This window comes from Erythrolamprus reginae, chromosome 11, assembly GCF_031021105.1.
Source record: "Erythrolamprus reginae isolate rEryReg1 chromosome 11, rEryReg1.hap1, whole genome shotgun sequence".
Lineage (NCBI taxonomy): Eukaryota > Metazoa > Chordata > Lepidosauria > Squamata > Dipsadidae > Erythrolamprus > Erythrolamprus reginae.
In genome coordinates, this window is record NC_091960.1 from 23,273,142 (window position 1) to 23,345,230 (window position 72,089).

General features: G+C 41.9%; 1 protein-coding gene across 1 annotated transcript; it reads left to right on the plus strand.

Annotated features, from left to right (window-relative positions):
• The first annotated feature begins 20,902 nt into the window (after positions 1 to 20,902).
• On the plus strand, positions 20,903 to 43,142 carry LOC139174447 (gap junction beta-5 protein-like). Its single transcript, XM_070764820.1, has 2 exons — positions 20,903 to 21,143; positions 39,660 to 43,142. The coding sequence occupies exon 2, from the start codon at positions 39,685 to 39,687 to the stop codon at positions 40,534 to 40,536; it is 852 nt and encodes a 283-aa protein (XP_070620921.1). The 5' UTR covers positions 20,903 to 21,143; positions 39,660 to 39,684; the 3' UTR covers positions 40,537 to 43,142.
• The last annotated feature ends 28,947 nt before the right edge of the window (positions 43,143 to 72,089 follow it).

A 72,089-nucleotide genomic window follows, 5' to 3' on the forward strand; every position in this document is an offset into this window, starting at 1 on the left:
CACCCTTGGAGAGGGGTAATTGAAGGAGGTTTCTTTACCCACCCAAGGTAAATTCCAAGTGTGGCTCCCAAAGAATGATGCCCATTTGTGGACCACACCCCAGCAAAGCAGCTCCCGAGGGGATTGGGCTCCGCCTAGTTCTACTTGCAGATCCGTTCTGTCCCAGCTTTGCAATGCTTTTACCCCGTTGTCACTGTGGAGAATGGGAACCAATAATAAATGGGAGTGTGCAATTTCAAGCTGTACGGCTTGCTTATCCCTGGAGCCAGGCTTCAAACCATGATAATTTAAATTACAGCTGCTTGGAATGACTTTGCCTTCCTCTGTATCTCCCTCCTGCTTTGGCTTTGAAATCCATTCGGAATTGCAAATGAACATGTAGAATTGGTTTCGGAGAGCTTCTGGCTGGATTTTTCTTTCTTTCTCCCCAACTGTTGCAACACATTATTAAAGCAATCGGGGTGTTTAATTAGTCATGATTACTCCCGTTCCTGAGTTCTATCATGCAATAATGCCCTGCCCTGCATTTAATATGATTAAAAGGCTTCTTTACATCGCCGCCCTACATTGAAAACAGTGCTCCCAGGGCAAAATTCACTGCATACCAAAGACCACACCTGTGAAGAGTGGTGGGTTGCTCCTGGTTTGGCCTGATTTGGCAAACCTGTAGTGGCGGCAGGAGGCTCCACCCACCCGGGACACTTCTGCACATGCGCAGAAGCAAACACATGAACTGGTAGCAATGGGATTTATTGCTCATGCCCTATAATCAAGAATCTAGTCAACAAAGATTCAAGAGAGTTTGGGCTCAGACCATTTGTGGGAACGTAATTATTCTAGGCTGATTTCTCTCTTAACTCCACCCCCACCCCCCCAGGTTCTGCCTATCCTTCTCCTAAAATTGCATATTAATTGTTCTCCATAGTTTATTAGGTTCAAAGCAGTGGTGAATTGCTACCAGTTCAGACCAGTCCACCCGAACCGTTAGCGTTGACTCCAAGTAGAGAGCAAACCAGTTCTCTATATCTGGGAAAGTGGGCCTGCCCACCCAATCCTTAGGTTATATTGACCTTTATCTCTGCTTTTGAAGCCCAGCTGATCAGGGGCTGCAGATTGAATTGCTGATCCATTCTGCTTTTCTTGCTCCTTGCCTAGTTTGCAACTCGGAGTCCTATTTCCTCTGAACTGCGCACACATGCATGCACAGAGAAGCACGTACTCAGGGAACAGTTGTAAAGCCAGTAGCAACCCACCACTGGTTCAAAGGGATTCATCAAAAGAGAATTGGAGAAGGGAGACTCAACCCCTGCCCCTAGTCTGACCCCCACATGAGATGCACTGTTATCATTTGCAGTGGGTGGTTTGTGGCTTTTCTGAATCCTGGAGTAAATGGAATTTATTATCTGCTTGCTTACTGGGAAGCCTTCCAGGTTAGTCGTTTCTTGTTCAAGCATAGTATTTGTCATATGCCATAGTATCTGGATCAGGGAGGACCATACTATTTTTCTGAACATATACTGGTGGTCCTCAACTTACGACTATAATGGAGTCTGGATTTTTTTTCTTGTAAATCATGATGGTGATATGTCAACGCCCCCACATGATTGGTTGATTTCAGGACCTTTTTCACAGAAATTAAGTAAGGAATAGAATAGTGTAGAGTAGAGTAGAGTAGAGTAGGGTAGGGTAGGGTAGAGTAGAGTAGAATATTTGTTTGTTTATTGATTTGATTTGATTTGATTTGTATGCCACCCCTCTCCGTAGACTCAGGGCGGCTCACAAGAACAATAAAACAAGACAAATCTAATAATTTAAAAACATTTTTAAAAATCTGTTATTAAAGCAGACATACACACAAACATACCATACATGAATTGTATAAGCCCGGGGGAGATGTCTCAATTCCCCCATGCCTGATGGCAGAGGTGGGTTTTAAGGAGTTTACGAAAGGCAAGGAGGGTGGGGGCAGTTCTAATCTCAGGGGAAAGCTGGTTCCAGAGGGTCGGGGCCTGCCAAATGACATTGTTTAGTCGACGGGACCCGGAGAAGGCCAACTCTGGGGGACCTAATTGGTCACTGGGATTCGTGCGGCAGAAGGCGGTCCCGGAGATATTCTGATAGAATAGAATAGAATAGAATAGAATAGAATAGAATAGAATTCCTTATTGGCCAAGTGTGATTTGACACACAAGGAATTTGTCTTAGGTGTATATGCTCTCAGTGTAGATAAGGAGATACACTGCTCAAAAAAAATAAAGGGAACACCCAAAGAACACATCCCAGATCTGAATGAATGAAATATTCTCATTGAATAATTTATTCTGTACAAAGTTGAATGTGCTGACAACATGTGAAATTGATTGTCAATCAGTGTTGTTTTCTAAATGGACAGTTTGATTTCACAGAGTTTTTATTTACTTGGAGTTATATTGTGTTGTTTCAGTATTCCCTTTATTTTTTTGAGCAGTATGCATTCATCAAGAATAAAAAATACACTTAGTGATAGTCAAAATTACTAATAAGCTTTCAAATCGTACTAGGAAACAAATAAAAATAATACAAGTTGAAAGATACAAACAACATGGTTATAATAAGTGGGAAGAGAAAGATTATAGTCATAAAGGGAATGTTATAAGCAAGTATATTTATTCCTATAGGCTTCCCCCCCCCGCCGCCCCTGGAAACTACCCAAAGAACTGCAAATTGTCAAAAGGCATCTAGAATTATGGCCACATGACCACAAAATGTGCAACCACTAATAAAACTTAATCAGTTCCACGCACTCAAAATGCAGTCATGTGTTCGGGATAGTAGTGCCACCATCAGAATTCCAGAACTATTAAAGATATTCATGAACTGGGAGAGCCATGTTAACAAGGTTAGCCAATGAATAGGCATAGCAACTAAATCAGCCAATAGGAGCTAACCACTTCTGAGAATCGAAACTGAGAAGCTTAAGGCTGAATAGGGGACTGGAAACTAAAACATATGAAGAGAGGTTGCAGGAACTGAGCATTGCCAGTCTGGCCAAGAGAAGGACTAGGGGAGACATGATAGCATATCGGTGTTCCAATACTTGTGGGGCTGCCATACAGAGCAAGGGTTCATGTTGTTTTCCAAGGCACCAGAATTGCCTTGACCATACCTAGAATATTGCATCCAGTTTTGGTCCCCACACTACAAAAAAGACATTGAAATTCTGGAGAAGGTGCAGAAGAGAGCAACCAGGATGATAAGGGGACTGGAAACTATAAAATAGAAGAGTGATTGCAGGGACTGGGCATGGCCAGTCTGGTTAAGAGAAGGACCAGGTGTGACATGATAGCAGTCTTCCAATAATTGAGGGGCTCCCACAGAGAGGAGGGGGTCAGGCTGTTTTCCAAGGCACCAGAAGGCCAGACAAGGAATAATGGATGGAATGATCAAGGAGAGATTCAACCTGGAAATAAGGAGGAACTTTCTGACAGTGAGAGCGATTAACCAGTAGAACAGCTTGCCTGCAGAGATTGTGAGCGCTCCGACACTTGAGAATTTCAAGAGGAGATTGGACGGACCTTTGTCTGAAATGGTGATGGGACTCTTGCTTGAGCAGGGGGCTGGACTATACTATTTACAAGGCCCTTCCAACTCTAGTAATTAGTGATGGGCGAACCCAACGGTGTTCGGGTTCGGCAAGTTCGGACAAACTTTACGCAAAATTTGGCCGAACCCGAACGGGGAATCCCACCAAGAGATTCCGGTGGTGGAGCTTTGACATCATGTATACTGGCAGGTTGCTAAGGATGCCAAGGTGATCACTTCCTAGTTTCCATGGAATCCAGGAAGTGATCACCTTGGCGTCCTTAGCAACCTGCCAGTGACGTCAAAGCTCTGAACGCTGAACACGACCCCGAACTTTGCCCGAAGTTTCAAAACATTTCAGGTTCGTATTCGGTATATTGAACACTGCAAATTTCGGTATGGGCCCGAATTGTGCAGGTTCGGTTCGCTCATCACTACTAGTAATCTAATTTAATCTAAACAAATAAACAAACAAACATGTTTTCAGAGGAAGAAGCATGAAGCATTTACCAACAAAAGTTTAGGACATAAATAGTCTGTTATATTTTTCCCAACCTGGAGTTTCAGTTATCTGTTCAGGTCTGTTATTACCCATGAAGTTAAGTTCTGGTTAAGTTCAGTGAAACAGGGCGTGCACACTTTATAAGCAAACCATGGAGTACGCTCCTCTAATTTTTTCCAGATGATCTGATATTGCTTGACTTATTAGTGAGCAATTCCCTTTTTTTTTTCTCCTGTTTTTTTTTTTAAATTTCCATAACTTCCTTTTGGTAGGCAGTCTCCACATGGGCCTTTGACCCCATGAGTTAATGAAGTCAAAAATTCTCCTTTGATTGCTTAATGAACTAATTAAACGCTGTTTCAGCTTCATTACTCAAACATTAATATTGTCTCTCAAAAAAGAAGAAGAAGGAGACTTAATAAAGTCAAAGTTTAGAGCTTCCATTCCCCACCCTTTTTTTTTCCCAGTTCAGGGATTTTGACATTCTGTGTGCAACAAATTGAGATGTCTATCAGTTGTGAAGGTGGTAGAATTCAAAAAGCACTACCGTAGAATGGGCTGACATATTCTGTATGATAGATGTTTATTTATGAAAATGTGTTATTATTCCAGTATATTGAATATCTGTTTATTAAAATAAGGGCAGGCATCCTCGACTTACAACAGTTCATTTAGTGACCATTCAAAGTGACTTTTGACCATGAATTTTCACAGTGGTAGCCACCCCAATAATCATGGGATCAAAATTCAGGCGACCGTTGCTGTGCCCCAAGGTCATGGGATCCCCTTTGGCAACGTTTTGACGTTTTGACCAGCAAAGTCAACTGGTTTACTAACTTATCAACTGCAGTGATTCGCTTAACAACTATGGCAACTAAGTCATTAAAATGGGAGCAAAACTTGCTTAAAAATGTTTCACTCAACAAGATATGGGCTCAATTATCATTGTAAGTCAAGAACTACATGTAGCAGTAATGAATGAGTATTTAGACAAATAGAATGAATGAATCGGGTGTCCTCGACTTACAATTATTAATTTAAAGTTCAAAGTTACAACGATGCTGAAAAAAAGCAGACTTATGATCATTTTTCACACATAGTGATCAGATTTTAAGATTGGGAAAGAGGGACACCATTGAGTGGGGTGGGAGAGGGGGGGCTAAAAAAGTTTAGCAAAAATAAATTGCAAAAAAATTATTTTTCTCTCTCTCTCCCTCCTTCTTTCTTACTTTCTTCATCCCGTCCTCTCTCAATTTTTCTTTGCATTATTGTTCCTGTCATTTAAATCTCTTGATAACTTTGACATATCCATCTGCTTATCTGCTTATCAACGTCCAATCACATGTGTGTCACACCTTGTGTGTGTTCAATCATACTTCCAATAAAGTATATTCTATTCTATTCTGTTCTATTCTACTCTATTCTGTTCTGTTCTATTCTATTCTTTTATTTTCTATTTTCTGGTTTTTTAAAATTCAATTGAATTCAATTCTTTATTCTATTCCATTCCATTCCATTCCATCCCATCCCTCCTCTCTCCTCCCTTCCCCTACCCTACCCCACCCAACCCACCCTACCCTACCCCATCTTTCCCTACACTACCCTAACTTTCCTTACCCTACCCTCCCCTACCCTCCCCTTCCCTACCCTACCCTACCGTATCCTATCCTATCCTATCTTATCCTTCAAGTTCCCATAAGAGAAATAATCATCTAACCAGACAATCAAGCATGAGTTATAACCCCAAACATGGCCAAAAACAGGAGTAACAGGCAGAGCAAGGTTCAGTACAGTCCTTTCATCTTTCTTTCCCTCTCAGCTGTAAATTTAATCCTTGAAGAGTGGCCTTTTTAGTATAAAATGATACACAAAAATCTAATTGAAGTTTTCTCTATTGCATCTCCCTCTCTGAAATGGCCTTGCCTGCTACATTTCTGCAGGCCAAGTTAAATGACAGGCAATCCATAATTGGGAGTTTAGAAATAAACATTATAATAATCAGCTTTGGGTTATTAATGTATTCACGGTGCATTACAAGAACAAAGAGCCCAGAAGGAAGGAAAGCAAACCGAAGAGAGACATATTAATGGGGGGTTGTGCTGAAGGGCTGATTCTTAGACTGCAACCCTCCTCAAGTGTGCATTTGTTTTTCCAATGTAAGCTTAGAAAAGTGGGGATTTTCATGGGAATTGCCTCTTTCTTTGGAATGGAAAGACAACTTTTGATAGTACTCTATCACCATCCTGTGGCCGGTGAGGAAGCAACAATTTATCACTACCATTGCAGAAGAATGGTGGTTAAGGAAGCAAATAGCATCCCGCCATGGTTTTTAGTAAGTTCATTGTTCTATCACAAGCTTGAAATTTGGGGCTTGGATAACCTAGAGCTATGCCACCTATGGTCTGACCGAAGCGTAGTACACAAAATTGTCTGCTGAAACACCCTACCTGTCAATGACTACTTCAGCTTCAACTACAATAATACTGGAGTACACAATAGATACAAACTCAAGTTAAAACGCTCCAAACTCGATTGCAGAAAATATGACTTCAGCCATAGAGTTGGTCAATGCCTGGAATGCTCTACCTGACTCGATTGTTATTTCATAAAATCCCCAAAGCATCAGCCTTAAACTATCTACTGTGGACCTCACCCCCTTCCTAAGAGGTCTGTCAGGGGCGTGCCTAAGCGTATCAGCGTGCCTACCATCCCTGTCCTACCGTCCCCATTTATTTGTACCTTCTATTTACTGTATTCACATTCATGTTTATACTTATACCTATTACAGCAGTGGGTTTGGACCGCTTCTTAAAACTGGTAGTGCCAGTGGCAGTAGGCTCCGCCCACCCACCCAGGATGCTTCTGCGCATGTGCAGAAGTTGTGTGAGTGCACACCCAAGTTGGTGGCAAAATATTTTATAACTCATTACTGACCTGCTATCTTATGTTTGACAAATGAAATAGCATTCTCCTTTCGTGCCTATAAAGAAGACGAGGTTCGACTACTGTAACACTCCTGGTACAGCGATATCAATAAACTGTACTCTTTGGCCCTCGACCATCGCGTAATAATGATTAAATAATGTTGTTGTTGTTGTTATTATTATTATTATTATTATTATTATTATTATTATTTTCATAAAAGCAGTAATACACAGCAAATGAGATTTATATGCTGGATTTCGTATCACAATATCACAAGTTGAACACTTCATCTAGGACTGATGTATTTTCATATGATGCTTGCAGATCCTAGTATGGTGGCCTTTCGCAACTGACAGATCGTGATATTGTCAATGTTTATTGTTTTCAAATGCCAGCTGGGGTATTTTGGCACAGGACCCATTGAACCGATTATTACTGGGACCACCTGTACTGTTTTATGCCAGAGTTGTTTTAGTTTGATCTTAAGATCCTGATATCAGCTAAGTTTTTCTTGTTGTTTTTCATCCATTCGACTGTCATCTGGTATGGCAACATCAATGATCCACACTTTTTTCTTTTCCACAATCGTGAGATCCAGGTGTATTTTGTTCAAAAACCTTGTCAGTTTGAATTTGAAAGTCCCAAAGTAGTAGTAGTAGTAGTAGTAATAGTACTCCTAGTAGTAGTAGTAGCAGCAGCAGCAGCTGTTGTTCTTGTTATTATTATTATCATTATTTGTTGTGGTTAGCTCTGGCCCAGCTCTTCCCCCAAGGACTGTGGATGTGGGGGAGACATCCACATGCTGCAGGCCTGTTTTGCCCCCGGTGGAATCTGATGATGAAGGCTCCTCTGACCAAGAAGACATGAGTGACAGGGAGGAGAAGAGTGTGGCAGACAGCTCAGAGGGAGATCAATTATCTAGCTCCTCCTTGGGTTCAGAACAAGAGTTAATGATACAGCCACGCATGCGGAGATCGATGCATACGCAACAACAACTGAGAGATTATTATCAAAGAAAATGAGGCCACCTGTGGTTGGGTGGGGCTGTGATAATTAGTGAGGCTGCTATAAATAGCAGCCTGTGGGTTTGGCCATTGAGGAGGATTATCTAATCGTTGTGTTTCGTGCCTGCTTTGCTGCGTTTGACCTTTTGTGTGCTGATTTTTCCCTGCTTTGAAACTAAACCAGAGCAAAGTGTTTTTCACTTTGTGAAAGAAGAAGGACTGTGAATTGCCTCACAGCTGCAAGCTAAGTATCACAGAACTGATAAGGGACTTGTACAAATTACCAGTTTGTTTGGAGACGAGTGCTATACCAAAAGAGGGCTTAGTTTAAGTGAATTTTCATTATAAAGAACATTGCTTTGAATTTTCAAACGTGTGTGTGGCTGAAATTTGTACCTGTGAATTTTCGGGAGGAGTCTACCAGAGAGCCCGACAGAATTATTATTATTATTATTATTATTATTATTATTATTATTATTATTATTATTAATTATTGGTTCAAGTTTCTTGTGACTTTCTGGTTTAATTTTTCAACTTGTTATGGAAGCATATCACCCCAGATATGGCCCCAAACCTTGTTAGCAATTCTCAAACATGGAAGAACTTAATTTTCACCAGGAATTGATGAGGTTGATAGATGAACTCTGTTATTAGCAACCTGGTGGGGAGTTTTTTCGGTGAGCGTGATAATTGTTTATCCTTGGGTGAAAAACCCAACTAAGAGACATGTCAGCTGTTCTCTCAATGCTATGAAATAGCTGACAAGGGAAAGCAATGGGAAAGAAATGCTTGATTGGAAGAGGAAACCATCCTCTAAATGCGGTATTTGAAAGAAATGGCTTCTTCCACATAATCACACACAGAAAAAATATATTATGGAAAGGAATGAAGTATGGTGCAGATTAATAATTGGGCATTCCTGGAGAGTTTTTAACAGCGATTTGTCTTTACAGTATAAAAATAGTCTGCAATGAACTTCCACCTGGCAAACAGTAAACAGCAATTTTAAAACTCTCTGAAAACTAAGATAAAATGTATTGTGAATGTATCATATATTGCTGTCTTCAGATTTAGACTCACAACACTCATTGCTCCAATGAGGAATAATTCTTGATCAGATCAACTCATCCCCACTCATTCTTGCTGGTAATGGGTAAAGTTATCTCCCAAGTGAAGAAGGAAGAGGTGAATTGTCTTTGTGGTGACCACAACATTAAAAAGATGTTGAGACTGGAAAGATTGCAGAGACCAGCAATGACTATGGGTCGGGGGGCTAAAACAGATGGATAATGGTTGCATGAATTGGATGCGTCTAGTCTAGTGAAAAGGAGGACTAATGGTGGACTTGTTCACATGCAAGGAAATACTGGCAAAAAGTTAGGAAATGGTTGGTTGGAAGGAATGATGGGATATAAAATTCAAATGAAACCAGAACTATTGGAAATATTGGATCCAAAAAATGGAAAAACGACAAACAATATTTAACTCTCCACATACTAAATGCTGCAGAATTACCTTTGCAAACACGAGAAGCAAAAGAAATTTCCCCCAGATGAAATTATGTTTAGTAAGGTTTTAGAATGTGCTGAAATGGATAGTATGATAATGGAACTAAAAGAAAAAGAGGAATCGGATTATTGCTGAATTTGTAATAGATTTTACAATTGGCTAGAAATTAGGAACCAAAGTAAGAAACAGAAAACAGAAATGACAAAATATTTATGTATATATAAAATTATAGGTTAAATTACTAATGGCAAAAATATGTATCAAGTTAAATGGTACACTGTAAAATATGTTGTATGGTGTTCTTAATGTTCGTAATTGTATGAATTTTGTATTTGTTCAATTTTATGTTTGTCTTATTATTATTTTTTATTTTTAGTATTTGTATTTTGTATTTGTGTTTCTTAACATTAGAAAATTAACAAAAACTATGAAAAGGAAAAGAAAAAGAAAAGAAGGACTAGATGAAATATGATAGCAGTGTCCCAATATTTGAGGGGCTCCAGAACAGAATCAACCTATTTTCCAAAGAATCTGAAAACAAAAAAAGAAGCAATGGATGGAAACTAACCAAGGAGAGAAGCAACGTAGAACTAAGGACACAATTCCTAACATTGAGAGCAATTATCCAGTGCAACGGCTTGCCTTCAAAAGTTGTGAGTGCTCCATCATTGGAAACCTTCAAAAAGAGACTGGAAAGCCATTTGTCTGAAATGCTATAGGATCCCCTGCTTGATCAATTTGATCCTAGGTAGAGGCAGATGTAGCATTTCTTGCTTGAGCAAACGTTTAGACTAGATGACCTGCAAGGTCCCTTCCAACTCTGTTAATCTATTAAATCAGGGAGTTGATTAGAAGACCCCCAAGGTCCCTTTCAACTATGTTATTTTATGTTAACTAGGTTACTACATTACATAGCCAGGAGATGGCACTATTGGAATTATTTCTTTTTCTTTCATATTGAGTTTATAATTGAAATGGCAGTTCAAATATCTTCCATACCATGAATTAAAGGGCAGATGTCAGGTGAGATACTTTTGGAAGCAAGGAAATTAAGCATTAGGAAAGCAAGTTTGAGACCTGCAACTTATCATCCAATTGGCTTCAGCTTCCATTTTCTTGTTTTTCTAGTCCCATGCAAACAAATAAAAATTTAAAAATCCACTACAGATTTTTCTGCTAGTTTCCATTCAGTATTGAGAAATGAGAATTTGACTTTGAAAGAGAAAAGCAATCTAAAGAAAAGTCTTTTGGGTGCAATATGATATTCTTGCACCTACTTAATCATGATGCTTTAGAGCAAAGGTTTTCAAAATTATTCAGGCTGCAAAACTTTTTTTTTTAAATAAATCCCAACCTATGGATGAAGAGCCAAATATTTCGTGAAAGAAGTTGGGATCTTTTTTTATCCCCTTCATCTCTCATGGGAAACCACCAACTTGGAGTTGGAGGCAATGATGGGCTACCAAAATTTTTACTACCACACTGTGCGCATGGCTTGTGCATTTTGTTTCAACATCTTTCAGTGCTCTGAGGTGGAGCTCCATTTTCACTATCCCACTGCGTTCCCTGATTATGTACTATATAAAGTGTATGTACACACACGCACACACAGCTCTTCTAAAATTGTACACAGTCAACTCATTTACTGCAATAGGAAAAACATACTCAGAGCCCAGAAGGGGAAAAATAATCAAAATTTTGCTACTGGTACTGTGTACCTGACCAAAATTTTGCTATCGGTATTGCGTTCCTGACCGTACCCATAGGAGCCCACCACTGGTTGCAGGGCTCTGCAGAGCATCCCAGATTGAAAAATGTTGGCCGGAGCATGGGTGCCTGGGAGCAGGAAACAAAGGGTAGGGGGAAGATAGCAATAGCATTTAGACTTATATACTAGTTCACAGTGCTTTACAGCCCTCTCTAAGGGATTTACAAAGCCAGCATTTATTTTTGTTTGTTTGTTTGTTTGTTTGTTTGTTTGTTTGTTTGTTTGTTTGTTTGTTTGTTTGACTTCTATGCCACCCAATCCCAATATGGCTCAGCATATATTGCCCCCAACAATCTGGGCCCTCATTTTACCCACCTCAGAAGGTTAGAAGGCTGAGTCCACCTTGACTCAGATGGCATTTGTCTGATAGCAAAATCACGCAACATAAATAATTGTATCCGACATCTGAGGGAAAGTGTCAGATGAGAGAAGTCAGGAGTCAGGATAGAGTTTAAAAATGCTACAGGTTGGCAGCATTACAAACTGGAGGCTTATTTGTTTTATTTTATTTATTTGCTTGTCAAACATGTAATCTGCAGCAATTGGAGAACCGGTTCAGGAGCTTGGATCACCGGTCATCACTGCTGGTTCGGCAAATGACGGGAAATGTCTGCTACCAGTTCTAAAGAACTGGTCTGAACAGGAAGCAACCCACCACTGCTCTGGACTGTCCGATATGCAGTGCATTTTTCCAGACAGATGAGCTACATTCAAGAATCGGTCTAGCAAATGTTTTGTATGCTCTAATTAGCATCCAGTTTCACTAGTAGCCTGATTACTAACTATTGGAAACTGTTGGAATAAGAAAATAATTCAATCAGTTGAGGTCCAAAGCCCTGAATTCAGCAACTATCAATCCTTTGGTCCTGGTCCTGTCATATATGGGATAATGAAGGACATACTGAATATTCTCTGCTGTATCAACATCAGGACAGACACTATGTACCATATTTTTGGAGTATAAGATACACCTCCCCTGCCCCCCAAAAAGAGGCTGAAAATTTGGGTGTGTCTTATATCTAAATGGAGCTTTTTTAAAGCTTTTTTTCCCCCAGACCTAACGAGGTGCTAACGATCTTCCCAGCTTATAGTTTTTTTCATTGTTACTCTGTCCCAAGTAAGTTATTTCCAGCCCTAAGACTTTGCAGGCATTTTCTTAATTGCTACTCGCTCCAAATAAGGTTTTTTTCAGCCCTAACCAGGGGATAAAATGATGTACTGAAGCTGAGCAGACTAAGGATACTAGCCAGATGAATACCTAGTAGGCAGACTTTCCCCCCTATTTTCCTCCCAAAAAACTAGGGTGCATTTTATAATCTGATGCATCTTACACTCCCAAAAATATGGCAACTGGTTTTTAAGAAAATCTGCTATGAAGATTTGGAGGTTTTTTTCAATGGCCACTGGTAATATTAACCAGATCCTGGGATAGGCTCCTTTGGTTTTTTAATAATCTAAGATGAAAATTTGCATGACAGTACCACAGTAGCCTCCACATTAGCGTTTCTTTCAGAAAAGGCTACAGTAGGGCTGGTTATGTCTCGATTTCAAGAGCTGAGTTGTTCCAAAAAGAATAATGTGGAAAATTGGTAGTGAGTTTAGTCTAACTATATAATGGAGAAGACCAAATCTGACAATATGGGATTCTTGAAGTCTTTGCAGATTTTTGTAGTGTCCCAAAAATGCAAGAGGGACACTAATGGAGACTGAAGGAACCCCTATCTTCTAAGGTAGTGGTTCTCAACCTGGGGGTCTAACAGTCGTTTTAGAGGGTCACCTAAGACCATGGGAAAGGACAAATTTCCCATGGTGTTAGGAGCTAAAGCTTCTACTCTGGTGCCTTGGAACATATTTTTACAATCTGACCAATCAGGTGTTTACAATGGGGATGCCCCTCTGACCGTCCTACTAATCAGTTTAAAGCTCTGTTAGGAGAATTGTCACTAGACTTATGGTTGGGGGTCACCACAACATGAGGAACTGTATTAAGGGGTCACAGCGTTAGAAAGGTTGAGAATCACTGTTCTCAGGTATCGACATCTATAGATATACCAGCTGTCAAGTCTTTTTGTCATGAATTCTGGTTGCTTGATCTGACCAACCATCACCCAAAGGCTGGACGTGCCTGAAAGAATGGTCTGCAAAGAGTAATTTCAAAATTGTCATGGCATTGTGGGATTATGTTAAGTTTATATTCTTATTTAAAAAGAGATCAATCACTGACTTTTCTTTCCTCCGCAAATCTCCCAGTAATTGTAACCAAGTAGAAACCCTCAGGCTATATAGATGGCGAAACATAAATTAAGAAATAAAAAAAAGAACGGAATAAACCCGATACTGCAAAACCCTCTTGGATAAAAAGAACATGGCGGATTATGTTGCTTATGCAAAGTGTGATGAACGATGTAAAGGGAAGGGAGAAAAATAAATATATTGCTTCTGAATGCAATTTTGGTGCTGAAGTACACCATTTGCATTTGAGAATTGGTTCTCACAAAATGGTTATTATAGTGAGGATGTCCAGTCACCATACATTCATTATCAGAAGGTGGCCTCCTGAAGCTATTTGGTCTCAAGATGGTACCGATCGCAGCCTCGGTAACATACACTCTAGTAGTTCTGATGTTTTTTTTTTTTATTATTATTATTATTATTATTATTATTATTATTATTATTATTATTATTATTTTCTGTGACTCTGAAAATTTCATACTCAAGAGATAAGATTTGATTGCTGAATTACTAATATCCTTCTAATTGTTCTCATTTTCTCATCTTTTCTATTACTTTCTCCTATTGGAATTTTATGATTTATCATGTATTGTTTGCATCTTATGATTTATGATTGTTCCTATGATTTATGATCTATGACATCACTGTTGTTTTTGGTATGCTGAGAGCTGATGCACCCAAGAAAAATCCCTTGTGTGTCCAATCACACTATTCTATTCTATTCTATTCTATTCTATTCCTACTCTACTCTACTCCATTACATTGCATTGCATTGCATTCTACCCTACCCTATCCTATCTTACCCTATCTTATCCTATTTTCTTTTCCTACTCCCAATAATATTGCTTTCTTTTGCATTTACTGTTATCTTTTTCCCATGATACATACAATGTTTTTCAAGAAAAGGCCTGCAGTCACTCGCCATTTTATTTTCTAAGAAAACCCACAAAACCAGAGTGGGTTTCAGAGGCATCCTTGAAAATAAATTTGATGCTGGAGGCTGGTGTTTGCTCTGCAGCTCCCCATTTAATTTCAGGGGGTTTTTTTTAATTAAAAACGTCTTTGGGAAAAAAATAAAGTTAGATGGGACAGAGAGCCTTACGGGCTTGCAGAAACTCATAAATAGTTTAATAACCAGTATAAGGTTATTACATTCCCAAAGGATCTTAGAGCAAGAGTTTAAAAGTCCCCAAAAACAATAAAGGCAAGGTTTATTTTTCCTCTAACAACATCCGAAGAGCTCACCCATTTTAAAATGCAATCTAATGGTATATTGGTTTTATTCATCAAAAACCATACTAGCTAAATTTGAATTGGCAAATAATAAGCAGGGTGATAATTCAAATTATATGTGCAATATATGTAAAAAAGAGACAATTCCGAACACTGTTAGGGCTGCCAACACTTTGGAACAGATTCCTCAGAATAGCACATTTTTTTCTCTGCCTGGTTCTGTTAAACATTTCACATGCAGTCATTTTATTTTTCTCCACCCACTCATCCATTCGTCCAGAAATTCTGGATTCACTTGAGCAAGATACCATATTTGGGGCACTTCTAATTCAATGTCTGTCTTGATCCATTTGCAAGATGCCTGTTATCTCTCAGGTTGTGAACCAACCAAATTGATGGTTGAGTGGAGTGGAGTGGACTGCAGTTGAATGATTGAGGTTGAGCTGAGCTGAACTGTTGGGTTGAGTTCAGTTGAGGTTAGCTGAGCTAAGCAGTTGAGTTGAGATGAGTTGAGATAGCTGAGTTATGCTGATTTGTTGAGTTGAATTGAGTTCAACTGAGCTAAGCTGAGTTGAGTTCTTGAGTTGAGTTCAACTGAGCTGAAGTGGAGATTTTGCAGTAACCTACCCCTGGAGTGGGGAGGGAATGGAGATTTGGTAGTATTCTTCCCATAACACACTCACCAAGCCATGCCCACAGAACTGGTAGGAAAAACTTTTGGATTTCACCCCTCCACATAACTCTGGAACACTGCAACATCATAAATATGTGCTGATTACTGAGTGCTGGATTTTGGATCATGTGATAATGGGGATACAGAGATGGTCCTAAGTGTGAGGACTGGTTGTAAATTATTATTGTGACTTTGAACTATTGCTATACAAGTGGTTGTCAGTCGAGGACTACCTGTACGGTATATAGATAGTCCTCGACTTACGAGCACAATTGAGTCCAGAATTTATGTTGTTAAGTGAGAAATTTGTTCAGTGATTTTTGCCCCATTTTATGATTTTTCTTGCCACATTTGTTAAATGAATCACAGCTGATTTAATAGAAGCAGTTAAATCAGTAACCCAGTTGTTTATTTATTTTATTTATTTATTTATTGGATTTGTATGCCACCCCTCTCCGTATAAGTGAATCTGGCTCCCCCATTGACTTTGCTTTTTCACAAGGTCTCAAAACATGATCGCATGACCCCGAGGCACTGCAACTGTCATAAATGTGAATCAGTTGTCAAGCATCCAAATGTAAATCACATGTTCATGGGGATGCTTGTAATGGTCGTAAGTGTGAAATGGTCATAAGTCACTTTTTTAGTGCTATTGTAACTTAAAATGGTCAGTATATGAACTGCTGTCAGTTGAGGACTATCTGTATATTCATAATATTTCATGGATAGAAGGGTTCACCTCTATGTATCACAAAGGTGCCTTCCTCCCGGTTCACACTAGTTCGCCCGAACTGGTAGTGACTTACTGTTGATGTCACAATAGTGTCATGGATCCGGTACAGTTTATGCCGGTCTGTGGGTGCCGCCATATCTTCTTTTTAAAAAAATATTTCAAGCTGTTGGAAGTTTTTTTTCCTCTGCTGCCTCTTGAAAAGGGAACCCAGATTTATACTTACTTTTATTCCTTCATGCGAATAGTAGCGGGTTGCTACCGGTACAGTTGAAGACGGTGCACCAGTAATGAAAGTGGCGCTGCATGTGCAGCGTCTGTTCTCCTGCGTGCATGCACACATCCCAGTGTGTTTTTGCTTCTGTGCATGCAAAGAAAAGAAAATCTTGAGAGGGGACATGTGCAAAAGAGATTTTGGTGGTTTTTGGCTTCTCTGCGTGCACAGAAGCAAAAATAATCACCGAAACCTCATGCGCGCACATCCTCTCATGATATTTTGCTTCCTGTACACAGGAGAAGAAAAACTGCATGCACAATGCACCGGTAGCAGCGGTAATGGGAATCCGCACCTGCACCCGAAGGACAGTGGTACCTCTACTTAAGAACTTAATTTACTCCATAACCAGGTTCTTAAGTAGAAACGTTCTTAAGTAGAAGCAATTTTTTCCATAGGAATCAATCTAAAAGCAAATAATGTGTGCAAACCCATTGGGAAAGAAATAAAAGCTTGGAATTTGGGTGGGAGGAGGAGGAAGAAGAGGAGGAGGACAGTTGCTGCCAAAGGTAGAAGGTGAGGTGAGCACCCTTTTTGCCTTTCTGCACCCAGACGCTCCAAGAGGCAACCTCGCGCCAGGGGTATGATAGGCAGCAAAGTGAAGTGGTTTATTCCCTCTCCAAGCACGCAGAGAAAGGAAAATGCTTGGTTCACTCTGGTTTCCAAAGCCATCTTTAAGCACCACCGAAAGGCTCCTCTGACAGCCCAGAAAAGCCAGAGATGGCTGGGATTAAAGGAGGAATGGCAGGAAACTGGCTGGGCCTTCGTGCCACTCTCAAATTTCCTGGGAAATTTTTCTAGGCTCAGGTTCTTAAGTAGAAAATGGTTCTTAAGTAGAGGCAAAAAAATCTCGAGCACCCGGTTCTTATCTAGAAAAGTTCTTAAGTAGGGGCGTTCTTAAGTAGAGGTACCACTGTATAGCTGATCAGCTCCTCAGCTGTACAGTAGTCCCTCACTATATCGCGCTTCACCTACTGCGGCTTCACTTCATCACGGGTTTTCAAGAAATATTAATGAGAAAAATCATTCGCGGATCTTTGCTGGTTCGCGGGGTTTCTGAGGAAGTCAATCGGCAGATTTAAACAGCCCGCGGAACTCGATCGGCAGGTTTTTTAAAAAAAATATATCTAAAATTGTAAATACTGTATTTAAATACTGTATCTAAAATAAATACTGTGTTGGAAGGGTTTATAAACACTTAAAACAATGAAAACTTACCAAACAATTACAATATAAATACTTAAATAAGTACTATCAGTCGATAAATTCCCCATCGCGGATTTCATCTATCGCGGCCGGGTCTGGAACGTAACACCCGCGATAGGTGAGGTCTTACTGTATTTCAGGCTGGTTCTAGCTACTGAGCAGGCACAGAAGCAGAACTGCACAAGCAGAGGGAGCGTATGCGCGAAACATCGCGATGCGAACAAGGGACGAAGGTAAGTGGAACCTACCTATAGTGACCTAGCACAATCCCTGTGGTTAATGTGAAAATATGAAATAAATAATAAGCTATAATACAATATAAATAAGTTAAGAAATATTCAGTAAATCATAATTAAACATCAGGAAGGCTTGAATTTTGCACTTTGCTTTTGTTTTCCTTACACACTTTGGTTTTTCCAAAGATGTTGAGACTTGGGGAAAAGTGCAAAGAAGAGCAACTAAGTTGATTAAAAGGCCTGGAGACTAAAACACATGAAGAATGGCTGCAGTATTTGGGTTTGGCTAGTCAAGCGAAAAGAAGGACTGGGGTGACAAGATAGCAGTATTCCAGTATTTAATGGGCTGCCACAAAGAGGAGGGGATCAACTTATTTTCCAAACTGCCTAAAGGCAGGACAAGAAACAATGGATGGAAACTAATCAAGGAGAGAAGCAACCTGGAATTGAGGAGAAATTCCCTAACAGTGAGAACAATTAACCTGTGGAACAGCTTTGTCTTCAGAGGTTTTGGGTGCTGTTAGTATTACGTACATAACAATTGTGTTTGGCAATATATAAACAAGCTAACAATGAATACTTGTATGCATTGAAGCACTATGGTTTTAAGAGTTAATGTTAGGAATTGCCATAAGAGGGAGCCACAAGCATGATTCTCTCTGAGTGTGTGCTTTTCTGTTTATTTTTATGTGGATTCATTGTGATTGCTGTAGTGAGAACTGTGTGTTCGATGATAGTTTATGTATTTGTAAGCTGTACAAGTAAGTCTTGTAGTATTGTTTATGTATTGAGAGATATTGACTGATTTGACTATATATGACTGGACTGTTTAACTTGGATACAATATTTGCTAAAGTAAAAACTATTTTATACACTATCATGTTTTTATGACTGTCATATCTACTGTCTACTGTCATATCTGCCAGTAGTCATATCTACTGACTATCTGCTGGATATCTGCTAGAATTCCACGTTTCCTTTGCAAATGTGTATCCTTGATAACTCAGGGGTCAATCTGCATACTCCTTAACAGGTGCTTCATCACTGGAGGTTCTTAAGAAAAGACTAAAGAGCCACTTGTCTGAAATGGTATAGGATCTCCTGCTTGAGAAGGAGGCAAGATTAATAGACCTCCAAGGCCCCTTCTGGCTCTATTCTGATGCACTGCTTTGTCAGGTAAAATCCATTTCTATTTTCTTTTCAGCTTGGCATCCCAAACAAAACAAATTTGAATTCAACATGTTAGGAAACTTCAGATCATGTAGAATGCAGCCACGAGAGCCATCGTGGGGCTCGCTAGATTCACTAACGTTTCTGCAACACTCCGTGGCCTGCCCTGGCTGCAATGTCATTTGGTGGGCCCCAGGGGAAGAGCCTTCTCTGTGGTGGCCCCAGCCCTCTGGAATCAACTCCCCCCAGAGATTAGAACGGCCCCCACCCTCCTTGTCTTTCACAAATTACTCAAGACCCACCTTTATTGCCTGGCATGGGGAAGTTAAGATATTCCTTCCCCCTAGGCCATTACAAGTTATGCATGGTATGTTTGTGTGTATGTTTGGTTTTATAATAAGGGTTTTTAGTTGTTTTATTAATTGGATTGTTACATGCTGTTTTTTATCGTTGTTGTTAGCCACCCTGAGTCTGCGGAGAGGGGGGCCTACAAATCCTAATAATAATAATAATAATAATAATAATAATAATAATAATAATAATAATAATAATAATAATATGGGAAAGACTAAGAAAAGATGCTGATTCTAAGCTTTTACCATTTTTTAAATCCTGATTATCTTGCAATAGGCTTCCTTAATTTTGACTATAAAAATGACAAAAATAATTCACTGTTAGATAAGAAAAAATAGAAGATTATTTACAGATTCTGTACATCACAAAAGTGTTCTCATTTTGTTCTATTTTTGTTGTTGTTTTTGCTGTTCCTTACTTAGCCTTTCCCTTTTTACCTTTGGCCTACTATTACTTGGCTTATTATACAATCTGCTTCCAACTGCACCGGCATTTTTTAAAAATACTTCTTTCATTTGAAACTTGCGTGCCAGCTTGCAGGTGTTTTAAAATTTCCCCCCAGCTTTCACTGCAAGTGCCTGCATGCCTAAGCCTGGCAGCTGGCAGGCAGATTGCTGCTGGGGGGGGGGGGCGGGGGGGGCTTGAGATCTTTATAGTTTCACTTAGCATTTTTTTTAAATTTCAGAGCAGTTCATCCTTACACAGGCAGAGATTGGGAGGGAGAAGGGAACCAAGGCAAAGCCCTGCCTCACAATCAGTTCAGAGATGGGTTTCAGAAGGTTCTGGAGAACTGGCAGCAGGAATTTTCAGTAGTCATGAGAACTGGTAACAGAAATTTTGAGCCATGTGGAGAACTGGCAGCGGGAATTTTGAACAGTCAGGAGAACCGGGAGCAGAAAGTTTGAGTATTTGACCGGTAGCAGTCAGGAGTACCAATAGTGGAAATGTTGAGCAGTTTGAAGAACTGGTAGCAGAAATTTTGAGCAGTGTGGAGAACTGGTAGTGTAAATTTTGAGTAATCAGGAGAACCGGTAGTGGAAATTCTGAGCAGGCTGGAGAACCGGTAGCAGAAATTTTGAGTGGTTTGGAGAACTGGTAGCATAAATTTTGAGTAGGCAGGAGAACAAGTAGTGGAAATTTTAAGCAGTGTGGAGAACCGGTAGCATAAATTTTGAGTAGTCAGGAGAACCGGTAGTGGAAATTCTGAGCCGGCAGGAGAACCGGTAGCAGAAATTTTGAGTGGTTTGGAGAACTGGTATCATAAATTTTGAGTAGGCAGGAGAACCAGTAGCAGAAAAAATGAGTATTTCGGAGAACTGATGAATACTACCTCTAATTGGCCTTGTCCCCATCTATTCTGTGCCTCCCAAGTCCTAGCTAATTGGAAAGAAATGCAGCCTAAAGAACCAGCACCCTCATTGACGAATGGAATCAGTTGAGTGCATCTGGAGCCCTGTATCCTTCACTGGTATGCCTGTATTACTTAACTGGAAGAGCGCCAAGCTTCTACCATCTACCACAAAGCTAACACGCCAGGGTGTGCTAGGAAGATGACTTGCAATGCAACTCCACCCTTGGAATGTTGCTGCTGGGATATTCTTCCTCCTCCTTCTCCACCGCCTTGCTGTCGTACTCCTCTTCACTCCAAGAATCCAAAAGGATCGATGACACTTTGATGGCCTTTCAGCCTAGAAAGGAGAATTTCAGTGCAGCAGATGGAGGGACCTGGGAAAAGCCACTGAAAAAGAGAAGGAATTCCAAAACAAGTAAGTGACTTTCCTCCCTCATGCTTATTACAATGGAGAAAGGAAGGGATATACCTCTGAATGACTGTGTGGCTAAATGTGTTTTGACATTCTCATGGCACCGAGACTGGTGTCTGGAAAAATATGGATTTAGCTCATATGAGGATGCAGCTTTTAAAACCAAGAGATGCAATTCTGGAAAAGTTCTCCATCCCGATTGGGTCTTTGAAATGAAACGTGGCTGAAAAGAATAACTTAGCAGGAAGGCAAATGCCTGAGCTTGCATTAGAAACCCGAGAGGCAGTCTGTGGCTTTGAATGAATTAAGCAAAGGCTTTGGAATGTTTCTGGGGTTTCTGCAGCCGGTTTGGGATTGTTTTAGGAGTGGGAAAGCATTTTGTTCCTCTTCTTAATTCTGAAGTAGCAGATCCCAGGGTGACTCTGCAGACACAGAACAGATTAAGCAAGAATGGGTCTTGCCACCTTTGCGTTTATTAAAATGAAGGAAATTTCAAGAGTCACTTGCAGTCTTTCAAAAGAGAACAGAGTCAATTTGATTTATAGCGAAGGGAAAAAAAGACCAAACATTAGATAAAATTACACTCTGCTACTTTTTCAGCAGAGCCTTTTAAAAATGAAGTTTAGATACAAGCTCTGGGTTGGATCCAGACAGTTACATCATGCTATTAAAATCAGTGTCAACAATAGTGCATCATGGTTTCAGTGGAAACTGAAGTTTAATTTAATGACATTCTGATTATTTATTGGTTGGTTGGTTGGTTGGTTGGTTGGTTGGTTGGTTGGTTGGTTGGTTGGTTGGTTGGTTGGTTGGTTGGTTGATTTATAAGCCGCCCAACTTCTTCCGGACTCTGGGTGGCATACAACAATTTAAAACAATAAAAAACAATTTAAAACCCCTAAAAAACAAATCTTTACATTAGAATGCTGCAGTTGAGTTGAGATCAAGGTTGGATCCAGACTAAGGCAGTCAAAATTCCACTGCTCCATGGGGCTTCAATCATGAGCAGCTAGAGATATGATAGTTCTGAACAATATTCAAAGCTTTGTAGTTTCCGAACACTCTTCAGAGGCAGCCCCATGTAGAGAGCATTGCAGTAGTCAAACCTCGAGGTGATAAGGGCATGAGTGACTGTGAGCAGGGAGTCCCTGACCAAATAGGGCCGCAACTGGTGCACCAGGCAAACCTGGGCAAAAGCAGCAAAATTCAGCAAAAACATGGGGCATGCAGAGGGTCTGGGAAGTCTGCAGAATGCTCCTAGGGGCTGGGGGAAGGCAAAAATGCCCCATTTTTCATCTGGATTTTTTTGCAAAACCAGGAGTGTTTTTCAGGGGCAGATTGCCATTACTGCGCACACAGTTTCCATTCTCTTGCATATGCACACTATATGTGCATATCCCAGTGTGTTTTTGCTTCTGCATATACGCAGGAAGCAAAGACATGCTGAAATCTTGCAAGGGAGCACGCACGCATGAGATTGCAGTGAAACTACCAGAATCTCTTGCGTGCATGCATGCTCTTGCAAGGTTCTGTGCATGTGCACAAAGCAAAAATATGGGGGGAGGAAATTGGCTCGCCCTTAGGACTGGCACCATAGTGGCTGTGCGCAAATTGTGCAATCTGGTGGCTGCTACAGGTGTGCTGTCCCCTTCCGTACCAGTAGCAACCCACTACTGATGTTTTTGCCTTCCCCCCAGCAGCACTCTGCAGACTTTCCAAACCCTTTCTGCACCCCATTTTTGTGAAAAACAGGCCATTTTTCACAAAAATGGGATGAGAGGGCAGGGCTTCAGTAAGCCAAAAATGGCTGTATTTGGTGTATAAGATGCACTAACATTTCCACCCTCTTTTTTGGGGGGGGGGGAGGAGGTGCATCTTCTGCTCCTAAAAATATGGTTAAAAAAGTGATAACCCAATTACAACGCTTTTCTTTATGAGAAGAACCAGCTTCCAAAATGGAGCACAGTTCTCAGGTCTGAGAGATGGAAGAAAGTATCTAGGCCATGATAACTTCCAGTCCACCAAATGATTAATAATGTGTTAGTTCAAGTTTAGGAGGAATCGCCTGAGCCAACCCTTCCATTAAACACAATGAGGCAACAACCTCAGGTGTCAGATCCTGTGGGTAAGCAACTGGAGTTACCAGCTATTCCTCTTGAACTTGCTAGCCATTTCCTTGCAGTGAACTGAGCCACAAGGAGATTCCAACCTGTTCTGAGCTCCCAAACTAGTGTGATTTTTTTAAAAATTAATCTCTCCCTGAAGCCAAAATAAAATTATTCTCATTTTTTACTGAGGAACAGGAGATTCTGTGCCATTTTGTTCTTCTCGACGGGTAGCAAAATCTGGACCACCTGTAAGAGGGCATTTGAAAAGATGCTTCTGTGAGCTCCTATCCTCAATTTATTATTTGTTTATTTATTTATTTCAGTTTATAAGCCTCCCATCTCCTGACGGACTCAGGGTGGCATACAACAGTATACAATTTTTTTAAAAAAACAACAACCCAGTATTAAAAAACATTCATTCATCTTCCAATCATCACTACTGGCCAGAGCAGAGAACTGTTGCTCAACAGCCCCAGGCCTGCCAGTAAACCCATGTTTTTAAGGCCTTTCGGAAGGTCAGGGGGGTGGGGGGTTGCAAATCTCCAGGGGGAGTTGGTTCCAGAGAGCCGGAGCTGACATTGCTTGGCTGACGGGACTCGGAGAAGGCCAACCCTGTGCGATAAGTTGCTGGGAAGTGTGAGGCAGGAAACGGTTCCATGAATAATCTGGTCCTAAGTCATCTAGGGCTTTGTAGGTAACAAGCAACACCTTAAATTGCGTTCGGAGACCGATTGGAAGCCAGTGCAGATTGTGGAGTAATGGAGTTATATGGGTGTATCTGGGTACACCCGTAACAGCTCGCGTGGCTGCATTCTGGACTAACTGTAGTCTCCGAAGGTTCTTTAGCAGTACTGTAACAGTACTGTGTACAGTTCTGGTCACCACACCTCAAGAAGGATATAGTGGAACTGGAAAAGGTGCAAAAAAGGGCAACAAGAATGATCATGGAAATGGAGCACCTCCCTTATGAAACCAGGTTGCAATGCCTTGGTTTCTTCAGCCTTGAAAGACGGCCTTTAAGAGGTGACTTGATGGAAGTGTATAAAGTGGGATATGGGATAGAAAAGAGGGATAGAGAAAAATTATTTTCTCTATCACACAATACTAGGATGAGGGGGCACTCCCAAAACCTCACAGGTAAGAAAGCGAGGACAAATAAAGAGAAATATTTCTTCACCCAGAGGGTCATTGGTTTATGGAATTCACTTCCAGAAAAGGTCATGACAGCTGTCAGCCTGGATAGCTTCAAGGCAGGATTAGACAGATTCATGGATGCCAAGTGTATCAATGGTTATTGAAATGAAGTGTTGGTTGAGGCAGTCAGGATTCCCTTGGGTACCATTTGTTGGGGGTCAAGGGAAAGGGAGGGTTTTGCCTTCTCTTTCTGCTCAAGATCCCCATGTACAATTTGTGGGCCACTGTGTGACACAGAATGCTGGAATTGATGGGCTTTGGCCTGACTCAGCATGGCTCTTCTTATGTTCTTTAAACGTAGCCCCATGTAGAGTGCATAGCGTAATCGAGCCGCGGGGTGATGAGAGAATAAGTGACTGTGAGAAGAGATTTCCTATCCAAATAGGGCCGCAACTGTTGCACTAGGTGAACCTTTGCAAAGGTCCCCCTAGCCACAGCTGAGAGATGTTGTTCTAGTCTCAGCTGCAGATCAATCAATGAGGGCATATTCTCATCTCCTATCATTTCTCCTCTGCTTGTTGACATCCAGCTGGACTCAATTCACTTTTCAGACCAGAAGGAAAGCAGTGAACAACGATATTCCATTTCCTTCCTGTGGGTTTAAGGAACAGGAAAGGACATTATGAAGGAGGGAAGGAAGAGACAGAATACCCTAAGTGTGATAAACAATTGAGGGAATTAGGTGCCGTATTTTTCAGGCTATAAGACACACCAGTGTATAAGACACACCAATATTTCAAAGAGGTAAGTAAGAAAAAAAAATTGTCCCCTCCTCCTTCTCCTCCCCCAGCCCCCCCAGGAGTAGTTTGCAAGCCTCCCAAACCCTCAAAAAATGGGCCCATTAGAAAAATGGGCCCATTTTTCACCTGCTTTTGCAAAAAAAAATGGGGCACGCAGAGGGTTTGGAGGCCTGCAGAGTACTCCGGGGGGGGCTGGGGGAGGCCAAAATGCCCCCGTTTTTGCAAAAAAATGGCCTGTTTCTCTCTTATTTTTTCCCCAAATCTTTTCCCCCCCAAACCTCTAAGAGGCCAAAAATGCCTGTACTTGGTGTATAAGATGCACCGACACTTCCACCTTCCTCCCACAAATGACTGTATGACTATAATTTAGTTGTTTGCATTCTTACAATTTATAATGATTGTTACATAATATGATTTGATTGCTTGTGTGTACCCAAACTGTCATTAAATGTTGTACTTTATGATTCTTGATGAACTTATATTTTCTTTTATGTACACTCAGAGCATATGCACCAAGACAAATTCCTTGTGTATCCAATCATACTTGGCCAATAAAGAATTCTATTCTATTCTATTCTATTCTATTCTATTCTATAAAAAACAAAGTTAGCAATAGAGAAAATCTTGTCATTTAATTGCTATCTTTGATTTAATTGCTATCTTTCCACATATGAAAAGTCATTAAACCTGGGGCTTATCAATATCCTTAAAACTTCACAGGGTTTCCATGGGTGGGGCATTTCAGGAAAAAATTGCATTGGTATGGAGAAGAAAACAAACATGAAAAGAATGGCTTCTGCTCACAGTCTAGGAATAACCTGAATTTATGTAGGCTATTAGATACATTCCTGAAATTAGGTGGCACCCCATTAACTATTTTGGCTGTAACAACTAATTTCTTATGTCCTTTATGATGCACCTCTTGCTAACAGTTCTACTCATGTGCTGAGATCTTCTTAATATAGTTGAGCTGGTTATGTTCCATAACCATCTGGAGCCAGCTGTGTAACAGGTAGTTGTAAATAAAAATACATATTGGGAGATTTTCATGGATTTCCAAGAACACCAGTTGTATTATTTTGTACAGTTACAGATGCTTTGCAAGATGTTAGGGCTACACAATGCATAGGGTGATTGTTACCACACATATAAGCTCATAATGACATCTAGCTGACCATAACTGGGGGGGAAAGTAGCAAATTATATGACTTAATTCAAAAGATATGGGTTTTTTTAGTAGCTTTGTGAAAACTCCAAACAAACCTTATAAGAAAAGTATGAATTAGATGTTCAGATGCAAACTAGCAATAACATTATTATGATATAGAATATTTGTCCCTAACTGATGCACTCCAGATAAATTAGACAACAACTCCCATAACTACAAAGCATTATTTTAATTAATAAATTAATTCATATCATGTTTATAAATATTATTTTTTTAAATAACTCAAGGCAGCAGTATTCCTTTCTCTTCATATATTCCCCATAACAAGAACCCTCTGAATCTGGTTGGGCCAAAGTCTCCCAGCCAGTTTTCATGCCCAAGAAAGGACTATAACTCACAATCTCCCAGTTTCTCACCTAGTGCCTTAACTACACTATGGTTAGCTAGTCATGGAAGCAATTATGGGTGAGTCGGTGTAAATCCTTTGTACATAAGTAAGCCATGTACTTATTCATTCAACCAAATTCCAACATATTTAATACTTTTATAAATTGTATGCAGCTTTTCATTACATCCATCTTTTGCAGATTTCTCTGACAAATGCATTTTTTCTTAACAGATGTATTTTTATACACAGCTATGCCTAATATATGCTTTTTGTATGCAATTCTTTCAAATACATGTCTTTTCCCCCTACACAGTAATTCTAAATGGGTATTATTCTATTTGCAAGTTTCCCAAATGGATCACTGTCATAATGAATCTCATTTTAGAAGCGAGGGATATTTCAAAATGGGTATAATCAAATGTGGTGCATTATTTGACCATTCATGCCACGAAAAAGCCATTTGGCTGTTCTTCTCGAAGGGAATGATCTTCTCACATAAAAATTCTGCTGCCAGACTGGCTGATCCAGGCATTTTAGAGAGTGGGGTGGGTGGGAAATTACTGCTCTGAATACCAAGCATCATGAGTTAGAAATTACTGTATGTACAAAACCATCAACCCCAAGATTTGGAGCATGCCATATTTCTTTCCAATTCTAGGCAACCAAACTGGAAGAGTTGAGAGGGCAACATTCCATCATGCTTAGTAGTTTGGATGGCCCACATGACAAACCAAATGCTTGGCTGTATATTGTATATTTGTTTTTTAAAATAAGATTACTAAATGCTTTAAAACATATATATGAACTCCCAAATCCTTATTCTGATTGATTGATTGATTGATTGATTGGGTCATTGATTGATTGATTGATTGATTGATTGATTGATTGATTGATTTATATGGTGTCCAACACTGCAAGGACTCTGGGCGGCTTATAACAGTAAAACAACATTTAAAAGAAATAGTATAAAAGTAACTTTAAAACCCCAGTAAAATCCATACATATCCTTCAATATCTCTCATGGCCGGATCTAGATGGTATCACATTTGATCAGTGGTCCTGGGTCTGCCAGAAAAGCCAGATCTTTACAGCTTTGTAGAAGGCCAGTAGGGTGGGGAGGATACGGATCTCTGGGGGAAGCTGGCTCCAGAGAGCTGGGGCTGCCACAGCAAAGGCTCTTCCTCGCGGCCCTGCCAGTCGGTATTGTTTGACTGACAGGACCTGAAGCAGACCTACTCTGTGGGCTCTTATTGGTTGCTTATCGGTATATAGTAGGAAGTGGTCCCAGATATAGTCTTTCGTAGATGCTTAGGACAGCTTCACAGGAAGTAAACACTTCCAAGCCAAATATGCCTTCCATTTGTCCCAGATTGTCTCAAATCAAAACTATCAAAAAGATCAAAATACCTCCTAGCCAGCACCCAGATACACCCAGATTAATATCTAGTTTAAGATTAAAATTAGACCAACAATAAAGCAATAAACAATATCCCAAACAAGGAACTTCCAACTCAGACAAAAAAAAATCAGACAACAACAACCTAAATAAGAAACCACTAAAAACTCACCCACCAACATCAATAGGGCAAACCAGAGTATATAAACAGAGGGGGAACCCTACTCCCTTCTAGACACTGATAATATTACCTAGTTTGGTAATGAAACTCTGCAAGAAAACAACCAAGCTCAGAGGGCATTAAGGATCCTGCTCCTTCCATTTTCTCTTCTCTTTAAACTAACTTTAATGAGCATGATTTCAAAACAAGAGATCTTTCAATAGTCTTGCAATGCTATTCTGATCCTCTAACATTCATTCGTCCAGCACATACTGCAATCTCAGCAGCTTCCTGCACCATTTTCTATTGCTTTTTGACTTCTAAATACATATGGAAGTGAAAGGCCTCTTTTGCAAAAATTAATTTCTTATTCTTACTGTTTTCCCTCTTGGCTCAAGAAAGAGGAGGGAGAAGATATATGTGGAGCGGAATTTATTTATTCGAAAGACACCTCGTTTCTTTTGATTCACTCCCGGTGGAAAAGTTGAAACGACAGAAGTTGATGGGTTTGCTGATCTGAAGGATCAGACATTTGTGAGTCATTCTCCCTTCCTGCCACGTTGTTTTATTAGCTGCTGTGGCTTAGATTCCTTCCCCCCCCCACCACCCTTTTTTTCTTTTTAAAGTTAGTCCTTATATAAGCAAGTGATATATGATAATGTTCGAAAAGCCCCCTGGGGTTTTTCTCTACCAATCTCCATTCAACTGATGAAACAGAATTAAATTCTGAAATTGCTCTCAGTGCAGAAGAAGAACCTAGTGAAAATCCTGTAGGTAGGAATGAAATAGTAAAAAAGCTACTTTTGTGGATGTGATAACCAGTGTGAATGTTCTGTCTTCAGACTTTTTGCAGCTCTGCAGCCTCCCAGGGCTTCCCGCATTTAATTAAATCCCCCCCCCCAAAAAAAAGACCTAATCAGAATGTTCCTTCCAGGAGCTTTTCCTAATAGGAAATCTGAGCTTCAAAGTTGTCTTCAGCTCTAGAAATATCATAGCACTCTGAGTCTGCGGAGAGGAGCGGCCTACAAATCTAATAAATAAATAAATGGAATTACAGATGGCATAGAACAGTAATGGTGAACCTTTTGGGGTTCCTGTGCCAAAAGGGGTGCATGTATGTGCTAGTGTGCATGCACATGTCCACACCCATTCCCTCCTGAGCATGCACATAAACACCCATGTGCGCATGCGCACAGGCCTCACTGAAGCTGGGGTGGTGAAAAAATGGGCAAATGGGCAAACCGGAAGTTCAGAAAAATGGACTTCCAGTTTGCCCATTGTGCTGTTTTTTCAAACTCTGGAGGCTTCAGGGAAGTTTCCTGAAGTCCCAGGTGCAAAAACAGTACAACTGGCAAACCGGAAATCTGGTTTTTTGAACTCTGGTTTGCCCATTGGGCCGTTTTTTGCACTTAGGGGCTTCAAAGAACCTTTCCTACAGAGTACACACTACTCTGTTAATAATTGGTCCCACTATTTAACTGTTCATATCCTTAGGACTTTTCCTAAGTTTTAGAACAGGGGTCCCCAACCTTTTTGATTCTGCAGACTCAGTAGTCTCAGCAGGGGGAGGGGAATGGTGATGTGTGCAGAATCTAAAACTCATGCATGTGCAAATGAACCTGTGCACACTCGCCCACTGCTTTGGTGGCCCGGTTCCTAATGAGTCATGGCCAGGGGTTAAGGACCCCTGTCTTATTCCAAAGATGCTTTTTTTCAAGAGGCAACTAGACTTTCTTGTTTTTCTTTGAAGACATTTCACTTCTCATCCAAGAAGCTTCTTCGGCTCTGACTGGATAGTGGGGAAGAACCGTTGTACATACCTGAACGGTCTTCTCGATGCACTGAAAGGAGAGTCCAACATGGGTAATTTACCAATCTTATTGGTAGAGACTGAGTTAATTTAAATATTTAAATATGAGGTAGTCACCGCCCCTTAGCAGCCCCCAATACCTCAGTTTTAAAAACGAAGCCAGTTTAAGGATAACCTGTTTATTGAACAATAACCATATAACCTCATAAATGTGCAACTTGTGACCCCAAGACTCCGGCGACCTGGCGAAAACAACCATGCTGGGTGGGTTTGGACTCTCCTTCCAGTGCATCGAGAAGACCGTTCAGGTATGTACAATGGTTCTTCTCCACTGCATCTGGAAGGAGAGTCCAACATGGGATATACCAAAGATTACGGCCCATGGGAGGGAAAAGGCTGAGCTACGGTCGCAGGAGTTGAACACACTTGCTGCAAAACCCGTCTCCCAAATGAAGCTTCAGCCGAAGCTACTGAGTCTAGTTTGTAATGGCGTATGAAGGTTGTAGGAGACGCCCACGTAGTCGCCCTGCAAATGTCCTCAATGGACGCCTGAGTACTCCAAGCAGCCGACATGGCTGCACTTCTGGTGGAATGCGCTGTCACCCCGGTCGGTGATAGTTGAGACCGAGCTTTGTATGCTTCCTCAATACAATCCTTTAGCCAGCGACTGATGGATCTTGATGATACCGCAAGACCCATTGATCGTTGGCCAAAGGACACAAACAACCTTTCAGATTTCCTGAAATGTCCAGTCCGTCTGATGTAGATTTTTAAGGCCCTCCGAACATCTACCTTGTGCCACCTCAACTCTAGAGGATGCTGCCCATGTGTACAAAAGTCTGGCAGCACTAATTCTTGCGCCCTGTGGAACCCAGAATTAACCTTGGGAATAAATGATGGGTCTAACCTCAACACAACCCTGTCTGGGTGGAATACACACAAATCTGCCCGCGTAGACAGAGCCGACAGTTCTGACATTCGGCATGCTGACGTAATTGCCACTAAAAAGGCTGTCTTTAGCGAGAGTAATCGTATAGGAATCGTCCTCATCGGCTCGAAGGGAGGCGCTGTAAGTGCCCGGAGTACCAGGGAAAGATCCCATGTCGGGAATCTGTGTACTGGAGGTGAGTGAGTGTTAATTGCGCCCTTAATAAAATCCCTAATCCAAGGATGTTGTGCTAGCGATCGAGCGTGAGGTAACCGAATGACGGTTGCCAGAGCAGCTAAGTGTCTTTTCAAGGTATTTGGAGCTAACTCTCTCTCGACCCCTGACTGTAGGAATTGTAAGATGGACACTATCGAAGCCTCCCCCGGATCAAGGTGGTGGTTCGAACAAAATCTACAAAAGGCCGCCCATGTGGCCTGGTAGATCCTCACCGTTGATGGGCGACGAGCTGCCTGCATGGTAGATATCACATCATCTGGCAAAAGTTGATGTTTTAGACCTGCCCTTTCAAATGCCAGGCGGTCAGTTTGAACCACTGAGGGTTCGGATGGGGAACTGACCCCTGACACAGCATTATTTCTTGGTCCGGAATCCTCCATGGGGAAGACACCGACAGGGCTACTAGGTCTGCAAACCAAGGACGTCTCGGCCAATGGGGAGCTACCATTATCACCTCTACCCCCTCCCGAATTATTTTGTCTAATACTCTTTGGATGAGACACATTGGGGGAAAGGCGTACAGTAGACCTTGGGGCCAGGTTGACCAAAGGGCATTGACCCCCTCCGCCCCTGGTGCTGGAAACCGGGAGTAAAACCTCTCCAATTGGGTGCTGGCCAGGGTTGCGAAGAGGTCCAACAGCGGAAGCCCAAATCGAAGCACTATTTGTTTGAAAAGTGCTGGGTCCAGACGCCACTCCGAAGGATCCAGAGTGGCCCTGCTCAACCAGTCTGCTTGTACATTGCTGGTCCCCGCAATATGCTCCGCCGTTAATGAGGCCAGATGAGTTTCGGCCCAATCGAAAAGGTCCGTGGTTTGAATCATGAGGCGATGTGACTTCGTACCCCCTTGATGGTTCAGGTGGGCCTTTGTGGCCACATTGTCCGTTAAAATCAGGACATGCCTGTCCTGAACCCAGGGAGCGAAGGCCTGAAGAGCTAGGAAAACTGCTCTGAGTTCGAGAAAGTTGATATTGACTGGGGTTAACTCCTCCTGAGATCATAGGCCCTGAGCCATATGAGGACCCATGTGAGCCCCCCAGCCAGACAGGCTCGCATCTGTTGTGATGATCACGCACTCGTGACTTTGAAGAGGAGAACCTTGAAGCAACGCTGGGGACAACCACCATCCTAGCGAATGCTTGACTATTGCAGGAAGTCTCACTTTCCGGTGCGAGTGACTCACCTTGTCTCTCTGGGCCGGAAGGAGGAACCATTGCAGGCCCCTGATGTGATGCCGAGCCCATGGAACAATCCCTATGGATGAGGCAAGAGTCCCAAGCACTTTGGATAATGTTGCCAGCGGTATCTGTCGTTGTCGCCTTAGACTGGTTACCAACCTCCGGATATTGAGTAACCTTTCTGGAGTCAAGGAAACAGTGTCTTTTACGGTGTCTATGATGGACCCCAGATGTTGGATCCTTGTGGTAGGATGAAGATGACTCTTCTCCTCGTTTACCGTATACCCATGCCATTCCAGAACTTCCCGTGTGAGCGCCAGATCTTGCTGCGCTTGGGCCATGGACTTGGACAGAACGATGATGTCGTCCAAGTACGCCATGACCCGTATGGACTGGGACCTGAGATGTGCTGTCAGGATGTCCATCAGCTTTGTAAAGGTACGGGGAGCCGATGACAGGCCAAACGGCATGGCACGGTACTGGTAGTGGACGTCGTCGAGGCAAAACCTGAGGAATCGACGATGAGCTGGCCAAACCGGAACATGCAGGTAAGCCTCTTTGAGGTGGATAGAGGTGAGAAGATCGTTGTGCTGAATTGAAGACAGAATCGATTGCAGGGAATGCATGCGAAATCTGCGATATCGAATGAAGGTATTCAGGAATTTCAGGTTTAGGATCATCCTGAACCCTCCTGATGACTTTGGCACCAGGAACACAATGGAATAGAATCCCGTGCCTTTGGCATGTTCTGGTACCTTCTCTATCGCTTGTATGTTGAGAAGATGAGTTATCTCCAGCTGTAGATGGCGTCTTTTCAGCGGGTCTCGCGTTAACGGGCAAGTGACAAACCGGTTCGGTGGGGGCTGCAGGAACTCCAGGCGCAGTCATCGGGATATCGTGGCTATTGCCCATTTGTCGGAGGAGGTATTCCTCCAGGAGGCGCTGAAATGTTGGAGTTTGCCTCCTATGGGCTGTGAAGAAGCCAAGTCATTTCGTGCGCCTGAATCCCCTTTGGTTCCCTCTGAAAGGACGCCGAGCCTGCTGGTACCCTCTGGGCCTATCTTGAAAGGCCGCGCGGTCCCCTCTAAAGGTGGGTTGGCCATACTGGTTCTGCGTGTATGACCTATTATTCTGCCCCACCGCCGAAGCGGAGTCCCACCGAAATGGCTGATGGCGAGCGTAGGGATTGGGCCTTCTTTCCTGGCGTCTGTATGCTCTAGGCAGGGTCTTCCGTTTGTCCTTATCCTCAATGAGGACAGGCTCGAAAGCTTCTCCAAAGAGCTTTTCCCCTTGGTATGGAGATGATGCCAGGTTCCACTTGGACTTCAGGTCCGCTGGCCAGCTCCTCAGCCAAAGGAGGCATCTGGAGGCCAGCGACACCGCCATTCCTCTAGCCGAAAATTTAGCGTCATGGAGGGTGGCATCCGCTGAGAATTCCGCAGCTGCCAACAATTTACTTAGGTCCTGACATAAGCGGCCTTCTTCTGGACCTAGACGGGCTTGTACCTCCTGCAGCCACATTATTGAAGCCCGATTGAAAAATGAAGCTGCGGTCGCTGCCCGAAACGCCCAGCTTGCAATTTGGTGAGATTTCCTCAGTAAAATCTCCGCCTTCCTATCTTCCGGCTTCAAGATATCACCGGTTTCAGATGGTACCAAAGCCTTTGAAATCAAGGTCATTACCGGCTGGTCAATGGGCGGAAATTCCAGCAGCTTCTCCATGTCATCATCCAAGGTATAAAACTTCCTTTCTATGACCGAAGGACCTTGTGCTGCTGCAGGCTGCTGCCATGGGCGTTTGATGCTCTGTCTAAATATCTCCGAGGATGGCACATGATCAGTCTCGGGTTGGGGCTCCTTGAATAGTACTGCCGATGGCTTAGGGTTATCTGAGGTCTCAGTAACCTTGGTTGGACCCGGTAAGTCTGCCACCTGCTTAGCTTTATGGAGCAGAATCTTGAAAAGGGGAGCCTTAAAGAGCCCAGCTGTCACAGGAGGATCTGGAGCTGTCTCATCATCCGAAAAGTCATATTCCTTTTCGGTGTCCTCTAAGGGTGACGGCTCCTCCATCCAGGACCCCATACCCGAGGGAGGCGGTGCAGCCCACAGGTTTCTGGGCTGTGTTGGGTGGGGGTGTTGGACATTCTGTGGCACCCCCACAGCCATCCCTTGTGAGTAAGCATCAGAGATGAGTCCTTGCAAGGCAGGGGACATCTGCTGCCAGGTATCAGGTTGCACACGCAGCCCAGCCGCAGTGGGCGTAAAGGTGGCCGATGGTGCACTCCTCAATGAGTGGCTGGCAGACCCTGGTCTCTGTTGCTGAGGCCCAGAAGGAGGAACAACCTGAGGCATAAAAGGGTGCTGCCTCTCTGGAGACCAATCTCTCTCTGATAAAGTTTCTGATGGTCTCAAAACAGATTGGGCTGGTTGATCCCTGGACTACAATAAGGGAGAGGCGGTTCTCGGAGTTGAGAGGGCTGCTTCCAGCCTCTGCTCCAATGCTTTAATGCGCCTCTCTGCCTCCTTGATCGAAGAAGAGGCTGGAGCCTTAGATTTGTCTTTGGACTTCCCCTTGCCTTTATCCTGAGGCATTATAGTGGGGGAAGATGTTTTTTCTAAGGTCTTTTCCTCCATTACTCACAGTTAACAGTTGTTTTATTTTTGACAGAAAGGCTGAAGAGACACGTTGACAGATATGGCTGTCACTGACCAAATGCCTGCAAAATGGCGTTTGGGCACCTCAGAGCCTACGCCTGCGCCGTAAGGCTTGGTCGCGCCCAGTGATTGGGCGGAGAGCAACCATTCGCCCGCCCAAACATGGCAGGCGCGGGAACTCATTCGCCCCAAAATGGCGACTCACGCTCATTTTGCCGCCTTCCTCCTCGGGATGTTGTCCCTGTAAGGGCCATGCCCCCCCCACGATTCGCTCCTTCAGGCCATCGATTTAGCCGATCCAAGCGGCTTTCCGGCTCGGCGATTGGGGTGGTGGCGGCGGCCGCAGCCGCAGCAACTTCAAGCAATAGCCGCCGAACAGCTGAGAGGCGCTGGCCCGGCGCCAAAGCAAGCCGCCTTCAGTTTTTTGCCGAATTGCGCCTTTTCAAGCTTCCCAGTGAGGGGGGCGGACCCCCTCACCTTCAGCTGACAGCCGGGTATGACCACTGAGGCCGGGGACCCTAGGCTGAGATGCTCCTCGTTCAGCATGGTACCCACTGAGGGAAGTGAAGCTCGAGGAGAGTTACGGTGGGGGTGCTTCTGCCCACGGAGGGCAGAGACCCCTTGGAATCCCCTCTTCATTCACAGCAGTTGTAAAATAGAAAGGGGAGAAAAACATAAAAATTAATATTTTTATTATTATTATTACATTATTATTATATAGTACTTCATACAGAAGAAAAACTCAACAGTCTCTACACTAAGACTGAGTTTTTAAAACTGAGGTATTGGGGGCTGCTAAGGGGCGGTGACTACCTCATATTTAAATATTTAAATTAACTCAGTCTCTACCAATAAGATTGGTAAATTATCCATGTTGGACTCTCCTTCCAGATGCAGTGGAGAATGGAAGGATTTATACTCCTTGCAAACAGCTGGTCATTTGCATTCTTTTAGCGAGTTCTTAAGGTCAGCTGGAGTGAGTGAGAGCCTTCTGGTACATCTTAACAGGACTGTGCTGTAGACTGGAGATAGATGATGTCATATCCTTCCCCCTCTGTTGAGAGAAGGGTGTTCAGTTTTTACATAGATAGCTCCTTTGACCCTTCTTTTAACCAGTAGTCTTCTTTGTCCAAAATGTGGACTTTGCTGTCTTCAAAAGAGTGGCCTTTGTCTTTTAAATGGATGGACTGCTGGATCAAAAGTGAAATGTCTTCAAAGAAAAACAAGAAAGTCCATTTGCCCCTTGAAAAAAGCACTTTTGGGACAACCACGACCCTGATGACTGAAAATCTCCATAGACCCCTGTCTTAGAACGTTCAGGAATTGCATGCATTCCCCTTAGGGTAGAAGTCTTCAAACTTGGCAACATTAAGACTTGTGGACTTCAACTCCCAGAATTCTCCAGCCAGCATAGCATAGATATTACATATCAACAGAAAACATAATATACTATTTGCCCTAGGGGTTGTGATGACGAACCTATGGCACGCATGTCACAGGTGGCATGCGGACAGTGAAGGGCTACCAAAAAATTTACTACCACACTGTGGGTGTGGCTTATTTGGTGGGTGTGGTTTGCCAGCCATGTGACCAGGTGGGAGTGGCTTGACAATCATGTGACTGGGGGTGGCTTAAAAATCATGTGACTGGCTTAAAGGTGGTCAACTTGACGTCACTCACATCAAGGGTTAGGGTTTGGGTGCCTGGCCTCTCCTCGCCTCAAAGAGATACGATTTCCCTCTTGATTGACTATTACTGAACATCCAAACTATACTACTTAATTCTATGTATATACACAATATGTGTACGTGCATATTACACACAAGCACACAAAAATATACATTATCTACTATATAAACTGTGTGTGTATGTACACACACACACACACATACATGCGCAGCTCTACTAAAATTATACACTTTCAACCTCATTTACTGCAATAGGAAAATCATACCCAGAGCCCAGAAGGGAAAAGGCAAAGTCTATGGAGAGGGGCGGCATACAAATCTAATAAATAAATAAATGAATGAATGAGTGAATGAATGAATGAAAGAAAAAGAAAGAAAGAAATAAATAAATTCAAAATTTTGCTACAGCTATTGTGTACCTGACCATTCCCATAGGAGCCCATCACTAAATGCTGAGCCATATTGAACACACGAGACTTTTCCATTTCAGCTCCAGCATGCATGTGTGTGCTGGTCAGCTGATTTTCGACTTTGGCAAAGGCTGTTTCGTCCTCTGGACACTTCAGGGAAGCTTCTCTAAAGCCAAAGAGGCAAAAAAAAATAATCCCCCAACGGACAAACCAGAAGTTGTGAAAAACACATTTTTTTCACCTACCAGGCTTCAGAAAGGCCTGTGCATATGCGTGGGGGGGGGAAGCACAGGGGATGCACATGCATGTTGGGGAGGGATGTGGGCATGTGCATGCATGCTAGCACCCACCCCCAGTCCCCTACCCCTTTTGGCACATGAACCAAAAAGGGTTCGCCATCACTGCCCTAGGATCAGTTTCCTTCTGAAGAGACTCCAGGAATGCCGTCAAGAGCTGAATCAGTCCCTCATTCAAAAATAATAATTCTCCTAAAAAGCAAGAAGATGACTCCTTTTTTGGCGAACGACCAAGAATGTACATTTCGGGAAGCAAAATTCTAAGACACAACTTCCATTCTTTCTCCCAGGGTAGCAATAGCAGCCTTAGGAGTGTGTTGTCTATGATGAATTAGTAAAGCTTGACTGGTTAGGAGGATTGAAGTTGAAACACCTTTGACTGGTTCCTGAACCCTTGGGCCGTTATTGCAAATATTAATTTTGTTCCGTCTTCTCAGCCAATTTGCCTTACTAGGAGAGGTCTTTAAGAGGAAAAAGGAGCAAAATACCCTCTCAAGCCCTAATTAAGATTCCTTCGCTTGTCATCGTCCTCCTCTCCCTCAACTACATTTCAAAGTCACTTAGCAAGTTTCTGATGAAGCTCTTTCTCTCCAGGCTTCTAACATGCCTTTATTTTTGCTTCATTAACTGTAGACTTTTATGGGTGACCCCAGCTGGATGGTTATTTGATGATTTCAGACAGTAGCAGTCATTCGCCCAAATTGTGCAAGAAAGCCTTTCATTCCAGAAATTCAGAATACTAGCCAGAGAAAACTAATTAGGTATCCAAATCCTCGGTGCGTGTATAGGTTCTAAAACTTTGGATTTTTAAAAAAGAAACTAGGGAGGGTCCCTACCGAAATTCTTGTCCCGTTCACATTCCTGCTGCAAAGCTAAACTGCCTTTTAACTGCCATTGGCTAATCCATTGGCTGTGTCACATTGTGCTGTCTCCCAGGGTCATTCCCATGTAACATTGCATCAGCTGTAATACATGACTCCATTTGTTAATGCCAAATATTACTCAGGATTTGGGTTATGATATCAATACCATCATCTGTCACCATTTTCACATTAACTCTGCTGAAGACACCTATGAAGAAGCCCAAAAATAAAAGGGGGGGGGCTATATTAGGTTAAAGTGATCTAATACATAATGTGTTAAAATGGATGAATATTCCAAACATTCTCTGAAGGAACTACAACTTTGAAAAGACAAGTTTCTATTTACATATATACATCTAAAGTAGTCTGTGTTGTTTCTCTGCACCATATACAGTATGTGGGTATGCAGGTATAATCTATCTATCTATCTATCTATCTATCTTTCTTTCTTTCCTTCCTTCTTTCTTTCTCTCACTTTTACATTTTTACAATACATAAATATATTTTATGTAATTATTTTATATATTTTTATATTATTTTTATTTTTTATTTTATTTTATATTATTTTTATATTTTAATTATTTGTTATGTTTATGTGCTGTATATTGGAGGTAGTAACCCTTTGAGAGTGTTATACAATGAAATTTCATTTCACTTTAAATGATTAGTGTACATTTAAAGTGACAATTAATAATAATAATAATAATAATAATAATAATAATAATAATAATAATAATAGTAGTAGTTCGGGTTTTACCCCATGTAATATTTTGAGTGTCTATGCGACGTTTCGGTGAAATCACATTCACCATCATCAGACTGAAGTTGTTAGCTTTGTGCTGCTTTGAAAATCTATGAAAACAAATCTACATACATACATACATACATACATACATACATACATACATATAGTTGTGAGTTCAGATTTTTCACATGTAATATTTTGAGTGTCTTTGCAATGTTTCGGTGAGATTACATTCACCATCTTCAGGCTGAAGTTTATATATATGTATGTATGTATGCATGTATGCATGTATTAACATTTTTCATTCCTGTGACATCGACATAAAACTTATAATACTTATAAGTATATATTATTCCATCGCATTGTCATTTGATATAATATTTACATTTACAATCGTTTGTAAATTTACTTATTTTTTCTAATTTCTAACCAATTGTAGAATTTATTGTTAAGTTTAAACTCAACATCCCTGGAGATTATGTGATTCAAGGAAACCAGCTTAGATCATCTCAATGAGATCAAAACTTTCTAACCACACTGTCTTTCCCTTTTCAGACTCTGCTAAAAGAAATTAACCAAGATGAATTGGTCTGGTTTGGAAGACCTTTTGGGTGGAGTGAACAAATACTCCACAGCGTTTGGGCGTATTTGGCTCTCAGTTGTCTTCATCTTTCGGCTTCTAGTCTACTTAGTGGCAGCAGAGAAAGTCTGGGGAGATGACAACAAGGACTTTGACTGTAACACTGAGCAGCCAGGTTGTCCCAATGTCTGCTATGACCTTTACTTTCCAATCTCTCACATCCGACTCTGGGCCCTGCAACTCATCCTTGTCACCTGTCCTTCTCTGTTGGTTGTTATGCATGTAGCCTATCGGCAAGCCAAACTGAAGAAACGTTTGCAGAAATGTGGGGATCACTTCAGACCACGTTATCCTCCAGGCAAGAAGCGTGGAGGGTTATGGTGGACCTACCTCTTCAGTCTCCTCTTCAAAGCTGCAGTGGACATTGTGTTCCTGTTTATCTTTTACCATGTGTACCCAAACTACAAGCTTCCTCCTCTGGTCAAATGCTCTCTCTCACCTTGCCCTAACCTAGTTGACTGCTACATAGCCAGGCCAACAGAAAAGAACATCTTCACTCTGTTCATGATTATTACTGCCTGTGTGTGTGTCCTACTTAGCCTCCTGGAAGCTTTCTATCTTATTGGGAAAAGATGTAAGGAGAGCATTCAAGACCAAGGTCAAAGTCACAGCAGAGAAAGTGGAGAAACGCACCTTCTCAAAAGAGACAATTGTTCCCTGTCCCCAAGTAAACATGACACCACCGAAATAGGTGGGCAGATTTTTCATGGGTCAGATTATAAGCCAGTCACTTCACCTCTCATGAGCAATTCACAATGTGGAGAACCTTCAAAACCTGGGAAGCTTGAATAAATATACATCCATGAAATAAAAAACTTGAGCTTGGGCATCATCCATATTGCTCGATTCCAATGCCAACACTTTCCATTAAGCTGGAAATGTGAGAAGTGTGAGAAATGGTGTCAATTATAGGTGATTAGGGGGAAACAAGATTCATCTAGCTTGGCTTGTTCAGGTTTCAATAGCTACTGGATTTTGCCATGTAATCCGTTCTGGGTTTATGCAGTGAAGGGCTATCAAATTTTTTACTACCACACTGTGGGCGTGGCTTATACAGGATGCCCTGCATTTTCTTTCAAGATCTTTCAGTGCAGATTGGGTGCTCTGGGGTGGAGCTCCATTTTTGCTACCCCACTGCATTCCCCCCCAATCTGGGCAGCAGCCCACCCCTGGGTTTATGTTCCAATCAGGCAGCCACGCCCTTCTTCAGAGTGGTCCATTACAATCCCATCTGCCTTTCTGATTTAACCGCATCACTCGTACTTAACCTTCATGAGTTTAGTGTTTTCTTCCCCATCCAAAGTTCCCAAGCTCCAAAACATTGCAGCTCTGAAACCAAATAATTCTACTTACCTTCCCTACTGGTTCAGAAGTGCATGTCTGCTTCTGAGCGTGTGTGCTTTTTCACCTGTGCTCCACTCACACCAGTATTGGGTTGCTAGCCGGTACAGGCTACACTGTGCAGTGGTAGTAAAACCAGCGATGTGCCTGCAGCTCCAGGTGACCAGCAGGTGGGCACATCCCCACAAGATTTTGCTTCTGCGCATGTGCAGGAAACAAAATTTTGCAAGCAGATGCATGTATGCATGAGATTTTGGCAATCTTTTGCTTCTGCGTATGCCAGTCACCCGGAGCTTCACACCAGTAGTGGTGGTAAGTAGGAACCCCTGCCTGACTCACACACGCACTGTTTCCCCCTCTGCACATGTGCAGAACACTTTGTGCATGCACAATGGGTTAAAAATAAAAAATGGCAACATCCAGTCTGCAGTTGCTACTGGTTCTCCAAGCCACCGGCCACCACCACTACTGGTACACCCGTACCGAGCCGAACTGGTAGCATTTCACCCCTGATTCTGGTGTCTGCTGACTCTTTTGCAAGGGATTGGTGGTTCTTCTATCCAGGAGAGAGAGGGCAGTCTTCAATTGCCATATTCATTTATCTTGTTTCTTTTAATGGAAAGCACCTAAATTATTTGTCAAAAATACATTGTTCTTTGTTCACTTTCTAACCCAACCTCACTATCAAGAAAGATATTTGGTAAAACTGGTATTGAGATGTTTTTTCCAATCAAGAGAAGTTGGAAATGTAAAATAAAACTTAAGACATGGTGGCTAAGGGAGGAAGGTCCTAGCCTCAATGAAGTAATGAAGTTCCTTGCTTGAAAAATTGGTGTTTTCATTTGCAGGAGCCAAGGATGGCACAGAAGAGGATGTATATGATTTGATGATCTGCCTTCATTACTGACATTCATCTTGATGGTCTATGAATGGTCAAGAGGGAATCTAGGCACAAAACAAGGCAAATTATTAATAACTAAAAATCAAATTTTGGATAATAAAAATCTGTCTGATATCAATGAGATCATTTAACATGTGGCTCAATTTTATCTTGGTTTACCCTAACCTATTTCCCAAAATTTCATAGGAATCTTCACAAACTATATTTTGGAGACCACAGGGTTAAACTTTAAACTTTGAAAACCATTAACTTCGATTCCTCACTTTCTTCCTGTTATGTTTTCTGTGTTAGGAGGTTGGTGCTAGGCATGCAATAGATGAAAAATATCACCATGATCTATATTACATCCTTGTGTGAATTCCATACATCAATGCCAACTGATAATCTGTTTTTAAGTCCTGATTTTCTCATTGCTCGACAACTTAGCTGGACTGAAACTCCACAAGCCATGGCAAACCCACCCTTGCTCTGCATTGGCACACTCCAGTAGTTAATTATGTGCTATTGATGGGTTGATTGCTATTAATTATATGTCACATGTTTTCTGATTCATTTCTCCACATATGATCTAATAGAATATTGAGAAACTGTTTGCTGCTGACCTAAATTCTCTCTTTCTCAGCTACTAGGCTGCCCAGGGAAACTTCTGGAATAGTTTGTTGGCTTTGGAGAACAGGAAAAAATGCACATTTTAGAAATAAAATAAACTGAGATTTTTGCCCCTCTGAAATAGAAATGGCTATCCATCTTTTGAACCAAGAACATTTAATTTAGTTTACTAATTTTAAAATAAATCACATCACTTATCTGTAAAGTATGTAAGACATCATGGGAGGCCTACAAACTTGACAACCCATTCAACCAATCCATTTGTTCATCTAGCTCAGGAGTCCTCAAACTTGTGGACTTCAACTTTGCATAAGCTGGCTAGAGAATTCTGGGAGTTGAAGTCCACAAGTCTTAAAGTTGCCAAGTTTGAAGACCTCTGATCTAGCTCAAGGTGGCAATTTTTTTTTGTTCATGTGCCAAAAGGGGAGGGAATATGGGGGGAGGGTTGTGCAGGAGCATGTCCGCACCCATAATTCCATGCCCCCGCGCATGTGCACATGACCACCCCCATTCTCCACAGCCAATGGCATGCCCCTTTTTTGCTCTCCCCAGGTTTCAGAGCCTTTCTAGAAGGCTGGGGAGGCAGAAAATGGCCAGAGGCCCTCCAGATGATGGAAACTTTCCATTTGCCAACTTCCAATTGAACCGGAAGTTCTGGGGGGTTTTTTGCTCTCCACAGGCTCTAGAACCTTTCTAGGAGTCTGGAGAGGGTGAAAATTGCCCACCAATAGGGCTCCGCGTTCCACTTGTGGCACTCGTAACATAGGTTCACTATCACAGTTATAGAGGCTTACTGGCAGCATCTATGATCTCAGGGCAGACCATTTCCAATTTTTGATCAAGATGTCAGGAAGTGAACTTTTGATCTTTGCACAGACAATTGACTTATATTGCTGTACACCAATTGTTATTCTACCTAATTCTCAGGGTTTCAGACTGATTTTTTTCCTAGAAATTCTTGGAGAATTCAGAAATCTGGATGCCTTACTTGTGAAAAACAAGTCTCTGTACTGTTATAGTTGGTTTAATAAGAATTTTAGCTAATTGATTTTTAAGGAGCAATTGTAATTATAATAGCTGTTTACATACTTGAACACTTTTGGTATTTAATGTAATGATGTAGGCAATGTTAAATAAAAATGCTGAAGTTGTCTAACTACAATTAGTTGTTGTCTTATTTCAAGATACCTCACCCTCTTTCACCATACCCAGAACAGAGGTCCTTTGTTATATTATGAAAATGCTTTTAGTTCTGGTTATTTTGCAATAAAGAACGAATAAGAGGAAATTACCTACCGGTATATATTTCCCCCCTGTTTCTAAGAGTAAGTACATACGTCATTTTGAAGGACTTTGTAAGTCCAACTCATGAATAGACTTCTTAAGAAAAGAATGTGCCATTGTCTACAAAAGAGTTTATTCCAAGATATTTCAAGTATATTTCATACTTTCCCAAGTATGCCCATGTTTCACCAATACTCCACAGTCTGCATTGGTTGCCGATCAGTTTCCGTTCACAATTCAAAGTCTTGGTTATGACCTATAAAGCCTTTCATGGCATCGGACCAGAATATCTCTGGAACTGCCTTCTGCCACACGAATCCCAGCAACCGGTTAGGTCCCACAGAGTTGACCTTCTCCGGGTCCCGTCGACTAAACAATGTCATTTGGCGGGACCCAGGGGAAGAGCCTTCTCTGTGGCAGTCCCAGCCCTTTGGAACCAACTCCACCCAGAGATCAGAATTGCCCCTCACCCTCCTTGCCTTTCATAAACTTCTCAAAACCCACCTCTGCTGTCAGGCATGGGGGAATTGAAATATCTTCCCCAGGCCTATATAATTTATGTATGATGTGTTCTGTGCATTTTTTAAAATTATGGGTTTTTAACTTCGTATTATTAGATTTGTATTAGACGAGGGGCGGCATACAAATTTAATAAATAAATAAATAAATAAATAATAAATAAATAATATTTATTTATCTATTTATCTATTTATCTATTATCTATTTATTTATCTATCTATCTATCTATCTATCTATCTATCTATCTATCTATCTATCTATCTATCTATCTATCTATTTATTATTTGCAGCAGCACGAAGCTTACAACTTCAGTCTGATGATGGTGAATGTGATTTCACCGAAACGTCGCATAGACATTCAAAATATTACACGGGGCAAAACCCGAACTCAGAACAATCTACATACATATACCCGTGAAAATCTACGAAAACAAATATAAATATATGCACTTCGCTACAGGATGCCCCTCCAAGCACTAATGGCTGCCAGGGGATGACGCGAGGGATGGGCGTGGTCACCAGGCCTGTTTTAGGGCCTGCTCTTCTCACCCTCTCTCCTTTTGGCTTCCCTCACCTCCTCAACCGATCACCCATCCACCCTCCACTATATCTAGGATGTCTTTCAAGAGGTCGCCCGTGGTGGCCGAGAAGGAATTTTTTGCAATCTAGGAAGTTTATGTCAGATCGTTTTTTCACCTTCTCCATCCTGGTCATGTGTGAGGTTTCTTTAAGGGTTTACGGGTATCGGTTTGTAAATAGGTTGTTTCAAATTTTTTTATTTATTGGTCACTATTTGGCAGAAACGGGGCGTAAAGGGTGTCAGTAGCAACTGTGTGTTGTCCCTTGGGCATCTTTTAAGGGGTGTTGGGTTCCTTCTTCACACAACTCATGTTTCCTCCCCGGTTGGAGCAGTGGGGGGGAGGAACGCTTGGGGCTCATCCACGTCACTTCCGGTTCCGGGTCACAGGGGTGAGCCCTCCCACACACTGTGCGTGGCTTGACGTTTGGGTGAAGGCGTGTCACACTTTACCCTTACCAAGCAAGGAGTTACGCCCATTAGTAGCCCAAGTATGTTGTGTCAGGTATTCCGCCCCATTTTTAGCTTCCTCTGCAGGTCTCTTTCTTTAATTCAATAAAAGTGACCTGTTTTCATCCAGCTCTTGTGTCCAAGAATTCATTCCCCATCCAAAGCAATAAAACTCAGAGAATACCAAGACCCCAAAATATATAACCAGATTTTGAGGATTAGGATACAAAATTTGCATCTGACATATCATTTAGAAATTTAAACAGCATGAGAATTCTGATGTTATAAATTTGAAATTTGAAAGATGGCATTCATGCTGTGAAACACAAATAGATCACTGAGTACTGTGTTATATCTAGTATGTATGTTTTTATTATTGTAAAAATTAATAAAATTTATTATTAAAAAAACCCAAATAGGTCTGAAATTTTTGGCCAGGTTTTTTGTTTTAATTGGTTGGTTAGTGTTGTGGTTCCGTCTGAGGCCCCTCAGGGAACGGCTGATCTTCTGTCGGTTTCCAGCTCAGAGGGAGAGGATGAGGAACAGGAGGTGCAGGCAGACGAGGAGGAGGAATCCCAGGCTGAAGAAGAGGGAGGACAGCCAGAGTCCCCCCAGAGGGAGCTCTCCCCAGCAAGCAGCCTGGATTCCTTAGAGGAAAATGCACAAGCCATAATTGATCTGCGACAGAGAAGAGCTACACAGCGAAGGGACCAATTGGCTAGGTACTTTCAGCATTAAAGAGGCAACAGCTGGGTTTGGGTGTGGTGCTCTTTGGAAAGGCTAAAAGGCAGACCCACCCTTCCTGGCTTGTGGAGTTTTATCTTTGAGAGTCTTGGGACCTAGCTGTGAACTTTGGCATCTTGGAATCCTGGTTTGTGCCTTTGACTACTGAAACCTTGGGGTGGGTGTGCCAGCAAGAAGCTTGCTGTATTGTCTGGACATCAGGACTCTGCTGTAAAGTATTATAGCCTGTCTGTTGGGAAGAACAGGTTTTCCTCTGTGTTTATTTTTTCCAGCTATAAAGTACTCTTGCTTTTACCAGAGTGTCTGGCTGTTTTTTCCAGTTGGTGTTGAGGTCTGGGGGAACCCAAACAGAACAGTTAGTTGGTTGGTTTTTCTTACTCCACTCACCTACTTTTTCTGAACATTATTTTAACACCTTCTCATGACATAGTTCAGTGATGCTGAACTTATGGCACACTTGCCACAGGTAGCATGCAGAGCAATATCGGAGGGCATGAGAGGCATTGCCCTATGTCAACTCCAGTGCACATGTGCATGTTGGCCAGCTGATTTTAAGCCTTGGGGAAGGCCATTTTGCCCTCCAGAGGTTTCAAGGAAGCTTTCCAGAAGCCCTCGAGTGCACGGGAACCAAAAAAGGTTCACCATCTCTGTTCTATGCCATCTGTAATTCCATTCTAGAGCATGCGCACACATCCATTTGACACAGTAAAATCAGATGTGAACAAAAGCAAAAATAACTTAGAGACATTCAGGAAAGATATCTATCATATTTTCTTTTTTTTTTAAGTGAACAAATTTCAATAAACAAGGGGTGGGTGGGTGTGTATTCCATGACTTAAAACCAAAATTGGTGGTTATAGAAGAACTGGGTATTGAAGTTAGAAAACCAAAACCAAAATTATATTCAATCCTAATGTGGAAAATCAGATTGGAGGCCAATATAAAGAAATAAAGATCATATGCAATTTAAAGACATGCAAAGGCAAAACTGGAAGAATTCAAGAATTAAGACAAGCCTAATAAAAAGTTGGCTTTGCCCCATTAAAATGGAAACGTTTTGGAAACCATAAAGCAAGAAATAACAGCAATAGCAGGGAAAATTGAACTCTATGAAGCATGAATCATCCAATTTAAGCAAACTCAGCTATTGCATTCAGATCGGAGGCCATTCTACCAAAGTATAAATGACAATAGAAATTCTGAAAATGGAAAACCAAGCAAGACAGGAACAATCCAGTTTTTGGATGATTGACGGGAAACTGCAGGATGGATGTTAAAAATTTGAAGATGAATTTAGTAAACATCACATAGAAGAATTAACAACAGCAGAAACAGTTAAAATTGAGTGAAAAGAATTAAAAACTGGATATTTTCTGGAAATAATCGATTTTAGCATCTGGAAATAAGTCAAACTGTATGGCCTTTGGCTCAGATATCTGGTTAGTAAGAATCAAGGTGATGCAGGGGTTAGAACTATAGGCTATGTCACTGCTCACTGCCAGGAGTTTGATTCTGAATGGCTCAGGATTTACTCAGCCTTCCATCCTTCCAAGGTTGGTAAAATGAAGATCCAGATGGCTGGGGTAATATGTTGTGTTATTATTTAATTGTTTATTTGTTTGTTTGTTTGTTTGTTTGTTTGTTTGTTTGTTTGTTTTGTCAAGTACATATTGGTAGTGTACAAAGATATAACAATGTTTATATACACGATACAAGTAAGAGAAAAACATTAGGACGGGATGAAAGACACGCTGGTGCACTTATGCACGCCCCTTACTGACCTCTTAGGAATCAGAAAAGGTCAAGAGTGGATAAACAGTGGATAAGTTTTGGGGGTTAGGTGATGATACTACAGAGTCTGATAGTGAGTTCCATGCATTAACTACTTGGTTACTAAAGTCGTATTTCCTGCAGTCGAGTTTGGAGCAGTTTGTATCTGTTGTATGCTCGTGTGTTGTTGCGGTTAAAGCTGAAGTAGCCGTTGACAGGAAGGACATTGTAGCACTTAGAGAGGGCTGTATAGCACTATATCAGTGATATAAGTGCTACTGCTTTAGCTTACATCCAATTATTGCCAAACAACTTAATGAATTATTGCATAAAGGAGTCATCAATGACTTTTTAATAACTGGCAAAACTTATCTGATTCAAAAAGACTCAGTGAAAGGGACAACACCGGGAAACTGTAGGCCAATAACTTACTTGCCTATAAAGTTTAAATTAGTCACTGCCATAATAACAGACAACATCCAAGATTATTTAAAAGGAAATACCATCCTCCCAATAGAACAGGAAAGAAAAGGAAAAACATAGGACTAAAATATGAGCTTCTGATTGCTAAAATTATTTTGCAAAAGACTTAAAACTAAGTGGCACATGGTCTCAAAACAATTGGTATCAGTAAAACCTTTAAAAGTTCCTATAAAAAATAGTGAGATAAATGAAATATAAAATTGGTGGTTACAAATGAAAAATATTGGCTTGTCTACCTTAGGAGAGGCATCTTTCAGGATGACTCTTTATCACTCTTATTATTTGTCATTGCTTTGAAGAAAATAAATCGTGACTACAAACAGCAGAACAAGGTTGATAAAATCCCATATTTGCTTTATATAGGTGATCTGAAGCTTTGCAGAAAATCAAAAGCCGAAATTCAGTCATTGGCAAACTTTAAGAATTTTTAGCACAGGCATAGCAATGGAGTTTGGCCTAGAAAAATCTGTTATGTAGCAATAAAGCAAGATAAAATCATGAACAGTAATTTAATTTAATTGAATTGAAATGCTGACTGGCCAAACCTCCAACAGCCATCTGGATGAAACTTACAAGAATCTGGACATTTTGCAATTGGTGAAAATCATGCATGGACAAATTAAAAATGTGATTAGTAACAAATATATCCAAAGAGTGATAAAAATATTAAAGACAAAATGGAATGATGGAAATACCATCAAAGCTATCAATACCTGACCTATATCTGTGATATGTACACTACTAAAATTATTATCTGGACAATTTAGACTGAAAAAACAAGGAAACTGATGGCTATTCCCTATGTGTTTATTCATTTTTACTTATTTATTTGGATTTATATGCTGACCCACTCCCAAAGGACTTTGGGCAGCTTACAACCAAATACATATGAATACAAGATAAAACCCCATAAAAAACCCCAATACCGAACAATTTGAAATAGCAATTAGCAATTAAAATAGTTAGAAATAATGCATATGAGTCCTTCAGGATTGGGTGTCATAGAACTCGAATGAATGAATGAATGAATGAATGAATGAATGAATGAATGAATGAATGAATATATTTCCTGGTCAGATCCCAATGGCACACCATCTGATCAATGACCCCTGGCCTGCCTGAAGAGCCAGGTCTTTATGGCTTTCTGGAAGGCCAGTAGTGTGGGGACAGTCTGGATCTCAGGAGGTAGCTGGTTACAAAGAGACAGAGTGGCCACAGAGAAGGCTCTCCCCTGCGAGCCCACCAGGCTCCAGAGGCTTTCCAGAGAGCAAAAACGCCCTCCCCTGCTGGAGGTCTTCCAGAGGCCAAAAATGCCTTCCAGAGCCGCTGTGTGCCTCCATGCAATCCAAAAATCAGCTGGACAATGGCTTGTGTGCCAGCAGATATGGCTCTGCATGTCACGTGTGGCACCAGTGCCATAGATTCGCCATCATGGGTATAGGGCTTCCTGCCTAAGCAGGGGGTTGGACTAGAGGACCTCCAAGATCCCTTCCAACTCTGTTACTGTGTTATTCCATTAAGCCTAAGAGGGGCATGCAGTTGTCAGTCAAATAAAATGTAAGCAATTTGTTTAATGGTTGGTGCACTGCATATATACATTTTTTTCATGGCATGGCAGGTGATGGAAGTGCCCATATTTGGCCATAGAATATAGCAACTCAAATCTGGTTCTAGAAGTGGCTCTTGAGCATAGGGTCAGGCTCATTGACACGCATTTAGTACTTGCATGGGAAACAACAATAAATTAAATCAAATTAAACAAACCTGAACATCCCAGAAGACAGTAGCAAATCATGTCCATACTTTTATTTATTTACTTATTTGTTTATTTATCTATTTACTTATTCACTTATTCACTCACTTACTTGCTTACTTACTCATTCATTCATTCATTCATTCATTTACTTACAACAATATAGATATAACAATGTTTATATACATGATATTGGTACAAATAATAGAGAAACATTAGGACAGGGACAGTAGGCACGCTGGTGCACTTATGCACGCCCCTTACTGACCTCTTAGGAATCGGGTGAGGTCAACAGTGGATAGTCTAAGGGTAAAGTTTTGGGGGTTAGGTGATGATACTAGAGAGTCAGGTAGTGAGTTCCAGGCATTAACTACTCAGTTGCTAAGGTTGTATTTCTTACAGTCAAGTTTGGAGCGGTTTACTTTGCGTATGTATCTGTTGTGTGCTCATGTATTGTTGAGGTTGAAGTTGAAATGGTCACCGACAGGAAGGACATTGTAGCAGATGATTTTATGGGCTATGCTTCGGTCGTGTTTAAGGTGACGTAGTTCTAAACTTTCTAAGCCTAGGATTTCAGGTCTGGTTGCAGATGGTATTCTGCTGCAAGTAGAAGAGTAGAGGACAATTCTCATAAAGTATTTTTGAATGCTTTCTAATGCATTTATGTCCAAAATGCAGTGTGGGTTCTAGGAAGATGAGCTGTATTACTGCTAAATTAATTAATAATATTAATACAATTAATTAATAATATTAATACAATATTACTACAGTAATACTGCTACCAGGAAAATTCCATAAAGTTACGATGATGGGAGTTATTTATTTATTTGTTTGTTTGTTTTATCTATCTATCTATCTATCTATCTATCTATCTATCTATCTATCTATCTATCTATCTATTAGATTTGTATGCCTCCCTTCTCCGAAGACTCGGGGTGGCTCACAAGATGCAATACAATGAATTCCATTCAATGGGATTTTTACCTTTTAGAGAACAACATTTTTGAAAACATAAACTATATTTAAGGGGCGGGGGGAGAAATGTGGTAGGACCAAGTGAAAAAATGCAGTAAGTGCCTAAACCTAAGACTCCCTTTGACCTTCTGGGTCAAGCATAGGGTTCTTCTGCTCCCTCCTCACCCTGTGAGCCTTGGCAGCATTATGCATGGAGGAGTTCTTGGTTGGAGCATTTTCCTTTTCCTCTTTTTTTTTGGTTGTTGTTGCACAAAGGGATTAAGGAGGATCTCCCTCAAAGGAAAAAGGGTGTGTGTCATCCTCCCATAAAATCATAGCCTTACTTTTCCATGACCTGCCATAGCAAGGTTGACAGGTAGAAAAAATAATTGCAACTTCCCCTCGGTTCAAGTTGGCCTCCAGCCCCTTAGGATTGGGTGAAGTAGTCCCGACCAATCCTGTCTGTACAGGTAGAGGGAAACAGATGGTTCTCTCACTTGTTTGCCTGAGATCCTTCCAAGATTAAGTAGGTGGCTGTCAAGCCAGATCCATCTGGGTGTGTCATTGCATTGCACCCAAAGACAACACTCCTGGGTGATTCATTGTCTTTGTTGGCAAGAAAGTGACACGCAAGTTGGGTTGCATGCAACGATTTTCTGATCTTACTGAGGTCTAGAAGACCAGGTGAACTAAATGCCATTTCATTCTAAGTTGGAAGAAGGATAAGGAGTAGTTGGGCATGAGAGTACGTGGGTCAAGACCTGTAGAGGAAAGGACCTTGGAGAAGATGTGCAGAGACAGTTAGCAAAAACATGAGCTTAGTCTGGAAACAAGATACAGTCGTGTGAGGTAGAAATACAAAGATGTGTCACTGTGGCTTCCTTTTACGCAAGAGGGAGGATATGGGGAACACCGTATGGCTTTCGAGATTCATATCAGCCCTTCACAGTAGGTCAGGTCAGGAAAAAGACACTCCCAAGAACTGCTAGAACTCTCCTTTATTGATATAGGCCAGAGTTTCTCAAGTAGACAAAAGTGACCAGGTGTCCCACTGAAAGACAGTCACGCCTTTTCATCATTTATCCCACATCCCACACTCTTTGAAATATGTCCCGCTTTTTTCCCTCCCAACCAGCCCCCTTGGGAAGAGGCTGGAGGGAGGGGATTACGGGCTCTCCGCTGCTGCCTTGCCCTCCACGGCCAACCCAGCTTGGCCGGAGGTCTCTGTGCTTACTTCCAGCCAGCTGTACAGGGTCTTTGCTCACCCGTTTCCCCCCCCCCTTGCCCCCGGACGGGCCCACTGGTGTCCTGGCACTGCAGCCCTACGACCCGAGAGGACCTTAAGGGCCGGGTGGGCTTCTGCTAGCTGCTCTTCCTTCCCAGCCCCCCCGCTTCAAAGAGGAAGGCCAGCTGCGTGGGTGAGTAATGGGGGAGTGGAACTGGGAGGGGGTCATTCTTCCATTCTCCCCACTCCACAGCTGGCCTTCTATGTCGGTCTTGAGCCGGGCGGGGTGTGTGAAAGAGTAGCGGAGGAACTTGGAGGGTGGGTCAGGGGGCTGTCTGGGTCCACTGGGCAGAAACTCCACAGGAGAAGGAAAGCACCTGCTGAGCCTTTAGACCCGCTTCACCCCTCCCCCTCCTCTCCCGCTTTCGCCTCCACTCGGGCACCATTGGGGCAGGGAAGATAGAGAAAGAGAGAGAGAGAAAAAAGAGGAAGAGAGAGAAAGAAAGAAAGGGAGAGAGAGAAATAGAAATAGAATGGGAGGAAGAGAGAGAGAAAGAGAGAGGGAGAGAAGGAGGGAGAGAGTAAGACAGATAGAGGGTGAGAAAGAGGGACAGAGAGAGAGAAAGAAAGAGAATGGAAGAAAGAGAGAGAAAGAGGGAGGGAGAAGAGAGAGAAATAGAGAGAAAGGGATGGAGGAAGAGAGAGCAAGAGAGTGAGATTTTTTTTTGCTAATTGTTTTTGGCTAAACTTTTTTTAGGTTCCCCCCACCCTCTCAATGGTGTCCCTCTTTCCCAATCTTAAAATCTGGTCACTTCTTTGTAGACCCACCAACTCCCACCAGCATGGCTGGATGGGGTATTCTGGGAATTAAAGTCCATACACCTTAAAGTTTATTTATGTATTCATTCATTCATTCATTCATTCATTCATTCATTCATTCATTCATTCATTGGATTTATATGCTGCCCCTCTCCAAGGACTCCAAGTTGCCAAGACTAAGGAATCTTGATCTAGGCCAAAATAAAAGAATCTTAAAAAGTCCTGATTGTAAAGTTTTGCTTCATATAAACTTTATATTACGAAGTGGCATCTACATATCCCATTTCAGGGCATAGGTGGGGGGGAAAAAGAATTGAAGAAATTCCCAGAAAAGATAAAAATAGCAGATTAATTTCTTAAAGAACAGGTATTGATGTCAACAGTGAGAAAAATGAAAATGTTATAGATAAAATCAGAATATGGCTGGTATATAAATTAGGAAAAGAAAAAGAAAAGAAAATGATATTGAAATTACAAGAGAGAGGTACTACATTAAGGAATAGTGTGGTTATGGAAAAGTCATTTCATTAATACTATTCTAACTTCCAAAAAGGAAATGACATTTCTTTAGAGAAAATAGGTAAATATCAAAAGAAGCAAAATTTACCAAGATTATAGAGGAATAGAGAAAAATATGAATAGACCTACTATATAATAAGTGAAGTCTCTAATGCTATTAAAAAGATTAAATCAGGAAAGGGCCTGGAACCATATAAGTTCCCAGCTTTTTATTACAAATGTTTTGAAGATGAACTTTTTACAAGCTCTAGAAAATATGGGGGACTCTAACTTACAGAATGGAAAAATGCCAGAGAGGTAGGAAGAAGCAAATATTCCATTAATATCTAAGGATCATCTAGACTGGACTTTTAACTACAATAATCACTATTTGATAATGACTTCAAATTGTTCTTAATGGTCCTAGCTGAAAGACTGAAAACAATTTTTCAAAAATTTACATAGGCGGATCACTGTGGTTGTTTTCCTAAAAGGCAGTTAAAGGATAATGTTAGAAATGGGTTAAATATTTTTGAATATTTGGAACAACCCAATGAAAAACAAGACACGTACATTTTCTTAGATGAAGAGAAGATCTTTGACAATTTGAACCAGGTTTTCATTTTTTAAGATTTTTTGGAAAATAGCAATTTCGGAGAAAATTTTTATAAAAGAGGTAAAATTGATTGATACTTGAGGGGCTGCCATAGAGAGGAGCGGGTCAGACTGTTTTCCAAAGCATCAGAAGACCAGACAAGGAACAGCAGATGGAAGCTGACCAAAGAGAGATTCAACCTGGAAATAAGGAGGAACTTTTTGGCGGTGAGAGTGATCAACCAGTGGAACAGCTTGGCTGTGGAGGTTGCGAGAGCACCAACAAGGGGAGATTGGATTGCCATTTGTCTGCTTGAGTAGGGGGTTGGACCAGAAGAACTACAAGGTCCCTTCCAACTCTAATAAATAATTAAATAAATAAATAAAACACCTGCTCAGTCAGGAAACACTCAGCCATTTCAGACAAGTAGTTGTCCAATCTCTTCTTAAAAATTCCACTGGTTGATTGCTCTCACTGTCAAGAAATTCCACCTTAGTTCTAAGTTGTTTCTCTCCTTGGTTAATTTCCATTCATTGCTTCTTGTTCAGGGGTTGGAAAGTAGTTTGACTCACTCTTCTTTATGGTAGCCCCTCAAATATTGGAACACTGCTATCTTGTCACCTCTAGCCCTTCTTTCCCCAAGAGTAGAGATTCCTGCAAAATTCTTCATATGTTTTAGCCTCCAGCCCAGGGGTGGACAGCAGGCAGGACGGGGTGGAACACAGTTCCATCGGCAGAAATGAAGATGTGTGCTCAGCTCCAGCTGATCGGCGGCTGTTACTTCCTGGATTACTGGTCTCAGCTCAGCTCTCCATTTTTTCCCTGCTGCTGCTGCTGCATCTGCACTCCTTGCTTTTTTCCTCTTTCCTTCCTACTGGCTTTGGACGAGCTTCCCTCTCTCCTGCCCGGCTCCCCTCCAGCCTCACATGGCCACCTCCCACCTGAGGTGCAAGCAGAAGGCGTGGGTGGAAGCGGCAATGGCAGAGCATGGGAAATGCGAAGCAAATTGTCACCCCAGCAAGTGTCACTGGTAAGGTTGTAAGTTGAGGACTTAACAGTTCACTTGAATGATTATGATTGTTCAAGCCAATTGTACCTGGTCACATGGCCGGCAAGCCTCTCCTACCCAGTCACATGATCATTAAGCCACACCCACAAAATAAGCCACACCCACAGTGTGGCAGTAAAAATTTTGACTGCCCATTACTGCTCCAGCCCCCTAAACATTTTGCTTTTCTCTTTCCAGAGTCTCAACATCTTTTTTAAATATATGGTGACCATTGTCAGACGTGCTTCCATTCAAAGTCCCGAAAAGAGAAACCCCAACTCCATATTGATAGAGATGAGTACTTTTATCAGACAAGAACTGATAGTGGGAAAAAGAAAGCAAGTCCTGAAGCAAAAGGCACATAAATGTATATACTGTACAAAGAATCCCCAAACCCTCCCTCAGACACACACACACACCCCATGGGCAATTCCATCCTTGTGCTTGTTTTTTATATATTGGGGTTCTTTTGGATTTTTTAACTTAAAACTATAATTTAGATTGCTAAATATTAGATTTGTTACTATGTATTGTTTACCATTGTTGTGAGCCGCCCCGAGTCTACGGAGATGGGCGACATATAAATCCAATAAATCTAATCTAAATCTAATCCTTCAGAAATTGAAATTGCACTTCACACTTGGAGGGAAATGGAATGGGGACGCTCATCTCTAACCTTCACCATAATGCCAATTGACCACTGGCACTGCTCATTCACTTCCACTGGCTTCCTGCTACACGATAGTAATACCAATTCCCCCCATGAACATTCCCTACAAGAGCTACGTGCCTTGTAAGCTTACTTTCCAGATAACCCTCATACAAGTAGAGACATCTCCAGCATGCTTCCCCAACCCTCACCCAAATACTTAACCTTCCACCCCACCCCGTTTCTTTGGCAGCTGAAGAAAGCAAGGAGTGTGGAGGCTGACAGTCATCAAAACTGGATGCCCTATTCCAAGTGTGGTCTTTCCAAGGTAAAGTGATGCTAAATTTCACGTGATCTTGATTCTACCCCTCTGTTAATTGTTAGTGGGAATCTTAAAAACCATGTGATATACAAAAAGAAACAAGACAGTGTGCCCTCTATGTCCTGTTTTGTTAATTCCTGAAAATACCGATTCTTGAAACACATAAGAGAAGACGAGGTAGAAGTAAAGATTAAAAGAGAGATTCATATGTTAAGGGATTTCACAGATGTTTTTGGCAGATCATCTAAATGGGATTGAAACATTAATAGGCACATTAGAAGAATTAGTGCATTGGCTAGCTCCCAGATTAATAAATAAAAGATGGAAATACAGTGATCCCCCCAGTTTCGCGCTCTCGATCATTGCTAATCGCTATATCGCGATTTTTCCACCCGGAAGTAAAAACACCATCTGCGCATGCGCGCCCCTTTTTTCTATGGCCACGCATGCGTAGATGGTGGAGTTTGCGTTCCCCGGGCAGATCAGCTGCTGGGCGGCTTCCCTGGGTCTTCCCCCTCTTGCTGGCGGGAGGGCGAGCGGCGGGCATCAGCGAGGAGCCGGGGTTTCCCCTTTGCGTGGGCGGCCAGTAAGACCCCAGCGCCGCTACCCAGCTGAGTCCCGAAGCCAAACGCGGAAGTTCGCCTTTGCCGTCTGGCTTCAGGACTCAGCTGGGAAGCGGCGCGAGCGAACGGCGTGGGCGGGCGAAGGGTGGGCGAGCGGCGGGCGCGCGGGCAGGCAGGCGGCGGACAAGCGGCGGGCAGACAAGACAAGCGGCGGGCGCGGCAGCAGCGAGGAAACCCCAATCTTCGGCTCCTCGCTGCTGCGGCGGAAGTAAAAACACCATCTGCGCATGCGCAGATGGTGTTTTTACTTCCGTGCCGCCACATCGCGAGGTTACGATTATCGCGAGGGGTCTTGGAACGGAACCCTCGCGATAATCGGGGGACCACTGTATTAGCAATAATATAAAGATACAAGATCAAACAGAACTGATATAAGCAATATTTTAAATAAACAACAGCTTTTAGCTTGAGAAGAAACTAACATATTTGGGTATCACAATGACAAATATGAATTGTATGTTATGTCAAAATAACTACGGTAGAACATGGAATGAAGTTAAAAAATAGGTTAAAATGGGAGAAACTATAGTTGTCATTGCTGGGAAGAATTTCTGTGATTAAGACGAATGCCTTGCATAGAATTTGTTTTTGTTTCAGACAATTCTTGTTTTGACAACTGATGTACCATTTAAACAGTTGCAGAAAGATATATCTTAATTTGCCTAGAGTGGGAAAAGCACTAGTTAAGTACAAGGTGTTACAAGATGCAAAGGAAACAGGAGAATTGGATTTACCTGATTTGAAATTATATTTGATGGCTTGCTGTGGTTTTGTGGTTTGGTTTGGATAAAAGAGAGTACCGCTGAGAAATAGAAGAATTAGAAGGACACAATCTGAGATTTGGATGGCATGGATATTTGTGGCAAAGCAAAGCTAAGGTTAATATAGATTTTAACAATATTTTGTTAGATGTGCCATACTGAGAATATGTAATAGGTATGAATCCAGGTTTTGCCCCCAAACACATTTTTGGCAGTGGTAGGTTCTAAATAATTTTGATACCAGGTGCTTGCGCACTCTCACGCGATGGTTCTGTGCATGTGCAGAAATGTCCCATGAGAATGGACGGAACCAGTCCAAACCGAGAGCAGCCCACCGTTGATTTGAGTCTCTCAGCACAAAAAGCATTTGGCAGATAAGAAATAGTATTGCTCCTTCTGAGAGCATCAGAAAAAAAAAGATGCTTCAGGAACATGGGTTCTGGACTGAAATAGCTTCAACTAAAGATGCCCCATGGACAAAACTAGCTAACTTGGGGACTAACTTCAGGAAGCTATCCATCTTGAGTAGTGATGGGTGAACCCAACGATGTTCGGGTTCGGCAAGTTCGGACAAACTTTAAGCAAAATTTGGCCAAACCTGAACCGAACCTGAACCCGAACCCGAACGGGGATTCCCACCAAGAGATTCTGGGGGTGGAGCTTTGATGTCACGTATACTGGCAGGTTGCTAAGGACGCCAAGGTGATCACTTCCTGGATTCCATGGAATCCAGGAAGTGATCATCTTGGCATCCTTAGCAACCTGCCGGTGACATCAAAGCTCCGCCCCGGAATCTCTTCATGGGAGGGATTCCCCAGCTCCTTCAAAGGGAGGTCTTCATGTAAAAATAAACATTGTTACTTTTACGAAAAAGGACGCCGCAGCGGCGCTGCAAGCAAAGCGACCAGTTAGGTCCCACAGAGTGGGCCTTCTCCGAATCCCATCAACTAAACAATGTCGTTTGGTGGGACCCAGGGGAAGAGCCTTCTCTGTGGCGGCCCCGGCCCTCTGGAACCAACTCCCTCTAGAGATTAGAATAGCCCCCACCCTCCTTGCCATTCATAAGCTCCTTAAAACCCACCTCTGCTGTCAGGCATGGGGGAACTGAGATATTCTTTCCCCCTAGGCTTCTACAATTTATGCATGGTATGTTTGTATGTATGTTTAGTTTTATAATAAAGGTTTTTAGTTGTTTTAGTATTGGATTGTTACATGCTGTTGTTTATCACTGTTGTTAGCCGCCCTGAGTCCACGGAGAGGGGCGGCATACAAATCCAAGAAAGAAAGAAAGAAAGAAAGAAAGAAAGAAAGAAAGAAAGAAAGAAAGAAAGAAAGAAAGAAAGAAAGAAAGAAAGAAAGAAAGAAAGGGTGGTCCTTTCACGTACAAATAAACATGTTTATTTTTACGTTTTTTTCCTCTTGGGTGGCAGAACCCACAACTAGTGTTGGGCGAACCCAACGAAGACACTACCCACAACCACTCTGTCTTGTTGGGGTTGAGTCTGAGTCTGTTAACACCCATCCAGACTCTAGCAGCCTCCAGATTAACTTGCAAGCAGGCTCAATGACCTACTCATTTCTAAATGACCAGATGAGTGGAAAAAATATAAATTCTTCCATCCACCGCCATTCAGTCAGAACTGAAGAAGCTCCTTGAATGACAAGCAAAATGTCTTCAAAGGAAAAAAAAAGTCAAATTTCCTTTTGAAAAAGCACCTTTAGGACACAGTTTTGCTGCTTATTTTGTTCTTCACAATTCATTTCTAGGGAACCTCTTGTGTAGCATTTATTTTTAGATTTCCCTATATATTTTTATTATTATGAAGTGGTTGATCCTATCAGTCTTCAAACTTGATGCCTCATCAGATTCCTTGTAACTGCAAGACAGTCAACAATATTCCTACCCTCTGTCTGAAAGTAGCCAGGGTATTCAATGAGAATGGGATGGGATGGGATGGGATGGAACGGAACGGAACGGAACAGAATAAATAGTTAGTAAGACTGTAATACTATTCTTTTACTCCTTACTAGTATCTATCTCTTCCCACTGATGATCTATGATTTGATAGCTCATTAGTAACCTTCACTATCACTAAATGTTGTATCTTTTTATTCTTGATGAATGTATTTTATTCTCCTTATGTACACTGAGACCATATACACCTAAGACAAATTCCTTGTATGTCCAATCACACTTGGCCTTAAATAATTCTATTCCATTCTCTATTTTAGAGGAAAGGTTTGCTTTTTAAAAAATATCAATAGCACTTAGACTTATATATCACTTCATATTGTTTTACAGCCCTCTCTAAGCAATTTATGGGGTCAGTGTTTTGCCCCCAACCACCTGAGCCTTCACTTTACCAAAGCCAGAAGGTTGGACCGCTGAGTCAACCTTGAGCTGATGAGGATTGAACTCCTGACTGTTGGCAGAGTTAGCTTGCAATACTGCAATCTAACCACAGTGCCATCATAGCTCAATGGTGTATGAGCTACTGTATTTCTTCACATATTGAAGAAATATGCGATTTCCAGGAACCAACAAAGGTAGAATAGGTATATATGTATATGGTTCACAATTGAATACTAGGGGAATACTAGAATACAGAACAACAGAGTTGGAGGTGAATATAGAAGTTATCTAGCCCAACCCCCTGCTCAGGCAGGAGACCCTTGAGCCAGTCAGGATCAAACTCCTGGCTACGAGCAGAGTTAGCCTGCAATATCTATCCCCACACCTCTTTAACGGAGGTTGTTCTTAAAACTGAACCTTCACTTTCATGTGTTTATTTGTTAAATTTATATGCTATATATCTCATGATAGCAAAAGAATCTTTAGCAGCTAAGGATGGTGATAGAAGGTCCTAAAAATGAGGGATTGGATCAGCAAGTAGTAGAGTAGTTGCTCTACTATCTTGGAACTCAAATGGTTTCTATGTTGGTGGTCACTGTCCTCCACTTGAGTTTTCCTTTTCAATTTACAGATTGATTGGACATGATGGAATAAGGTGGGTTTGAACTTGTGCAATTCATGGTGTCCCCGTTTCTTAATAATGAAAAGCCTGTTCAGTGCTTCAGTGTTCTTAAAGTCCTGTTAAGACATGCTGAAGTACTGAAACATGCTCGGGTTGTATAAAGAGCTAATTTCACTGCTCCTGTGTTTCCCAGCACCTCGACAAACCTGTTCTGTAGATTAAAGGTTAAAGTTCCCACCTTCAAGATATGGCAAAGCAGAAAATTGGAAAAGGCTCCTTAGAGATTTTTCTTGCTCCATCCACCATATGAAACTTGCCAGTTCTATTTCCTGAACTAGGGGTTCATGCAGCAGTGGGCTACGAGCCAGAACTCTAAATTGCACTCGCCGCGGCGGCTCCTAAGTACTTGTGGGGCCAGCGTGATTTTGCTTCTGCACCTGTGGAGGTAGGAAAATCATGCATGGAGCCACAGGTGCGCCCGTGTTTCAGCATGCGCAGAAGCAAAAAAACTCACCCAAACACGGGCACACCTGTGGCTCCGTGCGCGATTTTGCTACCTCCGCAGGTACAGAAGCAAAATCGTACTGGCCCTGGAAGCATTTACGAGCCGTGACAGAGAGCGCAATTTAGCATTCCGGCTCATAGCCCACCGCTGGTTGTATGCGTTGAGAATTTCACCTCTAGAAGGGAAGGCTCAAACAATATATATATTGCAGGTTCAAGTCCCAGTGGGTATAGCTAGCTGATGAGGCCAAAATAAGGCCGAAATAGATCTATCCTAGTCTCCCTTAATTTTCAAATTCAGCAAAAAAACATGTGACACATACAGATAGAATTGTCGGCTATCAATAAAATTGACTGCCTTGGAAATGGCCCTGGGTTGGGCCGAGAGGCAAATAAGGAGCTGTGATGTTCCTTCAATACACCAGGGTTATTCGACACAAAAATATGTAACCCTTCCCTGGTGCAGAGCTGAAGGGATTGGATACTGTAGCCTAGAGGATAATTCTCTGCCTTAGAAGGCAAAAGTTGCAGGTTCAAGTTCCAGTGGGTATGGCTAGTTGATGAGGCCAAAATAAGGCCGAAATAGATCTATCCTAGTCTCCCTTAAATTTCAAATTCAGCAAAAAACATGTGACATATATATATATTTGTGTATGTGTGCATAGGTGTGTGTGTGATTGTGTGTATGTGTGTTTGCATGTATGTATGTATGTATGTATGTATGTATGTATGTATGTATGTAGGCAGGTGGGGGTTGCTGCTCCTGATGCTACTGGTGCACTTTGCACACCGCTCTGCATGTCTGGCATGCATGAATGAGATTTTGCTTCTGCGCATGTACAGAAAGCAAAATCCTGTGAGGGACATGCACGTGAGAGAGATTTTGGTGGGTTTTTTGCTTCCGCGCATGTTCATAACCATTGAGTGATAGGAGTGTTGGAAAAAACAGACAGGTAACAAAAATAGAAAAGGGGTAAGATCAAGATATTTGTTAAATGTTTATTGGATAACAATATATAATTTTATACAGTTTGAAATGGTTTACGGTAAATGTACTGAAGTTTATGTGAAGAGCATTTAAAATAAAAAAATAAAAAACTTAGGGGGGCAGAGAGAGCAATCCTTCCCAGGATGCAATGCAACTATAGTTCCAGGAATCCACATTGCGACCTATTCTTGAAGTTCCTCATGGAAATTTTGGGGTTTAACCAAATTCTTATTTTCTTCTCAGGATTCAATCAATGGTTTTATATTCTCCCTGCTTCCCTTTCCTCTTTCCTCTTTCTTCCCTTCCCAAACTAAACACTAGAAGCAACAGAAAATAATTTGTCAGCAAGTACTTCTGCTAAACAAGGTATTCAAAATCCCCCCCAGAGGGATTTCTTCTCAATTCAGGTTCAGAACTAGCTACAGTGGGGTTACAAATATGTCATGGGAAGATTAAAATCAATACACCAAAAGTGCTTGGTAACAAGGCTTATTTCTGTTTTGCTGTTAAGATCCATTTCTAAAGATAGTAATAAAAGACTCGGAGATGACCTGAACCATACTAGCCTCCTCTTTACTGCCTGGAGCGGATATTTCACCAGGTTCTAGCATTCCTGTTTGGGATTAAGGGCATGAAGTGAGAAATTTGAACTAAACAGAAGGCCAAGAAGAGTGATAGCCATCTTCCAATACTTGAAAGGCTGTCAAAGAGAAGAGAAGGTGAATTTATTATCTGTAGTGTTCAAGATTATGACAAGAACCAAGGGATGGTTGATTCCAAATACAGAATAAGGGGTGATTTATTGAGTGTTATCATCATTAAACACGTCTGCCTTTTCCTGCTCCAACATCCAAGGTTTTCAAGCAAAGGTTGCACAGTCATTTATCTAGGAGAGTCTGGAGCGGTGGTGGTTTGCTACCGGAATGGTATGGTTTTACGAACTGGTAGCGGCAGCAGTGGGAGGCTCCGCCACCCACCCTGGATGCTTCTGTGCATGCACAGAAGCATTATGCGCAAGAGAGAGCGAGCATGCACGAACTGGTAGTGATGGGATTTAGGACCCATCACTGGTCTGGAGTGATGTTTCTAGCTACTCAATAGAATCGCTCCAACCCAAAAACAGGAAAGCTATTGCTAATGGCCTAAGCCCATGATGGTGAACCTATGGCACGCATGCCACAGGTGGCACACAGAGCCATATGGGAGGGAACACGAGACTTTTTCATGTTTCAGTTTCAGGGTGCATGCACACACTGACCAGCTGACTTTTAGCCTTGGGAAAGGCCATTTTGTCCTCTGGGCGCTTCGGGTAAGCTTCTCTGAAGCCCCAGAGGCAAAATAATATCTTCCGATGGACAAACTGGAAGTTCAGAAAAATGCACTTCCAGTTTGTCCAATTGGGCATTTTTTTTTCAACTACCAGCAGTGGTGGGTTCATACCGGTGTGGTCTGGAATGCTGCACTGCTATGAACCAACTGATGCAATTTTCGGCAATTTTTTTTCCCAGTGTCTCCTGAGAAAGAGTTTAGAAACATAGAAACATAGGAGATTGGCGGCAGAAAAAGACCTCATGGTCCATCTAGTCTGCCCTTGTATTATTTCCTGTATTTTATCTTGTTGTGGTTAGCTCTGCCCCAGCTCCTGCCCCAAGGACTGTGCATGTGGGGGAGACATCCACATGCTGCAGGCCTGTTTTGCCCCCGGTGGAATCTGCTGATGAAGACTCCTCTGACCAAGAAGACATGAGTGACAGGGAGGAGGAGAGTGGGGCAGACAGCTCAGAAGGAGATCAATTATCTAGCTCCTCCTTGGATTCAGAACAAGAGTTAATGATACAGCCACGCATGCGGAGAGCGATGCATAGGCAACAACAACTGAGAGATTATTATCAAAGAAAATGAGGTCACCTGTGGTTGGGTGGGGCCGTGATAATTAGTGAGGCTGCTATAAATAGAAGCCTGTGGGTTTGGCCATTGTGGAGGATTATCTGATTTTTGTGTTTCGTGCCTGCTTTGCTGACTTTGACCTTTTGTGTGCTGATTTTCCCCCGCTTTGAAACTAAACCAGAGCAAAGTGTGTTTCACTTTGTGAAAGAAGGAGGACTGTGAATTGCCTCACAGCTGCAAGCTAAGTATCACAAGGGACTTGTACAAATTACCAGTTTGTTTGGAGACGAGTGCTCTTTGCTATACCAAAAGAGGGCTTAGTTTAAGTGAATTTTCATTGTAAAGAACATTGTTTTGAATTTTCAACCATGTGTGTGTCTGAAATTTGTACCTGTGAATTTTTGGAAGGATTCTACCAGAGAACCCGACAGAACATATCTTAGGATGGATCTATGTTTATCCCAGGCATGTTTAAATTCAGTTACTGCTGGAAGTTTGTTCCAAGTATCTACCACTCTTTCAGTAAAATAATATTTTCTCAGGTGGCTACTGATCTTTCCCCCAACTATTCTTAGATTGTGCCCCCTTGTTCTTGTGTTCATTTTCCTATTAAAAAAAAAACTTCCCTCATGAACCTTATTTCAGGAGGGAAGTGAACAGCTTCTCAGCTATTCTTTGGACAAAGACATTAAGACGAGGGTGGGCCGGAGGGCTTCTTCCGACACAGATACATCAGGGGAAAAAATCACCGAAAATTGCATCAGTGGGTCTCTACCGGTGAGGCACTCCGGACGAAACCATTATGGGCGCACCACTGCCTATCAGGACTCAGAAAGGCCTGTGCGCATGCGCGGAGGGCAGCGTGAACCAAAAGACACCCCTTTTGGCACGCGGACCAAAAAAGGTTTGCCATCACTGGTCTAAGCCAACACATGTGATCAAGAGAAAACATGGTGAAGGTTTTATTTCTGACCAATTAGAAATTAGAATTGTAGGCGTCAGCCCTCCAGCTCACAAGAGTTCAGAGAATCCCATAAGTTGAAATCATTTCCACATCTTATCCTGGTGAAATGCCATAGTTTTTCCAAAACAAACATTGTGTTCAGAGTTCTCTGCATAAAAGATGGTTTGTTAGGCGTGACTCATTTTTCCTGAAACCACTGACAGCTTTCCCTATTTGGCTCAGTTCTGAGTCAGTAGATGGGTTTCCACAAGGGAGGACAAAGCAAACATTTTTCAGATTTCAGTCCTGCGTTTTTACCTATCATTTCTTTCTGTTCTCCACCTCTGCCGGAATTCATATCCCCATGTTTGGTTAGGAAGAAACAGGTTTAAGAGATTTCCATGTGGATTGTATTCTCAGATTCTTTTCATTTCCTCCTTCTTTTTTCTTTAGTTTTAAGGTAGAAATTCCTTTAGCATTATCTGTTTGTACACTTAATCTCTGCATATTTGATATTATGGTTCTGTGCCCTGTCAGCATTCCTGTTGTCTTTCAGGCAAACCAAAAAGCATTAAAGCACACATTCAGAGGAAGGATAAGAATTAATCAGTGTTACGTGTCTCTCCATCCCCTGTCCTTCAAGAGTATGACTCTGCATTTTTGCAAAAGGAAAATGTAGAGAAAATCGTCATAGAGAATATTTGCAAATGCATTTGCAAAGGGGGGGGGGGGGTAGTATTTGCTGTATGAATAAACATTGACTGGGTGTCATGTCAAATCTCATTTGAAGAACTGCCAGATGCCGAATCCCTGTGTGATGCTGTCATTTGCCCTGGGCGTCATTTTCAACACAATATTTTGTTCTTTGTCCTGGATGTTAAGCAACCTTCACATGGCATTTTAGACTTCTCTAGAATACCCTGAAGATATTACACCATAATAGGACAATCAATGGCTTGTGGTTGATTAACCAATTCCAAAGCCCATTTTTGTGGTATCTAAGATTCTGCATTCCCCAGTTGTGAATGTGAGTTTGTTGAAGACCAGTAGGGTGATCTTCTAATTTGCTGGAATCTATCTATCTATCTATCTATCTATCTATCTATCTATCTATCTATCTATCTATCTATCTATCTATCGTTTATTTATTTGTCTGTGTGTCTGTCTATTTATTTGTTTGTTTATTTATTTATTTGATTGATTGATTGATTGATTGATTGATTGAGTTTCTATGCTGCCCTTCTCCTGAGACTCAGGGCCGCTCACAACAAATAAAATAAAATTAAAGAATGAGCTTAAGGCCCCCACAAAGAACCAAGCCAAAATCTCAGCTCCAGAAATCCGAACACTACCCATTTGAATGCCTTCCCTAACAAAATAAAATAAATTAAATGCAATATATAGTCGCCCCCCCTCCTTTGTTAACTTTCACAGAAATATTTAAAACAGTCCACTTGCATTGAATTTTTGGAGAGTAGGACACCAAATATAGGGAGTGCTATAATTTACCCATTTTCCACTTTCCTTCCTATATTTTGAATAGGAAGGAAGGGAAGGAAGAGAGAGGGAGGGGGAAAGGCTACAGGGCCCTCATCTCTAGCTTTTGAGAGCCAGCTGTGGACTTTACTTTCTGAATCAAGGCATTGTGGGAAGGCAAAGATAACTAATAAAAAAGAAAGCCATCAGGTCTTGTGGGAGCAGTCAAATTCCTCTAATATAATGAAAGAGAAAGCATTAAAATCATTAAAATCAGAGGTGGGTTCCAACTTACCTCACTGCCAATTTGCTTCCTCCCGTGCCACATGGGCATGCCTCATGGGCAAATATGTGCAAAGCGCACATGCCCATGGGTAGTATATAAAACACTGAAAACATTATTTTAAAAAGACAAAAACAAAATGGCAACGCCTATGAATTTTTTAAAATTGAGGAAATAAAATCAGAAAAAAAAAAGATGGCATCGCCTATGGACTGGCACCGACCAATCCAGTCTGGTGATGTCATTATGACATCAACAGTGGGTGGCTACCACTTCGAACTGCTCCAAACCGGAAGGAACTCACTCCTGCTTATAATGTAATATGCCATGCTGCCCTTTCCTTGGTTTTTTTTCCCTCTAAAATTTAAAAACTCAATTTTTAATAAACTACAATTTTTCATAGGAGTACTGTACAACTTCAACTGATTAAATATTTCAATTGCCCTTTTCTTCACTTGCTGCTCTCCTGCCCAAAATATCAGAATTTTTCAAACTTGACAAATTTAAGATGTGTAAATCTCAATTCCCAGAACTATATGAATTGCAATTATCTCTCTGTTGAGAGATCAATAGAGACCTGAGCAAGATCATTCAAATTTCACACAATTTCAGTCTCATCTCCTAAGCTTTCAATCATGCCTTTTAATATTAGTTTTTTATTTAATCTAAGAGGGGCTAGAGCAGAGCTCTTCAAACTTGGCGACTTTTAAGACTTATGGACTTCAACGTCAGCTATGCTGGCTGGAGAATTCTGGGAGTTAAAGTCCACAAGCCTTAAAGTTGCCAAATTTGAAGACCTCTGGACTAAAGACCCCATTGGAGGATGTCTTGGACGCTGAATTGTTAACACTTGTACTACACAGTTTTATCTAATGTTGAGCAAATTACAGATTTCATGACTGAAAAGACAAGGAGATGTGGCTTCAGAAATGTTTATTCATTTATTCATAAAACAACAAAAAAACAAGACCCTTTTTTGAAGGGGGGAATGTACTGTATCTCTCCATTATCAGATTAGTTTTATAGGTTCTGGGATGTAACTTAGCAAAAATGCTATTTTCTGAAAGAAGCACATACATAATGATTTCCTCGTTGGGATGTCACTCTTGGAAATGATAAACTCAGGTTGACTCTCATCATTGTTCAATATTGTATGATCTTGTCACTAAAATTAAAAAGTCCTTCTTCTTCTTCTTCTTCTTCTTCTTCTTCTTCTTCTTCTTCTTCTTCTTCTTCTTCTTCTTCTTCTTCTCCTTCTCCTCCTCCTCCTCCTCCTCCTCCTCCTCTTCTTCTCTTTTGCCTTCTTCTTCTTCTTCTTCTTCTCTTCCTCCTCCTCCTCCCCCCCTCCTCCCCCCCTCCACCTCCTCCTCCTTCTCCCACCACTTTGGCTGTTGAGGAAAAATGCAGATTAAAAAAAATACTGATGACACTAATTCCCAGTTCTTAATAGTAAAATGCCAAGAGTCTGTTTACCCATTTCAAGGGTGCAAAACCTTTGATTTGGGGTGGGGACCATGACAAAGAACACTTTGTCCCTTCTCCAGCGCTCTTTTCCACTCATTATGATGCTAAAGAAGAACATCTTTATACAGTGGTGTCTTCTGTTTTTCCCTGCTGAGTGCTGAACAAACACAAGTCATGCACATCCCTTTATCACTTCTGGCTCAGTTCTTGTCCACTGACAGAACATGGAGCTCCAGGAGGCTGTGTCCAGAAAAATGTTTTTATTTTTAGATAAAAGCTGTCATTGCCAGGATTCCCATTGTGGCAAGACATTCTCTGAACTCAGATGCAGAGCATGTAAACTTCTAAGTGCCACTAATGACTCAGCATGAGAAAGAGAAGGTATAAACCTCTTGGAGGGAGACAAAATAAAAGAGAGCAGTGGTTTAGAACAAGGCGTTTTGTATCAATCTGACTCTATACATGTGGTTCTCAACTTACAATGGTTGCTTTAGTGACCATTCAAATTACAACTGTACTGAAATAAATAAATAATGACTTTTTTCACACGTACAGGATAAGATTAGATTATTATTAGAGTTGGAAGGAACCTTGTAGGTCTTCTAGTCCAAACCCCACCCCCTCTCCAAGCAGGAATCCCTACACCATTTCGGACAAATAGCAGTCCAATCTCCCTTTGAAAGTCTCAAGTGTTGGAGCTTTCACAATGTCTGCAGGCAAACTGTTCCACTGGTTTATTGCTCTCACCATCAGAAAGTTCCTCCTTATTTCCAGGTTGAATCTCTCCTTGATCAGCTTCCATCCATTCTTCCTTGTCTGGCCCTCTGGTGCTTTGGAAAACAGCCTGACCTCCTCCTCCCTGTGGTAGCCCCTCAAGTATCATGTCACCTCTGGTCCTTCTCTTCGCCAAACTGTCCATGCTTAGTTCTTGCAACCACTCTTTGTGTGTTAAAGTTTTCAGTAACCTTATCATCCTGGTTGCCCTTCTCTGCACTTTCTCTGGAGTTTCAATGTCTTTTTTGTAGTGTGGTGACCAAAACTGGATGCAGTACTCTAGGTGTAGTCTAACTAAGGCTTTATAAAGTGGTATTAGTACCACCCTAGTCCTAGATAGTGTCCCTCTATTAATGCAATTTAGGATTGCATTGGCTTTTTTGGCTGCCGTTGCACATTGCTGGCTCATATTTAGTTGGTGGCCATCAAGACTCCAAGATGCCTGCTAGAGAGAACTTCCCAGAAGTTGGGCTTCAGCACGAATCCTGTATCCCTCCGTGTGTTTATCTATCAAATTTTCAATATCTTCCTCAGAAATGCTACATCTGCTGTATTCATATCAAGATTACAATCCCAGTTATTTCGTAACTCCTTCCCTTTAAAGTTGTTCTAAGGAAATGTTTGTTTTACAAAATCACATCATTTTCAACACTTCTACAAGTTCTCAGCAATTGTTTTCCATTTCCTCGGAATTAATTTGCTCAAGTATTTAACAGGTGATGTTTTTTCTCCACCCTGCCTGAGATTAGCTATGAAAAATCTTGTTGGTTCTCAAAGCATTCTGTTGGTTGCCAAAAAGTTGATGAAGTGGGGCTGAGAACCAAAATGATTTTTCCTTCAAATTGATCAGTTGCCCAGTCTACAAACCATCCAGCATTTTCTAGGTATGTACAGAACTGAACAGTGTATGAGGAGCTGAAGGCCAGAACAGACACAAAACTAATGGATGATCCAAAGCATAACTGGGGGGTATGATATGCTGCAAGAGTATATCTTTGTATAACAGAATGAGTCAGACGCTTGCAAATAAGGGGGAAAGTTTTTATTATTTCTAAGTAATAAAAAGAAGGAAGGAAATGAACCAAGGCTTAAAACCTTCACAAGGAACGGTTCTTTCCAGAATTTATATTATAAAATGATGAGATGTCTAAATAGAGAAAGAAGAGAGAGGTGGAGTTTCCCTTCTTAAATTGATTTTCTCTTCTCTTCTCTTCTCTTCTCTCCTATTCTTTTTTAAAAAAAATTATTGACATACACAAAACAGCACAAATATAAAACATATACAACCACCGACTAGGTGGTTCCACCCCAGGCATCTGATGGACCCAGAGAGTTTTCAGAGGGTGCTTGGGGTTTTACCGGATTCACTTATCCACAGTTCGACAGAGTCTCTTGCTGTGTCCTGGAACAAGGCTGCAGCGGAGGCTCTTGACCAGATTGCACCATTGCGACGTCTCTCTGGCACTAGATCCCGGAGAGCTCCTTGGTTTACCAGCTCCTAGGTTTCAACTCCTTGGGTGTTGAAATGCCAGAAGAGACATCTGGAGAAGCGATGGAGGAAAAGCAAATCTGAATTTGACCAAGCACTTGTAAGAGCTCATATTAAGACTTACAAAGTAGCGCTCAAGGTGGCAAGATGCGCGTACCATGCTGCCTTGATTGCATCAGCAGAATGCCACCCAGCCACCCTGTTTAGGGTAATCCACTCCCTTCTTAATCAGAGGGGAATTGGGGAGCCCTTGCATGGTAGTGCTGAGGATTTTAACACATTTTTCGCTGATAAAATTGCTCAGATTCGGATGGACCTTGACTCCAATTGGACAGCAGAGTCAACTGACAATGAGTCAGTTGAGGTGACTGGGGCCTGTCATTGTCCATCTGTCTGGGAGGAGTTTGATCTGGTGACACCTGATGAAGAGGACAAGGCCCTTGGAGCTGTGAGTTCCGCCACCTGTTTACTGGATCCGTGTCCCTTCTGGTTGGTTTCAGTCAGCAGGGAGGTGACACGAAGCTGGGTCCAGGAGATATCAATGCTTCTTTGGTGAGGTGGTCCCTTCTGGCTCCGTACAAGGAGGCACTCATGCGCCCCCTCCTCAAGAAGCCTTCCCTGGACCCAGCCATTCTCAACAACTATTGTCCAATCTCCAACCTTCCCTTTATGGGGAAGGTTGTTGAGAAGGTGGTGGTGCTCCACCTCCAGTGGTCCTTGGAAGAAGCTAATCTAGGCCCTCAACAATCAGGATTCAGCATGGAAAATGCTTTGGTCGTGCTGATGGATGATCTCTGGCAGGCCTGAGACAGGGGTTTGTCCTCTGTCCTTGTGCTTTTTTACCTCTCAGTGGCTTTCGATACCATCGACCATGGTATCCTTCTGTGCTGGCTGGAGGGGTTGGGAGTGGGAGGCACTTTTCTGCAGTGGTTCTCCTCCTACCTCTCCGGTCGGTCACAGTCAATGTTAGTGGTGGGTCAGAGGTCGTAGTCTAGGTCTTTCCCTTTAGGGTGCCTCAGGGGTCTGTCCTCTCCCCCCTGCTATTCAATATCTACATGAAACCACTGGGTGAGATCATCCAAGGGCATGGGGTGAGGTATCATCAGTACGCTGATGATACCCAGTTGTACATCTCCACCCCAGGTCCAGTCAGTGAAGCAGTGGAAGTGATGTGCCAGTGCCTGGAGGCTGTTGGGGTCTGGATGGCTGTCAACAGGCTCAAACTCAACCCTGACAAGACGGAGTGGCTGTGGGTTTTGCCTCCCAAGGACAATTCCATCTGTCCATCCATTACCCTGGGGGGGGATTATTGACCCCCTCAGAGAGGGTCCGCAACTTGGGCATCCTCCTTGATCCACAGCTAACATTTGGCTGTGGTGAGGAGAGCAAGCAATGGCCGGTCCTTTCACGTAAAAATAAACATGTTTATTTTTATGTGAAAGGACCGCCCTTTGCTTGCAGGGCCACTGCGGCGTCCTTTCACATAAAAATAACAATGTTTATTTTTACGTGAAGACCTCCCTTTGAAGGAGCTGGGGAATCCCTCCCACGAAGAGATTCCGGGGGCAGAGCTTAGACGTCAACAACAGGTTGCTAAGGACGCCAAGGTGATCACTTCCTGGATTCCATGGAATCCA

Excerpts from the sequence above, each read along its gene's own strand:
- LOC139174447 (XM_070764820.1), top strand. The coding sequence starts at position 39,685 with ATGAATTGGTCTGGTTTGGAAGACCTTTTGGGTGGAGTGAACAAATAC.